This window comes from Dendrobates tinctorius, unplaced genomic scaffold (genome assembly GCF_039654945.1).
Source record: "Dendrobates tinctorius isolate UK_male_01 unplaced genomic scaffold, ASM3965494v1 ptg000128l, whole genome shotgun sequence".
NCBI lineage: Eukaryota > Metazoa > Chordata > Amphibia > Anura > Dendrobatidae > Dendrobates > Dendrobates tinctorius.
Window position 1 is genome coordinate 718,137 of NW_027361796.1, and position 72,089 is coordinate 790,225.

Consider the following 72,089-nt stretch of genomic DNA (forward strand, 5'->3'; position numbering starts at 1 on the left):
ATGTACTGAGAATGGAACCAAGTAAAGTTGTTTTTGTTAAGTTGGAACTGGACTCCGTCCTTCTTTGCGTGATTCCGACAGAAAGCAGACCTCAGCATATCAGAGAGGATCCGGATGGATCCGAAAATGAAGCGAAAGGTATGCCACAAAGGGGACATTGTATGCATGTCACGGGAGGCCAGGGTGTGATTGAGCAATCTTTGTCAGACACAGCTACTACCGTGGCACCCCTCACATATGTCTGACCTCAAAATGTTAGTGAAGAAATAATAGAAATAATGGATTTTTTAAGCCAGGGCAGGGGTACTGTGCAGAGGCGAACTGTAGTCTGAAGGAAAGATAACTTGTGCACTCCATTTAATCCATCTATGCTGTATAACTGAAATGTTTTGTGCAAAACATGTGCTGCCATGTGTAACTGCTATGCCTGTGCCCCTGCTCAATACAGAAGATGTTATTAACAAAGAATTTACCTGGCAATAATTGTATATAATTTCCATCCTGTCCATCAGTAAAATTCAGATTATTTCCAGAACATAGAAAGAATATTTCCTCATCTATACAATGCGTCTGGGGTTCCTGTGTCTTTTGTTAGTATGTGACGATAGAGGAAAACATCTGTTTCAGTTAACACAAACGCAAAGGACCCCATTTCATTGATGCCTATAGGTGCAAAAGAACACCTCAACCAGTACAACCCTTACACTCACACAGCATTATTTTATTGGCATTTTTGGTTTTGTGCACACTGGGTGATGGGCTGCTGAGAACAATATTTTTTTTCAAGCAAAAATGATCCAATCACCCAATGAATGAGCACTGGGCATACTGTACGTGCACACAAACACAGTGCAGAGGACTTATTAATTTCTTTCCTCCTCTTCAGTTACTCCATATTGCAGATTAATGAACCTTTGGTCACATTGTAAGCTGGTTCGGAAATGCAGTAAGGCAGGGATTGCAGAACAATGCTGTATAACAATATTATTTAATATTTAACAAAAGGATGAAAATTGTCTCCTCGCAGGGAGTTAATAAACAATAAACAAGAATAAAGGGAGGTAAAGAGTTAATGCGACAGTCTAATATTTAAACGGCACTTATCGTAGTATTCTCTGATCCTCATCCACATACAGTCTCTGTCCAACACGGGTGCTGCGCGTCTATCAGAAATGGGGAACGCACCTCAGGGTCCTGCCACTGGCACCCGCTCCTCTGCGCAAGCACTGCACTTTGCTTAGACAGGTGCTTGGTGCTCTGCACACACACACTGTCTCACTGGAGTGTTCGCGCAAGTTCTGCTGGGGCACGGCTCTGCGCTGATTCTCTCGCTGTGGAGCATGCTGCACTCCTGCCTCCACTCTCACTGCCGGCGGGATACCCTGAGCTCTTTCCCACACCTCCTGCTCAGTGCCTGGCTTAGCCATGCCCCTTTTCCCTGGAACCTGTCCAGTCCCCCATTCTTTCCCCCCAGCAACGCTGAACGCAGCCTCGACAGTTCCGGACTCGACACAACGCAGGCACCCACAGCCCGGTCTTCCTCCTTATAACATGACCATTATGTCATCAAAGATGCTTCTACAGTACATTGCTCACCTCAGAAACGGCACTGACAATGCATTACTGTGATTATAAGTGAAGTTTCTGGGTTTTTATGAGTCGGGGCTCTTTTGGGGTTAAGGACCTGGCCAATTGCCTAATTTGACTCCACTCATTTTATTGCCAGCCCTTGGCTTCTTGTCTTCTTGTGAATAACGTTTGTCAACTGACTACAGAGTATGTCCGTATCCTTCTGCCACTTCTAATTAGTAAACCGCAATATCACCAAGGCAATTACATCGTAATTGTCACATGTGTGTCACGTCAACCTGGGAGATCTGGGTTTTGAGTTTTGTGAATCGCAGATCTTCCATTTAGCCTTTGTGTTTGGAACCCATATTAGCCCTCAGTCAGGCGCAATAGATCTGACAGGCACACAGTAATTAGTTTCACTTCTCTCTCCTTGCCCACTTATCAGAAAACCCCACCCCTCCTAGTTATCTCCTGACTCTACAGGCTCTGTGAAACCTGATATCACAGTGACTCAGCAGACCTTCTAGTGAGCAGATATCAACACTTTGGCTTCTCAGGCACATTGCGCCTGATTTCAACACAAATTGAAAGGTTAGTATTTTCTTTTTTTATTCATCACGATTGTGTATTTAGCTTGTTTTATGAAGGATTAATGCTAAGTTAGTGTACATAAGTACTGTTTTCTTAGACAAAAGGATGGTGGCTTCTAAGGCACATTGCGCCCTAACACATACTCTTTCTCTCTTGCTTCAGATTTTCTGCTGCAATGGCCAGAAAACAGTATGATTCATCTAAACCCCTTCATTTAGAAGAAATGAAGATTTTTTTGTTAGAAGATGATGAGGAAGAACCAGCAGTAACTGAGGATTTAGAGGAATCTAGTGACATTTCATCTGAAGATGAGGTAGCAGAATGTAACACTGATTCTGGAACAGAGCAGGATGGTGATGACACTGATACAGAGGAAACAGACACAGATCTAGCTTATTATTTGGGCAAAGATAAAAATACAAAGGACGTCCAAGGACGTTCCAGAACAAACACCGACTCTACCACCTTCTAAAAGACGCAGTTGTACTACCTGCTCATTTGTATCTGGTTTCAGAAGGCTTTCTAAATATGACTGCAAAATATGTAAAGAATCAATCTGCCTTTCCCATGCAACTTTCGTCTGCCAGCCTTGCTTTTCTAAGTGTACCTGTGCTGCTTCTGCTGCAATTGAAACCACTGAAGATGAGTAGAAAATAATTAAGTAACATCTAAGTGCAATATCCTTTAAGTTTTTTTCCATAATTTTATATTTAAGCAATAGTTAAGTAAAGATAACTGGAGCCTATTTGGCGGTACTACCGAAAAGTGGTACTTTTAGTTTTAATAAGTTTATGGTTAACAAATGTTTTTTTTTGCATCTGATTTGGTGTAATCTCTTTTAATACATTCCTATGAAGGTCACTGACTACTTCTATAGTCCTGAAATTGAAATATGTAGCTACTATAGGTGGTTTTCTGACCTGTGCTTGTCAGGCACATTGCGCATGAACTGAGGAGAATCTATATTGCGCCTGACGGAGGGTTAAATTAATTTGGTTTCCTTTGGTGCTAAAGAAGTTAGCGACCCTTTCCATGCTGGTCAGAAACTTGCTGCTTCTAATTTGGTCATTAGCTCTCCCTTTAAAACCTGGCCACTGGAATGAAGTTGTTGTGGAGGTGTTCTGTAGTATGTGGGTTTATCTCCTGGTCCCTGGTCCCGTTTAGTTTATTTCTACCTGTTCCTATCCTCCCTATTGTTGGTTGGTGCTTTGTATTATAGAGGGTTTCTATTATCCCTGTTTTGTATCTTGTTCACAATATATTTCTGTCCCTGGCTCCATGGGGTGGAGGAGGGGACAGACCAGAGATTAATAGGAGATTAGTGAGGTCGGAGATTCAGGCCTCACTACCATCAAGACTATCCCCGGGACAGAGATAGTCAGGTTCCCAGTTTCAGGGGCAGTTTGAGGCCCCCTCCCCTACCTAAAACCATCATAGTGTGACACTAATATATTCAAAAGAGCAAATCATCTCATCCTTTCTTATAACAACATTTAAGCCACTCAACCAAACCAAACTAATCTCCTTAATTAGAGCAGAAGAAATCTAAGATATTTTTAAATAAACAGCAATAATTCTAGCGTTTTTATAGGGTCAATGGAGCAATATGAAATCTTGTTTTCTGTGTGGCATGCTGATATTTTTATTGATGCAGTTCAGTGGTAAAAATGATGTTTTCATCACTTTTTACTGCATATTTTAGAAAGTGTGGCAACTATGAGACAGCAATAATTCTGGCATTTCTATTTTGTTTACTTTTATGGAGTTTAACAAACTTTTCCATGATTCCACTGTATGTACTCACCTCTCTTCTCCCCTCTTTAATAATAAAAAAAAAATAAATAAAAAAGCATATTTGGCATCACCACATCCATAAAGTTCAATCTATCAAAATATAAAATAAATGTACCTGTACGGTAAACTTCAAGACAAAATAGAAACGCCAGAATTATTGCTGTCTCATTCGCTAAAATATGCATTGAAAAGCGATCAAAACATCGTATGTACCACTAAACTGCATCAGTAAAATTATCAGCATGCCACACAGAAAACAAGATTTTATATACCTCCATTGACAGAAAAAACGTAAAAAATTAAGGGTCTCGGAAAAGTGTGACACAAACCAATTTTTTTCTTTTTCACAAGTTTCTGAATTTTTTTTCCACAACTTACCGTAAATAAAAAAAATTCAATGCTTGTTTATTATCACCATGATCATACTGAACTGGAGAATTAGTTGTCAGGTCATATTTATCACACAGTGAACGCTGTAAAAACAAAACCCCAAAACATTCGTGGAATTATATTTGTTTTTTGGCATTTTTATCACATTTGGAAACTTTTTCCCATTTTCTAGTATATTGTATCATAAAATTAATGGTGTCATTCAAACTACAACTCATCTCGCAAAAAATGCTATGTCGACAGAAAAATTAAAAAAGTTATGTGTATCAAAATAAGGGTAGGAGAAAACGGAAGTGCTAAAATGGAAAATCACCAAGTTGAGGAGTTAAATGTCTTCATTATTCATAAAATGACAATATATTAACACCAATATCGAAATCTATAAAATATTAAGAACACTTTGACTTTAGACTTGAACCTGTCCTCTACAAATAGTCATTCATAAAGTAATTATACAGTAGTGAAGGGCACTGATTGAAACTAAACCCCTTTAGCCATAGCCAGATAACCATGACTGATAGTTAATGGGCCAAAACCCACAATGTGAAAAACCCATTAAAAAGCACTGTTTCAGAACATAGAAAGCACTTGGCAGAGCTGGGTCTAGCGCTATAAATTTAGACCTATAAGACTTCAGTAAGACTGTCTGAACTGGAATAGAATTCTCAAAAGTACATCTAGTCTGATGGCTATTTCTGAGAAGTTGTCTTTTCTTTTTCAAATACAAGTCAGTATGATTTATAAACTATAAATAAATGTTAAAGCACATGGAAACATAAGAAGCAATGGAATGAGACTGAAAGGGAGAAGATACAGATTAGATATTAGAAAAAATTTTTTGACAGTGAGGGTGATCAAAGAGTGGAATAGTGTAACGTGCTGCTGCAGTGCAGTACAGCGCAACCTCCACCAGGGGGTGCTGGTGAGGGAAGAGAGGTTGCACACACAGCATAGTAACACAGAGCAGCATCACAGGTGTCACAGGTAGAGAAAAAGTGCTCACTCTAGCCAAAGTCAGTAATATAACACCAATGAGAGAAACAGTCAAAAATCCATAAAATTAATCATTTTATTGAAATCACATATGTAAAAAAGGACACTACAGTACATGGAATGGGGAGGAAAAATATCCTACATAAACGTGCACAGTGGTACAGAGGATCAAACACACCGTATTTACAATCCCAGGATTAACCTAGAATGTACAAATGATCAATATATGTCCCTGATAAGGGGTTAAGGCAGCTCATCATGGACACACCAATATATAGGCTAAAAGCTCAGCCATTGTTGTTGCCCATAAATCCCTAACAGGGCATAATGAAGATAAATACAGAGCAAATGCTCAAAACAAGCGCCATGTCAGCATCATCAATACTAAAGCAGCATCAGTTGCCCAAGTCCATGGTAAAGGAACTACTGTAAAGCAAGTACTAGAGATAAGCATCACAGCAACAACTCAAATGCTGCAATAGGGTCATTACCTGAGGAAGGAGCTGCGGCTCCGAAACGCGCGTTGGGGACAGGATCTACCACACCGCCCTTACTGCACCCAGGTAATGGCGCTACTGCAGCATTTGAGTTGTTGCTGTGATGCTTATCTCTAGTACTTGCTTTACAGTAGTTCCTTTACCATGGACTTGGGCAACTGATGCTGCTTTAGTGTTGATGATGCTGACATGGCGCTTGTTTTGAGCATTTGCTCTGTATTTATCTTCATTATGCCCTGTTAGGGATTTATGAGCAACAACAATGGCTGAGCTTTTAGCCTATATATTGGTGTGTCCATGATGAGCTGCCTTAACCCCTTATCAGGGACATATATTGATCATTTGTACATTCTAGGTTAATCCTGGGATTGTAAATACGGTGTGTTTGATCCTCTGTACCACTGTGCACGTTTATGTAGGATATTTTTTCTCCCCATTCCATGTACTGTATTGTCCTTTTTTACATATGTGATTTCAATAAAATGATTAATTTTATGGATTTCTGACTGCTTCTCTCATTGGTGTTATCTTAATATTTTGCAGTTTTCCTGCTTAGTCCTTTATCTATATTTATATGTATGTGGGAATATATCTTGTTAAAATGATTTTTTGAATCCATTTAGGCTAGTTACTTCTTTCCCCCACATATATTATGTCTTTTACCTGTTTACCAAAGCCACTAATGTCAGGAGTAGAAGTACCAAGGGAGACAGCAAGTGCATAGTCAGGGATAAGCAAGATTCAGGACTTACCGGGAACGTGGTATCAGAAACGTAAGATGTAAGACGGAGTCAGGGTACAAGCAAGAGGGTCAAAAAGCCAGTCGGGAAGCATGATGTAAGAAACAGAAAAACCAGAAGCAGAATCCAGAGATCAAGCCAAGTCATACACAAGTCCAGGTAATCAGGGGCAGAAGGAACACTAAAGGAATACAGGTCAGAGGCAGTAGCTTGGAAGTTTGCAGTATAGCTGATGCTGGCCTGCAGGCTGCAGAGGAGTGAAATAGCCCAGTCAGCTCCAGAGCGAGGCAGGGGGATTAACCCCCGCATGACCAGTCCAAAGAGAAGACAACAGAAAACAAATCTGGACTGGATCATGACAAATAGGCTGCCACAAGAGGTGGTGAGCTCTCCTTCAATGGAAGTCTTCAAACAACTGGACAGACATCCATCTGAGATGGTTTAGTGAATGCTGCATTGAGCAGGGGGTTGGACACGATGACCCTGGAGGTTCCTTCCAACTCTAACATTCTATGATTCTGTGATCTCCCAGTTCTAATATTTAGTATGGCGCAAGTAATTGATGGGCATGATGGACAGTTCATTTTGATGCTGAACACTTTATTAACCAGCCATACTCTTTTTAATCCTTCTTATACAGTCATATGTTAAAGTTTGGGCACCCCTATTAATGTTAACCTTTTTTCTTTATAACAGTTTTGGTTTTTGCAACAGCTATTTGAGTTTCATATATCTAATAACTGATGGACTCAGTTATATTTCTGGATTTAAATGAGGTTTATTATACTAACAGAAAATGTGCAATCTGCATTTAAACAAAATTTGACTGGTGCAAATGGCATCATGGGCTCCTCAAAACAACTCTCAAGTGATCTGAAAACAAAGATTATTCAATATAGCTTTTCAGGGGAAGGATACAAAAAGTTGTCTCAGAGATTTAACCTGTCAGTTTCCACTGTGAGGAACATAGTAAGGAAATGGAAAAACACAGGTACAGTTCTTGTTAAGCCCAGAAGTGGCAGGCCAAGAAAAATATCAGAAAGGCAGAGAAGAAGAATGGTGAGAACAGTCAAGGACAATCCACAGACCTCCTCCAAAGACCTGCAGCATCATCTTGCTGCAGATGGTGTCACTGTGCATCGGTCAACAATACAGCGCACTTTGTACAAGGAGAAGCTGTATGGGAGAGTGATGCGAAAGAAGCCGTTTCTGCAAGCACGCCACAAACAGAGTCGCCTGAGGTATGCAAAAGCACATTTGGACAAGCCAGTTATATTTTGGAAGAAGGTCCTGTGGACTGATGAAACAAAGATTGAGTTGTTTGGTCATACAAAAAGGCGTTATGCATGGAGGCTAAAAAACACAGCATTCCAAGAAAAACACTTGCTACCCACAGTAAAATTTGGTGGAGGTTCCATCATCCTTTGGGGCTGTGTGGCCAATGCCGGCACCGGGAATCTTGTTAAAGTTGAGGGTCGCATGGATTCAACTCAGTATCAGCAGATTCTTGACAATAATGTGCAAGAATCAGTGACGAAGTTGAAGTTACGCAGGGGATGGATATTTCAGCAAGACAATGATCCAAAACACCGCTCCAAATCTACTCAGGCATTCATGCAGAGGAACAATTACAATGTTCTGGAATGGCCATCCCAGTCCCCAGACCTGAATATCATTGAACATCTGTGGGATGATTTGAAGCGGGCTGTCCATCAAACTTAACTGAACTGGAATTGTTTTGTAAACAGGAATGGTCACAAATACCTTCATCCAGGATCCAGGAACTCATTAATAGCTACAGGAAGCGACTAGAGGCTGTTATTTTTGCAAAAGGAGGATCTACGAAATATTAATGTCACTTTTATGTTGAGGTGTCCATACTTTTGCACCGGTCAAATTTTGTTTAAATGCAGATTGCACATTTTCTGTTATTACAATAAACCTCATTTGAATCCAGAAATATAACTGAGTCCATCAGTTATTAGATATATGAAACTGAAATAGCTGTTGCAAAAACCAAAATTGTTATAAAGGAAAAAGGTTAACATTAATAGGGGTGCCCAAACTTTAACATATTACTGTACGTCAAGATATTTTATTAGGGTGTAAATACCTATTTTTTTATCAGTTTTAAGATTTGTGTTAGAAAACCAACAAATAAGTTAAAATTACATTGTACCGAAGCCTAAAAAAATAATTCTTATTTCAGAAACATATAAAATCACAGAAAAATAGAGGAGCATTGTGTGACTATTATTAGAGTCTTTTAAAGACAAAAAATTTTTTAACATAATGTTTTTATTGAAATCTCCGCATGTAACCACAATAGCTTTCCAATTTTAACTTTCTCCCAATGAACGTGACATTCAATATTACATTTCAGGCTACACTAGGTTGTAAACAAGCAGCTCCAAATCAGGCTCTATCCCTGATTCTCATAAAAAGAATTAGCTGTGGTCCCGTGCTGTAAGGTCTGTATTCTCTTTAGCTTCCTCCCATGCCCAGGAGCTGTGGTATGATCAGACCATGTCCATGTACGATCAGATACAGCCATTACACAGGACACAGCAGAGACACATTTATAAGAGTATCTCAGCACAGGAATTTGTTATTAAAACACATCCAATTGCAGAACTTCCAAGATCTGTTGATTAAAATGAACTTTGTTTGTGGGACAACCTCTTTAACTTCTGTAGCCAGAGCTCTGCAGAGCAGACTGTGTTCCATGGGGCTGAATACTCGTAGACCGGAGAACAATGCTTTGCTAACTAAGACAAGAAGTGGTCTAACATATTCATTGCGGGATTGTGGAAAATTTTAGATGGCTCTTATTTTCTGCAGCTTATTTTCTGTACAACCAATATAAAGATATGACCAGTGTGTTTCCAGCAAACTGTAAAAAAGTCAATTCATGCCATGGTGTGCAGGGCTTACTCATACAATGACATTGGTTACATTTATTGCACCGGACAACTGACTGGTGTCCTGACAAATATTGGATGTTCCAGAAAGCAATTGTCACCAGACAAGACAGGTCTTTGTTATTGTGTTCTCCAAACAGTGATTCTTTCAGTTGAAAGCAACTTTCCGGGAATTCTCCTGATCGCAATCCAATTAAGAATATACACTGAATTAACATTTTTTTAGAGACATCTGTCCTTTCACAATTGGAGCTACCCTGCAAGGAAACTAGACTTAAAACCCGGAGTGTTAGGCGTCAGGTTTCTGCGTCTGCTCTGCAGGAATCCAGAGCCTCACATTCTGAAGTCTCCTGCTGTCTATCTACTGCAGAGAAGATTACTTTACAGCAGACCGCTCCAGAGACTAAGTTCCTCTGTGCTCATACTGGACATGCTCATGAGACGATCTCCCATTGGAGATTGGGAGTCATGTGCCCAGGTCCTGCTCCAGATCTCATTGGTCTATCTCGGAGATCTGGAAGGTCCTGCACGGCTATAAAATGCACGCATGACCGCTCGGCCATGCGCTAGTATAAACTATACTTGCTAGATGTGTGAATGGTGATGGATGTATGATTCTGGTAACTGACTCAATTGAAACCCCTTCCCTCTGATATTATGCATGTGGATAGGGAATTAGTTCAGCAGTCAGCGCCAGTCAGTGGCAAGCGTCCGACATTGCGCTTGCTTTCTAGCTTTGTCATCTAGCGGCAGTGTCCTACACCGCGCTGCAATTGCAGTCCTTCTTGGCGCTCGCAGTAGCGACGCCGCACACACGGTAGGTCTAGACGGACGCAGCTCCTCTGTCTTAGGTCCTGCTCCTGTGACCAGATACTGTGTGTTCACTTACCCGAGGCCTGTGACACTAGCAGGCTCAGCGTTTTTGTATGTTTATGTTGCGGCGCCTCTGTGTGTGAACAGAGCACGCTCTGCACACTTCGGGTGAAGTTAAACCCGTGCGCATTATACCGCCATATTGCTCGTCTGTCATTACCTAGCAACGGTGTAACACTTACTGCACGGTGGACCCCGAACGGCGAACGCACTTTATTATTTATTTTTATTTAGTGCGTTCCGCCATTCCTAACACGGAGTCCACATCAAGTGAGCAAGTTCTCCTTGGATCAATATTAGTGTGAACCCAGATTAGAATGGGAAAAGCAAGATCTTTGAGGAACTTTGAACAAGGCATGTTAACTTTTGCAAGCAAGGATTGAGTTAGGAGGAGGCAGCAAGCTGGTAATTGCCAGAACTTCCATTCTCAAAATGGTCCCCAGTGAGACCCTATACAGCTGCAGGTTTGTTGAGCCAGTCAGTCTGAAACCGCCTGCCTTAGGCTGGTTTCACACTAGCGTTTTATTGCGCAGCGCATTGTGCACTATCGGGCGCACGCGCAATGGTCCCCTATCTTTAAAATGGCTGGTGCAGTGTCTAGCGATTTCACACGCTGATCAGAGTTTTCGTGCACTGCGCATTTTCGAGGTGTGCGCCCAGACGCGCCAGACGCTACATGTTGCATTTTTTGTTCCGCCCAACCTGGTTAAAAAATCTCATGCGCACGTGTGTGCACTGAATGCGCAACAAAATAACATTACAGTCTATGGGATGGCCGACGTGTGCTTGGTTGTGCGCTCGTCAGCGCTTTTAGCGCGCACACGATTTTAGAGTAAACAATGTCTAGACACTGGGTTAAACCACCCCCTACACAAGCAACATTGTTTGGGTGGAGTGTACATAAAAGAAGGTGTCTGCAGGGTCAGACCACTTACTCTCCAGACAGCCTTGAAGCGATAACACAGTCTTCAACAGACAAGAGCCTTCCAACTTTGGATACAAGCTGCAGCAGCCAAAATGTGAGTATTCTTCAACATAATGTCTGCCTGTCCTTTCAAATTTATTATGTACTAATGTTTTTTTTTGTTTAAATTGCAGCATGTCTTCTGGATCGGAATATTCTCCATCCCAGCAAGAACTGGCCCAAGCAGAGCGTGAGGTGAGGATCTTGCTGCCTTTGGGTAAGTATAGCTGCCTATATAAATGTGTAATAATTTTTTTTCTTTACAGACCTCATCATCGGACCTGGCAAGTGAGGCGGAACAGCGGGAGCAGCCTAGCCAAGTCCCGGCGAGGAGACATAATGTAAGTATACAGTCTTTGAATGTCCCTTTTTTTTAATTTATTTTTTTCTCTTCCTTTTTTCTGTCCTTTTTTTCATCTTCTATCTTGCTTCTTTTATTTCTATTTTTCTATCTTTTTCATTCTCCAAAATTTCCAAGATTATAATGTTTTTTTCTCTAGGTTCCACAACAGGATGAAGACATTTACTTGGACAATGAGAACCTGATCCACCTAGTCCAGGCACGTGTCCCGTTGTGGGACAGCCATGACCTGCAGTACAAGGACACTGTGGTGACCCGGCAGCTCTGGAATGAGGTGGCCGCAGCGATGATGGATGGCTGGGAATGTGATGGGAATGTGGACAGAGCGGAAGACATTGTCGGACACACATCAGGGGTTCAGCTGACGTTACTGAACCCCAGTAACACAGGAACAAGTGTTGATTGTGCAGACACCACTTCTGAGCAGCAACTAGTGGGGTTGGAGGCCAGGGGAAATTGTTATGAATGAGTCACCGGAGGAGGAAAAAACAAAAACACAAGCTAAGTCCAGAAAACGAGAGAGGTTGGTAGCTAGCGGATTGCAGACCCCTGATCCTATTCACCACAACTAACAGTAGCCGTGGGGGGTTCCTACGGTGCCCTAGACCCCTCGTCACAGCCGGAGAGCTAAATAAGCCTAAAGAAAGAAAGGGGGAATCTAAACTGCCCTAGAGCAGACCCCAAAGCAATAGACAGCCCCCAACATGTATTGTTGTTGAAAAACAGATGAAAACACAAACGCAGACAGAAAGACAGGCTGAGCAAATGATGGGGCCCAACTAACTAGATAGGAAAGGACAGAAAAGATGCTGGCTGCAATCACACAAAAAACCCTGCCAAAAATAATGTCCAACACATCTGAGAGAAAAGGCCCTGAAGTCACTAGACTTCAAAATCACTATATCAGCACTCAGGTATATTCTGAAGACAGAGCAAAGAGATCAACTGATCAGAGACAAAAATGGAGTTCAGCCCGTCCAAACCAGGGCAGGCTGAACACAAGCACTAAGTAAACAGACAAAATCTCATGGAAAAATAGCAGAGCAAAAACTTAGCTTTTAGTAGACAGGAACTAAACTGGATGCCAGAGCTCAAAGCAGAAAGGATAGCCAGCAACCCTGCAGGGCGTCGGCTGCCTTATATCCACTCAGAAATTCCGGATGTCCAATCACACTCCACCTGTTCAGATGACAGGTTCTTTCCATCCAGATCAATTTCACTACCTCCTTTCACCAGCAGAGGGAGTTCATCAGACATCAGAGGTGAAGGAGAAAATGAACTCATAACAGTACCTCCCCCTTGAGGAGGGGTCACTGAACCCTCATCCACGCCACCAGGGCGATCAGGATGGGCCCAATGAAAAGCACGAACCAATCTTTTGGCATGAATATCGGATGCAGAGACCCAAGAATTATCCTCCTGGCCATAACCCTTCCATTTAGCCAAATATTGGAGCCTCTGTCTAGCCAGACGAGAGTCCAGTATATTCTCAACCTCATATTCCATATTACCTTCAACCAATACAGGGTCAGGAGGTGCCACCACAGGAACTACTGGCTCAACAAACCTCTTTAACAGAGACTTATGAAACACGTTATGGATCTTGAATGTAACAGGAAGAGCCAATCGAAAAGAGACTGGATTAAGAATCTCCAAAATCTTGTAAGGTCCAATAAATCTAGGTTTAAACTTTGGAGAAGCCACCTTCATAGAGATATTCTTTGATGACAACCAAACCATATCACCCACCTTAAACCGGGGACCAATGGTCCTATGCCGGTTGGAAAACCGCTGGGCCTTTTCCTGGGAGAGAGACAACTTATCCACCACTTGGTCCCAGATATGGTGCATTCTCTCCACCACAGTGTCAACACCTGGGCAGGCAGAAGACTCCACCTGCCATGAAGAGAATCGAGGATGAAACCCAAAGTTACAAAAAAGGTGACATCAAAGTGGCAGAACTAGCTCTATTATTTAAAGCAAATTCGGCCAACGGCAAAAATGAAACCCAATAATCCTGATCAGCAGAAATAAAACATCTCAAATACGACTCCAAAGTCTGGTTTGTTCTCTCCGTCTGCCCATTGGTCTGAGGGTGAAACGCAGAGGAGAAGGACAACTGAATTCCCAGCTTGGAACAGAAAGTCCTCCAAAATCTAGAAACAAACTGAACTCCTCTGTCAGATACAATGTTCTCAGGAATCCAGTGTAAGCGAACCCCCTGTTGCAAAAACAAGGGCACCAACTCTGAGGAAGATGGCAACTTAGGGAGTGGTACAAGATGGACCATCTTAGAGAATCTATCACAAATCACCCAAATAACAGTCATTCTCTGAGAGACAGGCATATCAGAGATAAAATCCATTGAAATATGGGTCCATGGCCTCCTGGGCACCGGCAAAGGCATCAACAACCCACTAGAGCGAGAACAAGGTTTAGACCGGGAGCAAGTCCCACAGGACTGCACAAAATTCCTGACATCACGAGACAAGGCGGGCCACCAAAAAGACCGACTCACCAAATCTCTAGTACCAAAAATACCTGGATGACCAGCCAATGCGGAGCAATGAACTTCAGTCATTACTCTCTTCCTCCACTGGTCAGGAACATACAATTTTCCAATGGGACAACGCTCAGGTTTGTCCTCCTGAAACTCTTCCAGAGCATGTCTCAAATCGGGTGAGATGGCAGAAAGAACTACCCCCTCACCTAAGATGGTAGCAGGCTTGGTCACAATAGGAGAATCAGCAAAGAAACTCCTAGAGAGGGCGTCTGCCTTGACATTCTTAGTGCCCGGAAAAAAAGAGACCACAAAATCAAAACGTGTGAAAAACAAGGCCCACCTAGCCTGTCTAGGATTCAAGCGTTTGGCCGACTCCAGGTAAATCAAATTCTTGTGGTCAGTAAGGACCATGACTTGATGTTTAGCTCCCTCCAACCAATGTCTCCACTCCTCAAATGCCCATTTCATGGCTAACAGTTCCCGATTCCCCACATCATAGTTACGTTCGGATGGGGAGAACTTTCGGGAAAAGAAAGCACAGGGATTCATTTTAGATGTTACAGGATCTTTTTGGGACAAAACAGCTCCTGCACCAATCTCAGAAGCGTCCACCTCTACCTGAAACGGGAGTGAGACATCAGGTTGCCGCAAGACCGGAGCAGAAGTGAACCTTCGCTTCAGCTCCTGAGTGGAAGAAACAGCCTCCGGAGACCAATTCAGCACATCAGCACCCTTCTTAGTCAAATCAGTCAATGGTTTGGCAATACCAGAAAAATTAGCTATAAATTTACGATAAAAATTTGCAAAACCCAAAAACTTCTGGAGGGCCTTCAAAGAAGTGGGCTGAACCCAATCATAAATGGCCTGTACCTTGGCCGGGTCCATTTCAATAGTTGACGGAGACAAAATAAATCCCAAAAATGAAATCCTCTGTACCCCAAAAAGGCATTTCGATCCCTTGACATACAGGGAATTCTCCCTCAAAATCCGGAACACAGTCCGAACATGTTCCACATGAGAGTCCCAATCCCTGGAAAAGATCAAAATATCATCCAGATAGATGATCAAAAATTTATCCACAAAGTCTCAGAAAATATCATTCATGAAGCACTGGAAGACAGAAGGGGCATTAGTGAGCCCAAAAGGCATCACCAGGACTCAAAATGTCCCTCCGGAGTATTAAACGCCGTCTTCCATTCATCCCCATGCTTAATGCGAATAAGATTATACGCCCCCCTGAGGTCAAGCTTGGTAAACCAGCAAGCACCTTTAACTCTGGAGAATAGATCAGAAATCAGGGGTAACGGATACTGATATTTAACAGTAATTTTGTTGAGGGAATGATAGTCAATACAAGGCCTTAATGAACCATCTTTCTTGGCCACGAAAAAAAACCCAGCACCTAAGGGTGAAGAGGATGGTCTAATATGACCCTTCTCCAATGACTCCTTAATGTAGGATCGCATAGCCTCGTGCTCGGGTATAGATAAATTGAAAAGTCGACCCTTGGGAAATTTACACCCGGGGCTCAGCTCAATTGCACAATCATAACTCCTATGAGGAGGCAAAGACGCAGACTCATTCTCACTAAATACATCATAAAAATCAGCCAAATAGTCAGGAACATCATGCGACTGGGGAGAGGTGGAGAAAACAGGAGCGTCACTAAGGGCACACCGACAACCCCAACTCACCACAGACAAAGATTTCCAATCCAAAACTGGATTATGGATTTGCAACCAGGGAAACCCCAGAACAATGGTATCATGCAAATTGTGCAACACCAAAAATCTGCAATTTTCTTGATGGTCTGGGGCGACCCGCATTACCACCTGGGTCCAAAACTGAGGTTTATTCTTCGCCAAAGGAGTAGCATCAATACCCCTCAAAGGGATAGGCGTCCACAGAGGTGTCATAGGAAACCCACAACGTTTAGCTAAATCCAAGTCCATCAGGTTCGGGTCAGAGCTGCCCCGAATCCACAAAAGCCTTAGCGGAAAATGTGGACAGGGAGCAGATCAGAGTAATTGCCAGAAGAAACTTAGGTTGAACACCACCCACAGCAAATGTGTGTGCAAAACGTTTCTCTCATTTATGGCAGACAGAAATAATATGAGAGGCATCTCCACAAAAAAAACACAGCTTATTACGCCTTCTGAACTCATGACGTTGCGCCCTAGACAAAACTCTATCACATTGCATAGGTTCAGACATTTGTTCAACAGGTGGCAACATTTCTCGTGTAATTTTATGTTCACGTAAACGCCGATCAACCTGAATGGCGAATGACATAGAATCGTCAAGACCAGAGGGAACAGGAAATCCCACCATAGTATCTTTTACGGTTTCTGACAAACTCTTCCGGAAGAGAGCTGCCAAGGCACCATCATTCCAGGTAGTAAGGACCGCCCACTTTTGGAATTTTTGACAGTACAACTCTGCAGAATCCTGACCCTGGCTCAATGCCAACAGGGCCTTTTCAGCCTGATCAATAGCATTAGGTTCATCATACAACAACCCCAAGGCTTGAAAAAATGCATTCACATTAGTTAGAATAAGATCATCAGGTTTTAAAGAAAACGCCCAATCCTGGGGATCGCCGCGCAGCAAAGAGATGACAATTTTAACCTGCTGCGCGGAGCTCCCCGATGACTTAGGCTTCAAGGCAAAAAATAATTAACAATTATTCTTAAAATTCAAAAATTTAGACCGATCCCCAAAAAAAACACATCAGGAGTAGGGATCTTTGATTCAGCAGCATGTGAATGAGCAAGATAGGCGGAAATTCCCCGCACTTCAGCAGTGAGCTGCTCCACACGATCAGACAATTGCTTAATCTCCATTGAGAAAAAATTCCCCCTACGGCCTCAGAGAAATAGAGGAAAAAATATACACAAAAAAAAAAATTCTGACACTTTTTTTTTTACAATTCTTTCCTGCTATTGAGTACCCTAGAATCTGCAGTATGGCTGGCGATTCTGTTTTGAATGAGTCACCGGAGGAGGAAAAAACAAAAACACAAGCTAAGTCCAGAAAACCGGAGAGGTTGGTAGCTAGCGGATTGCAGACCCCTGATCCTATTCACCACAACTAACAGTAGCCGTGGGGGGTTCCTACAGTGCCCTAGACCCCTCGTCACAGCTGAAGAGCTAAATAAGCCTAACGAAAGAAAGGGGAAATCTAAACTGCCCCAGAGCAGACCCCAAAGCAATAGACAGCCCCCAACATGTATTGTCGTTGAAAAACAGATGAAAACACAAACGCAGACAGAAAGACAGGCTGAGCAAATGATGGGGCCCAACTAACTAGATAGGAAAGGACAGAAAAGATGCTGGCTGCAATCACACAAAAAACCCTGCCAAAAATAATGTCCAACACGTCTGAGAGAAAAGGCCCTGAAGTCACTAGACTTCAAAATCACTATATCAGCACTCAGGTATATTCTGAAGACAGAGCAAAGAGATCAGCTGATCAGAGACAAAAATGGAGTTCAGCCCGTCCAAACCAGAGCAGGCTGAACACAAACACTAAGTAAACAGACAAAATCTCATGGAAAAATAGCAGAGCAAAAACTTAGCTTTTAGTAGACAGGAACTAAACTGGATGCCAGAGCTCAAAGCATACAGGATAGCCAGCAACCCTGCAGGGCATCGGCTGCCTTATATCCACTCAGAAATTCCGGATGTCCAATCACACTCCACCTGTTCAGATGACAGGTTCTTCCCATCCAGATCAATTTCACTACCTCCTTTTACCAGCAGAGGGAGTTCATCAGACATCAGAGGTGAAGGAGAAAATGTACTCATAACAGGAAATACTAGAGACAGAGTGGAGCCAGAGGCCTAATTGGAGCAAGTTTGAAATCAGTAGTAGTGTGAATGTGGAGGCAACAGTAGACATTGCCGAACACACAGCATAGGAGCAGCTGGCATTACTGAACCTCACTAACACTGGAGCATGTGTTTTTCTCTGTGCAGACGGCACTTCCGAGCAACAACTGGCTGTGTTGGAGCCCAGGGTGAATCATGGAGTAGGCTGAGGCCTAATTGCAGCAAGTTTTATATATGATGTAGTTTGAATGTGGAGGCAGCAGGAGATATTGCCGTCCACACAGCAGGGGAGCAGCAGGCATTACTGAACCCCACTAACACTGGAGCATGTGTTTTTCTCTGTGCAGACGGCACTTCCGAGCAACAACTGGCTGTGTTGGAGCCCAGGGTGAATCATGGAGCAGGCTGAGGCCTAATTGCAGCAAGTTTTATATGTGATGTAGTTTGAATGTGGAGGCAGCAGGAGATATTGCCGTCCACACAGCAGGGGAGCAGCAGGAATTACTGAACCCCACTAACACTGGAGTATGTGCTTTTCTCTGTGCAGACGGCACTTCCGAGCAACAACTGGTGTGTTGGAGCCCAGGGTGAATCATGGGGCAGGCTGAGGCCTAATTGCAGCAAGTTTTATATGTGATGTAGTTTGAATGTGGAGGCAGCAGGAGATATTGCCGTCCACACAGCAGGGGAGCAGCAGGCATTACTGAACCCCACTAACACTGCAGCATGTGTTTTTTTCTGTGCAGACAGCACTTCCGAGCAACAACTGGCTGTGTTGGAGCCCAGGGTGAATCATGGAGCAGGCTGAGGCCTAATTGCAGTAAGTTTTATATGTGATGTAGTTTGAATGTGGAGGCAGCCGGAGATATTGCCGTCCACACAGCAGGTGAGCAGCAGGCATTACTGAACCCCACTAACACTGGAGCATGTGTTTTTCTCTGTGCAGACGGCACTTTGGAGCAACAACTGGCTATGTTGGAGCCTAGGGTGAATTATGGAGTAGGCTGAGGCCTAATTGCAGCAAGTTTTATATGTGATGTAGTTTGAATGTGGAGGCAGCAGGAGATATTGCCGTCCACACAGCAGGGGAGCAGCAGGCATTACTGAACCCCACTAACACTGGAGCATGTGTTTTTCTCTGTGCAGACGGCACTTCCGAGCAACAACTGGCTGTGTTGGAGCCCAGGGTGAATCATGGAGCAGGCTGAGGCCTAATTGCAGCAAGTTTTATATGTGATGTAGTTTGAATGTGGAGGCAGCAGGAGATATTGCCGTCCACACAGCAGGGGAGCAGCAGGAATTACTGAACCCCACTAACACTGGAGTATGTGCTTTTCTCTGTGCAGACGGCACTTCCGAGCAACAACTGGTGTGTTGGAGCCCAGGGTGAATCATGGAGCAGGCTGAGGCCTAATTGCAGCAAGTTTTATATGTGATGTAGTTTGAATGTGGAGGCAGCAGGAGATATTGCCGTCCACACAGCAGGGGAGCAGCAGGCATTACTGAACCCCACTAACACTGCAGCATGTGTTTTTTTCTGTGCAGACAGCACTTCCGAGCAACAACTGGCTGTGTTGGAGCCCAGGGTGAATCATGGAGCAGGCTGAGGCCTAATTGCAGTAAGTTTTATATGTGATGTAGTTTGAATGTGGAGGCAGCCGGAGATATTGCCGTCCACACAGCAGGTGAGCAGCAGGCATTACTGAACCCCACTAACACTGGAGCATGTGTTTTTCTCTGTGCGGACGGCACTTTGGAGCAACAACTGGCTATGTTGGAGCCTAGGGTGAATTATGGAGTAGGCTGAGGCCTAATTGCAGCAAGTTTTATATGTGATGTAGTTTGAATGTGGAGGCAGCAGGAGACTTTGCTGTCCACACAGCAGAGGAGCAGCTGACGTTACTGAACCCCACTGACACAGGAGCTAGGGTTTTGCTCTGTGCAGACAGCACTTTCAAGCGACAACTGGCTGTGTTGAAGCCCAGGATCAATCATGCAGCATGCTGAGGCCTACTTGGAGCAAGTAGAAAATCGGATGTAGTTTGAATGTGGAGGCAGCAGGAGACTTTGCCGTCCACACAGCAGGGGAGCAGCTGACGTTACTGAACCCCACTGACACAGGAGCTAGTGTTTTTCTCTGTGCAGACGGCACTTCCAAGCGACAACTGGCTGTGTTGAAGCCCAGGATCAATCATGCAACAGGCTGAGGCCTACTTGGAGCAAGTAGAAAATCGAATGTAGTTTGAATGTGGAGGCAGCAGGAGACTTTGTCGTCCACACAGCAGGGGAGCAGCTGGCGTTACTGAATCCCACTAACACAGGAGCTAGTGTTTTTCTCTGTGCAGACGGCACTTCCAAGCGACAACTGGCTGTGTTGAAGCCCAGGATCAATCATGCAGCAGGCTGAGGCCTACTTGGAGCAAGTAGAAAATCGGATGTACAGTAGTTTGAATGTGGAGGCAGCAGGAGACTTTGCCGTCCACACAGCAGGGGAGCAGCTGACGTCACTGAACCCCACTGACACAGGAGCTAGGGTTTTTCTCTGTGCAGACAGCACTTTCAAGCGACAACTGGCTGTGTTGAAGCCCAGGATCAATCATGCAGCAGGCTGAGGCCTACTTGGAGCTAGTTGAAAATATGATCTAGTTTGAATGTGGAGTCAGCAGGAGATATTGCCGTCCACACAGCAGAGGAGCAGCTTGCGTTACTGAACCCCACTAATACAGGAGCTAGTGTTTTTCTATGTGCAGACGGCACTTCCAAGCAACAACTGGCTGTGTTGAAGCCCAGGATCAATCATGCAGCAGGCTGAGGCCTACTTGGTGCAAGAGGGAATGAAGGACGAATCCAGAAAGGCAACAAAAGGTCATGGTGAAAAATATTTTATTTAGTGGAATTGCAAGAAACAAATGGCTAAAAAACATGCAAGTACTAGTAAATCATTGAGAACACATGATTAGGACCCTGGGCACCATGTTGCCAGTAATATACCAATATTGTCATATAAGACATAAAGCCGTTATTTCCTTAGGATAGACACAGCAAAGATAAGCAAAATCTCCAGTGGGCATATATTGCTAGCAAATGCTTACAAACTTGTACCTAATAAGGGGCAAAAGTTATATGTAGAAAAACGCCATATCATTAATAATGTTACCTGAGAGCAGTCAGTGCAGGCAAAACAAGGGTCCCCGGGCCCACCCTTGGAGCAAGTAGAAAATCAGATGTAGCTTGAATGTGGAGGCAGCAGGAGACTTTGCCGTCCAACAGCAGGGGAGCAGCTGACATTACTGAACCCCACTGACACAGGAGCTAGTGTTTTTCTCTGTGCAGACGGCACTTCCAAGCGACAACTGTCTGTGTTGAAGCCCAGGATCAATCATGCAGCAGGCTGAGGCCTACTTGGATCAAGTAGAAAATTGGATGTAGTTTGAATGTGGAGGCAGCAGGAGACTTTGCCATCCACACAGCAGGGGAGCAGCTGACGTTACTGAACCCCACAGACACAGGAGCTAGGGTTTTACTCTGTGCAGACAGCACTTCCAAGCGACAACTGGCTGTATTGAAGCCCAGGATCAATCATGCAGCAGGCTGTGGCCTACTTGGAGCTAGTTAAAAATATGATCTAGTTTGAATGTGGAGTCAGCAGGAGATATTGCCGTCCACACAGCAGGGGAGCAGCTTGCGTTACTGAACCCCACTAACACAGGAGCTAGTGTTTTTCTATGTGCAGACGGCACTTCCAAGCAACAACTGGCTGTGTTGAAGCCCAGGATCAATCATGCAGCAGGCTGAGGCCTACTTGGTGCAAGAGGGGGGAAGGACGAATCCAGAAAGGCAACAAAAGGTCATGATGAAAAATATTTTATTTAGTGGAATTGCAAGAAACAAATGGCTAAAAAACATGCAAGTACTAGTAAATCATTGAGAACACATGATTAGGACCCTGGGCACCATGTTGCCAGTAATATACCAATATTGTCATATAAGACATAAAGCCGCTATTTCCTTAGGATAGACATAGCAAAGATAAGCAAAATCTCCAGTGGGCATATATTGCTAGCAAATGCTTACAAACTTGTGCCTAATTAGGGGCAAAAGTTATATGTAGAAAAACGCCATATCATTAATAATGTTACCTGAGAGCAGCCAGTCGAGGCAAAACATGGGTCCCCGGCCCACCCTTGGAGCAAGTAGAAAATCAGATGTAGTTTGAATGTGGAGGCAGCAGGAGACTTTGCCGTCCAACAGCAGGGGAGCAGCTGACATTACTGAACCCCACTGACACAGGAGCTAGTGTTTTTCTCTGTGCAGACGGCACTTCCAAGCGACAACTGGCTGTGTTGAAGCCTAGGATCAATCATGCAGCAGGCTGAGGCCTACTTGGAGCTAGTTGAAAATATGATCTAGTTTGAATGTGGAGGCAGCAGGAGATATTGCCATCCACACAGCAGGGGAGCAGCTGGCGTTACTGAACCCCACTGACAAAGGAGCTAGTGTTTTTGTCTGTGCGGACAGCACTTCCGAGCAACATCTGGCTGTGTTGAAGCCCAGGATCAATCATGCAGCAGGCTGAGGCCTACTTGGAGCAAGTTCAAAATATGATCTAGTTTGAATGTGGAGGCAGCAGAAGACATTGCCGTCCACACAGCAGGGGAGCAGCTGGCATTACTGAACCCCACTAACACAGGAGCTAGTGTTTTTTTTTGTGCGGACGGCACTTCCGAGCAACAACTGGTGATGTTGGAGACCAGGGTAAATCAGTGTGTAGGCTGAGGTCTAATTTCATCAAGTTTAATATCTGTTGTAGACTACTACTGATTTTAAACATGCTCCAGCTAGGCCTCTGGTCCACTCTGTCTCTAGTATTTCCCCTGGCCTCCAACCCCGCCAGTTGATGTTCAGAAGTGGCGTCTGCACAATCCACACTTGTTCCTGTGTTACTGGTTCTCAGTCACGTCAGTTGATCCCCTGATGTGTGTCCGGCAATGTCTCCTGCTCTGTCCACATTCCCATTACTAGTAGTGGGAATGTGGACAGAGCAGGAGACCTTGCCGGACACACATCAGGGGATCAACTGACGTGACTGAGCCCCTGTAACCCAGGAACAAGTGTGGATTGTGCAGACGCCACTTCAGAGCAGCAACTGGCGGGGTTGGAGGCCCGGGGAAATACTAGAAACAGAGTGGAGCCAGAGGCCTAGTTGGAGCAAGTTTGAAATCAGTAGTAGTGTGAATGTGGAGGCAGCAGAAGACATTGCCGTCCACACAGCAGGGGAGCAGCTGGCATTACTGAACCCCACTAACACAAGAGCTAGTGTTTTTCTCTGTGTAGATGGCACTTCTGAGCAACAACTGGCTGTGTTGAAGCCCAGGGATTACAGTTCAGGTGGTAGAAACATGAACACAACAGGAGACCTGGATACTGTTGCCAACCAATTATTTATTCTGGAAGAGGACTGGCAAATTCTGGCGAGATCCAGGCCTTATTCATTTTCAGAAAAGTAAGCCTGTCAATGTTATCGGAGGATAGTCGCGTGCGACGGTCTGTTAGTACACCACCTGCGGCACTAAAGACGCATTCCGATAATACACTGGCAGCAGGGCAAGCCAGCACCTCCAATGCATACTGGCTAAGCTCTGGCCATGTATCCAGCTTAGAGACCCAAAACTTGAAGGGGGAAGAGCTGTCTGGGAGTACACTGACAGGGCAAGACATGTAGTCTGTCTCCATCTGACGGAAACGATGCCTCCTGCTGACTGGAGCCGTCTGTGATGGTGTAGACATTTGTGGCGGGCACACAAAACTTTGCCACATTTGGGCCATACTGATCTTGCCTTGTGCTGAGGCTCTGCCTCTGCTCCCTCTTTGTGCAGAGCTTCCTCCACTGCCTCGACGCACAGAGCTGCTTTATAAAGCACTAGCAGCACTGCTCTCGGGTGGAATGGAGAACATGATGGAATGCACCAGTGTGTCTTGGTACTCCCGCATTTTACGCTCCCGGATCAACGGTGTTATGAGGCTTTGTAAGTTGTCCCGGTAACGAGGATCTAGGAGGGTGTACACCCAATAATCAGCCGTGTTGAGAATGTGGGTGATGCGGCTTTCGTTTCTCAGGCACTGCAGCATGAAATCAACCATGTGCTGCAGAATCCCAACTGCCCAAAAAACGCTGTCCCCTGCTTGAGGCGTCATCTCTGCCTGCTCTGCATCACCCCACCCTCGCTGTACATACTGACTAGAGCATTGTGTACCTCCCTCCCCTGGAGAGATGTCTTCCTCCTCCATTGACTCCTCCTCATCCTCCTCACAAAGTCTCCCCTGCCTAGGCCTTTGTGAGGAACCACGTAGCGCAGACTGTCCAGAAGCAGATGGCATTTGTGATTCCACATCCTCCACCTCTTCCAAAACCTCCTCCCTTAGTGCTTGCAGCGTTTTTTGAAGCAGGCAGATAAGGGGGACAGGCATGCTGACTAGTGCATCATCTGCACTCTCCATCCGCGTGGAATCATCGAAGGCACGCAAAACGAGGCAGATGTCCTTCATAGAGGCCCACTCAGTGGTGCTGAAGTGTGACCGGTGCACAGTGCGACTTGTTTGCGCCCTTATGCAGCTGGTACTCCATTACTGCTGCCTGCTGCTCACACAACCGCTCCAACATATGTAACATTGAATTCCACCTGGTGGGTAGGTCACATATGATGCGATGTTCCGGAAGGCGTAATCAGCGCTGCAGAGCTGCAATGTGCGATCTTGCCGTGCTGGAATACCGCAAGTGAGCGCACTCTATGCGGACCTTGTGCAGCAGTGCATCAAGATCCTGATAGTCCCTCAGAAAGCTCTGCATGACCAAGTTGAGCACATGTGCCAGACATGGGATGTGAGGGAGGTTGCCTAGGCCCAGAGCTGCCACCAGATTTCGGCCATTGTCACACACTACCAAGCCTGGCTGGAGATTCGCTGCAGAAACCACACGTCGCTCTCCTGCTTGATGGCATTCCAGAGCTCCTGCACTGTGTGGCTTCGATTCCCCAAATAAATTAATTTCAGTACGGCCTGTTGACGTTTGGCCACGGCTGTGCTCATATCGGTCGTAACAGGCTCCTGCAGCGCTGATTCTGAGGAATTGGAGTATGAGGAGGAGTCAATGTGTACAGACTGGATTCCTGCAATCCTTGGAGTTGGCAGAACACATAGAGCGCCACTCTCCAGATCTGTATCCGGCTCCACAACATTGACCCAATGGGCAGTGAGGGAAAGGTATCGTCCCTGTCCATGGGTACTGGTCCATGCATCGGTGGTCAGGTGGACCTTGCTACTGGCGGCGTTTAGTAGCGCATGTTTAATTTTTCCCTCCACATGCTTTTGCAGGGCAGGGACGGCTTGCCTGCTGAAATAAAAGCGGCTGGGCATGGTGTATTGTGGGACTGCCAATGCCATGAAGTTCTGGAAGGTGTCAGTCTCCACCAGCCTGAATGAGAGCATTTCAAGGGCCAGTAATTTGGCAATGCCAGCATTCAGAGCCTGTGCTTGGGGATGGTTTGCCGAGTATGGCCGCCTTTTCTCCCATGCCTGTGCTACTGATGGCTGTAGAGTGGCCTGGGAGTGTGAGGATGAACGGGAACGTGGTGCTGTGGGTGGAATGTCACTGGGTCTCTGGACAATGGTGCCAGAGGTTCTTCCATGGCGATCCTGTGAGGAAGCCGAACCAGCTGTGTGTGAGCTGGAGGAAGAAGCTACAACACGAGCTGAAGAGGTGGTAGGTGGTGCTGTAGGTTGGCCTACGTCTTCAGTGTGTCTTTGTAACTCCACCACGTGCTTGCTCCGCACATGTTTCCACATATTTGTGGTATTGAGGTTGCTGACACTTTTCCCTCTTTTGACTTTTTGATGACACAGCTTGCATTTGACAAAGCAAATATCATCTGCAACAGTGTCAAAAAAGGACCACGCACTGCATGTCTTGGGAGCGCCCGTTTTGGCTTTTGGAAGAGGAATGCTCCTAACGGGTGCCGAAGTGGAGGCTACAGGCAACCAAGTCTGCCCCCTCCCTCTCCCTCCTGTTTTGGCCGTTCAGGGAATCGCTTCCTCAGAGCTGCTCCCACCACCTTTCCTGTTCCTCACGCCATGATGGGTCAAGGACCTCATCATCTACACTCCCCTCTTCAAACACCTGCTTCTCCTGGGTAGTCTCGCCAGCACCATACGCACCAGAAAGTGGCACCTGAGTCTCGTCATCATCTGATGCGTACTGAGGTGTGCTGACCATAGGCACTGGCTCACCCGCCTCTTCAGATTGAAAGGGGCAAAGCAGTTGCGCATCACTGCATACTCCCTCTTCTTCACATTCTTGAATGCTGCTTAGCTGGCCCCCTCTTTCCAAGCCAACAGATTCAGAGAACAGAAGTAGAGACTGTGATGGCTCCTGTCCAGGGCTCTCTGACTGACTGGGCAATTTGGCAGGTGGTGAAGAGACAGATGGTTGCTCTTCAGTGCTCTGGACCTGAGACGACGTGGAAGTCTTTGAAGTCGATGTGTTAGCTGCCATCCATCCGACAACAGCTTCAATTTGTTCCTCCCGGTACAGTGGGGTACGGCGAGGTCCTACAAAGCTGCGCATAAAGGACTGTTGCCTGGTAAAACTGGGGGATGCTGACTCACTGGTGCCCGCAGTAGGCACAGAATCCCCATGTCCTCCCTCCCCCTGCAGAATCCCCACGTTCTCTCCTTGCTGAAACTCCACGCCCACGCCCACGTGCCTTACTCCCTGCCTTCTTCATCTTGGTAGACTGATAAAGATAGGCAGAAACGTACAAAGGGGGGCTTAGTGTGCTTATTCCTGAACAGCTGCTAACAGGTATAAGAAACACTAATTTTATAAAGTGTGTGGACTACACTTTAATATGAGCTAATGTGGCCTACACAACTGTCAAATGGAGTGTTTGGTGAACTTTATTTTGTTTGTTTTTTTCAAAAAATCAAAAAGGATGTGATCAAAGATTTGAAAGCGATAGTATCACAAACTTTTTGGAGCTATTACAATGCAGGAAGGTAACCTGCAATGCAAAAGATGAGGCTCCAAAAGATAGGGTAATACTAATCTGGCTGCAGCTGAAGGGCACAAGCCAGAAAAAAGGCTCCTCTATCTACTACTATATAGTGTTTGCAACCAACCAATGTAGATGGATACGGATGGATGCACACTAATAGGAGAATGAAAAATGAGCTGCAATAAAACAAAAATATGTATGAGGCAGTGGCGCATGCTGAGCGGCCTACAACCAGACGTAGCTGTAGGACACACTCTACAGCGTGAGCTGCACTCACACACAGAGACCTCTCAGACAGCCGTGAACAGTGCAGATAAGTGGGCACTAGCACTGAAAGGCTGCAGAAAGGCTCCGCTGTCTACTCCTATAGTGTTTGCAACCAACGTATATGGATACGGATGGATGCACACTAATAGGAGAATGAAAAATGAGCTGCAATAAAAGAAAAATATGTGTGAGGCAGTGACGCACGCTGAGCAGCCTACAACCAGACGTAGCTGCAGGACACACTACAGCGTGAGCTGCACTCACACACAGAGACCTCTCAGACAGCCGTGAACAGTGCAGAAAACTGGGCACTAGCACTGAAAGGCTGCAGAGAGGTTCTGCTGTCTACTCCTATAGTGTTTGCAACCAACCAATGTAGATAGATATGGATGGATGCACACTAATAGGAGAATGAAAAATGAGCAGCAATAAAAGAAATCTATGTATGAGGCAGTGACACATGCCGAGCGGCCTACAACCAGACGTGGCTGCAGGACACACTATACAGCGTGAGCTGCACTCACACAGACCTTGCAGACAGCTGTGAACACTGCTGCATGGCAAAAGAAAGCTACAGTGGTTGATTATGTAGCCTGGGTAAAGCAAAATATGATTTGGAAAATCGCTATCTCTAACTGTCCCTCAGAGTCTTGAACAGCAGCCTGTCCCTAACTGAATTCACAGCAGAGTGAACCCAAAATGGCGGCGGCGGCTTTTATAGTGCATCATGACATCATTTCATGATGTCTAACAGGATGTGCCCACACTTCTGAGGATTGTCATTGGCTGAATCAAATCAAACTGGCTCATAGCATTATGAGAACTTCTGATTCCGGTATTCGATATGCTAAAAGTATCGGAACTCAGTATCGGAATTCTGATACTGCGAATATCGGCCGATACCCGATATTTGCGGTATCGGAATGCTCAACACTATCCACTGCACAAAGCCGAGAGAAGACCAAATCGAGAGAGTTTCCGTCTTCATGCGTTGGAAAATTAGTAAGCTGCGAAAGGCCAAACGAGGAGGTTAGAGATAAAAGGTGAGTAGCAGATGGGGAGAGGGGAAGAGCAATGGGGATTTTGAAATCGCCCATGATGAGGGTAGGGATGTCACAGGAGAGAAAATGTGGAAACCAAGTGGCAAAATGATCCAGGAACTGATGGGAGGGGCCGGGGGGATGATACGCTACCGCCACTCTCATGGAGAAGGGGGTGTAGAGTCTGACAGCATGGACCTCAAAAGAAGGGAAGACAAGCGAGGGTACTTGAGGGATAACCTGAAAGGTACATTTTGGTGATAGAAGCAGACCAACACCTCCACTTGCTCTTTTGTATGATCTTGGGGTATGAGAGAAGTGTAAACCCCCATATGAAAGAGCAGCAGCAGTGGTAGTGTCTGACTGCTGGATTCAGGTTTCAGTAAGAGCCAGGAGGTTAAGAGAATTAGAAAGGAAGAAGTCATGGATGAAGGAGAGTTTATTACACACTGAGCGAGAATTCCAAAGGGCACGATTAAGAGAGACAGATGGCATGCAGGGAATATTAATAAGATTAGAGGGGTTTCTGAGTGTAGCAGTTGGGGGGTTTGACTTTCTATAACATGGGGGACCAGGGTTGGGAGCAATGTCTCCTGCGACTAGGAGAAGAAGGATAGAAAGAGTGAGCAGATGGTTGAGTGATTTGTGGGAGCGTCTCTTATGTTGAATGGTGAGACTGAATGGATCTGTGCAATTTAACAATGTGAAAAAAGTGTGAGTGCTATACATAGGAGAGGAAAGGAGTGAGGGGCCGATATGGATGGAGTGTGGAGAGTTAATGCCAGGGCGGTGGATGTGTGTGAATGCAGCGGCCAGGATATAAATTACACAAATGCATATGGTATATATTTGTTGTACTCCAAATGTACAGGGAGTAGATGTATATAAATGTCTTACCTGTCTCCTGCCCTGTCTAACTGCCATGTTATAACTTCCAGTACTTTGATAAACTGTACTTCGATAAAGTGTGCATAAATGCCCCCTGCATAAATGCTCCCCCAAGCTAGGTCTGAATATATAGGAATCTAAGGCTTAGATTTTTTGTTTCTCTCTCTCTCTTCTCATTAATCAATCAAACTAAACTAAGACAGCAGGGCACAATAAAGGTAATTATCAGACAAACCAATGTCCAGGCCTACATGCATCATAAACCACTTTGAAAAGTTTCTTGACCTCAGAGTAAAAGGGGACAAGCAGAGTAAGTTGAAATAAATATATACAAGATATAAGCTTGCAGCGTTGAAAAGACATATATAGCATTCAGGATTAACTGCTTGCTGACATTGAATGTATGAGTTGATTCAGAGCAGAGATTGAAAGAGGTGGTTACCAGATATAAGCTTGCAGAGTTGAAAAGACATATATAGCATTCAGGATTAACTGCTTGCTGACATTGAATGGAGGAGTTGATTCAGAGCATAGATTGAAAGAGGTGGTTACCAGATATAAGCTTGCAGAGTTGAAAAGACATAGCATTCTAGATTAACTGCTTGCTGATATTGAATGGAGGAGTTGATTCAGAGCAGAGATTGAAAGAGGTGGTTACCAGATATAAGCTTGCAAAGTTGAAAAGACATATATAGCAATCAGGATTAACTGCTTGCTGACCTTGAATGGAGGAGTTGATTCAGAGCAGAGATTGAAAGAGGTGGTTACTTGTATGAAGAGAATAGAGATGCGTGTCACATTTCATCCATGTTATAACTGCCAGTACTTTGATAAACTGTACTTCGATAAAGTGTGCATAAATGCCCCCTACATAAGTCTCCATCTCAAGGCCACTCACCTTGAGATACATAACCATCCTTCAGGATTCTGCCACTCATCCTTTCTCTTGGGACATCCACACAGCGCCCCCTAGTGGACACAGTGGTGACTACACCACACTATATATCAGAAGGCAGACTCAGACGGTCTCAGGCCCAGTATGGATTCGACAAGATTGTAGAAAGTTGAGAAAGGGTACAGTATCACCGGATAACAGGTATATATGTAGCATAGTTTACACATTAAAATTCTATGTCTATATATCAGGAGGCAGACTCAGACGGTCTCAGGCCCAGTATGGATTCAACAAGATTGTAGAAAGTTGAGAAAGGGTACAGTATCACTGAATACCAGGTATATATAGCATAGTTTAAACATTAAAAATCTCCGTGTATATTTCCGGAGTCCGACAAAGACACTCACAGCCTCAGTATGGATTAGACAAGAATCTAAAAAGTAGAAAAAGGGTAATGTATTCGAAGTGTACACCAGTATACACTGTTGGGGTATTTTTCAATCTTCATATACAATATATTTCAGTCTCAGTAAGACAGTCCAGACTCTCCGCAAAAGGAAACGAGATGGATACAAGTACAGACGGAAAGTCGAGTGATTGCAGAAATTTTGGAATTACTAATCACGGGAAAAACTCCCGGGAGAATTCTCAGAGGCGATGCTGACCCTCAATTACTTTGTCTGTGGAGACAGCGAAAACAGTTCTTGTGAAGAAAGGTTTGCTGTATCGCAGTACCGTGGATCCCATCACCGTTACTCATCTCCATCAAATTGTGATCACAGGGAGAGATGTAGTGATTGTCCTCACTGCCTATCATGATCTGTCAGGTAACTTTGGCGTGCAAAAGACAGAAGCCACAGGCCGTAGGCGATTCTATTGGATTGGCATGAGAGGACACATTTAAAAATGTGGGCAGGAATGTCACATGTCTGTGAGTAGGAAAACCGTGAAAGCTGATGATAAGCCACCACTGCATCTCATTGTGAGTCAACGTCCATAACAAATGGAAGCCATTGATCATCTGAAGATAGAGCCCAGCAGGACAGGGCATAGCTACATCTTAACCATCATCTATCAGTTCACCAAATTTGTATTGGCAGTCCCAGTGAAGGATTTAGCAGCCCAGACTACACAGCGGTGGAGCAGGGAGAGGTAAGTATTGCAAGTGCTGGGGCCCTGAGCAAGCAGGGGGATCCCACTCATGGGCAGCGGTACTGGCACAGGACCCCTCATAGTACGCCGGTGTGTCTGACGGCGGGTGTGCACCCCCACCATCAGAGACACTTGATTGTACTATGAGGGACCCTGAGCCAGTGCCGTTGCCCAAGAGTGGGCCCACCCACCTGTCCAGGGCAATGGCACTCGCACGGGTGCGTGCGCCAGGTGGTGACCCCGGCCCTGTGGGGGGAGGCAGCCCAGTTTGGGAGGTTGAAAAAATGGCATATGTTGATGTTGGACATTCAACAGCTGCAAATGGAGGAATTGGAGAAGTCCAAGGAAGAGGAGGACAAAAGCGAGCCGTTTTTCTGGCAACCTACGTGTCAGCAGGGGAAGGTGGGACAAAATCCTTTGAAACCCATGCATGGTTCATTTTAATGAAGGTTAGATCATCAACATTTTGGGTTGACAGACGGGTCCTTTTTTCTGTCAGGATTGATCCAGCAGCACTGAAGACTCTTTCGGATAGCACAGTAGCAGCAGGGCAAGCGAGCTCCTGTAAGGCATATTGTGCCAATTCAGGTCAGGTGTCCAGTTTAAAGGCCCAATAGTCAAAGGGGAATGACCGGTGAGGGAGAACATCGATATGGGAGGAGAAGTAGTTTGTAACCATCGTTGACAACTGCTGTCTCCTGTCACTTTCAATCGATGCAGTATTACCAGTCGTGTGAGCGGTACTTGAAAAATCAGTCCACAACATGGTCATGAAACCCCTGTGTCCAACGCCACTTCGGCTGTGTGCACCATGAACACCTCTTCCATGTTGCCCCCTATGGCTCGTGGGAGAACCATCACCGCCACTGTGTGCTGGGAATGCCTCAAACAAACGGTTTACCAGAGTTGCTTGTTTGTTAGCCGATATTAGCTCTAGGTTCTCCTGTGGCATGATGTTTTGGAATTTGCCTTTATAGCGTGGATCCAGGATGCTGGCCAACCAGTAGTCGTCATCGTTCATCATTTTGGCAATGCGGGGGTCCCTTTTTAGGTTCTGCAAGGCATAATCACACATGTGGGCCAATGTTCCAGATGTCAATGATGCACTGCGAGTGCTGGGTGGAGGAGCACTTTCTGGCAAATCAACATCCCTCCAGTCACGCACAAACCCTGTACCTGACCTTGCCATGCCAAAATTTTCTCTTGCCCCCTGAGAAGCATCCTCCTCCCCTTAATAATCATCCCCATCATCCTCTTCCTCCTTCTCTTCCTCTTCTTCCTCCACCTCGTCCAGGAGGGTTCCCTGATGAGACAATGGCTGACTGTCATCAATGCTTCCCTCCTCCTCTTCCTCCTCGGCTGCAGACGCCTGCTCCATAATGTGTGTCAAAGTTTGCATGAGCAGACGCATAAGTGAGATGCTCATGCTTATGATGGCGTCGTCTGCGCTTACCAGCCGTGTGCATTCCTCAAAACACTGAAGGACTTTACAGAGGTCTTTCAGCTTCGACCACTGCACACCAGACAACTCCATGTCTGCCTTCAAACTGCCTGCCCGTGTATCCTCCCACAAATGCATTACAGACTGCCTCTGTTCGCACAGCCTCTGAACCATGTGCAGGGTGAAGTTCCACCTTGTTGCAACGTCAATAATTAGGCGGTGCCTGGGAAGGTGGAGCAATCGCTGCAGCTTCTGCATACGACTGGAGTGTACGGGCGACCGGCGCACAGTCTTCGCACCTTATGGAGCAGGGCTATTAACTCTGGATAATTATTGAGGAAGCACTGCACCACCAGGTTCAAGGTGTGAGCCAGGCAAGGTATGTGTCTGAGTTTTGAAAGGGCTATGGCGGCCACAAAATTCCGGCCGTTATCACCAACTACCTTCTCTGCCTCAAGATGTAGACTGCCCAGCCATGACTCAGTTTGTCGCTGCAAGTAGTCGGCTAGTACCTCCGCGGTGTGTCTGTTGTCGCCCAAACACATCATCTTCAACACAACCTGCTTACGCTTACCACTAGCTGTTTGATAGTGGGACACCTCGTGTGCAACACTAGCAGCTGCGGATGGAGTGCTCATGCGACTGCGCTCTGTGGACGAGCTTTCGCTTCTGGAGGAGGAGGAGGGTTGAATGCCTACAGACATCTGTTTCCTATACCGTGGGCTAGGCAGCACTGTCCCACCGCCGCAGTCCCTTGTGGACCCTTCATCCACCACATTAACCCAGTGCGCAGTGATGGACACTGCATCTGTTGTGAAGTGCACCTTTCCACTCACTGATTGCTTGAGTGCATGGACAATGCGGTCTTTCACATGCAGGTGGAGGGCTGGGATGGCTTTTCGAGAAAAGAAGTGCCGACTGGGTAGGTCATAGCATGTACTGCGTAGGCCATGAACTCGCAGAAAGCTTCGCTTTCAACCAACTGGTAGGGCATAATCTCTAACGAGATTAGTTTGGCAATGTGGGCGTTCAAACACTGTGTACGTGGATGAGAGGATGAGTACTTTCCTGTCCTACTGAGAGTCTCTGGTAGGATGAGCTGAACTTGAGAGCTGCATATGGTGAAACTAGCGGTGGACATGGCAGACAGAGAGAGGGTTGGTGATGGTGATGGTGTTGGTGGTCTTGCTGATGGCCTAGATTCAATCTTTCATAGCAATAACATTGTGATTCCCTGACTGCTTTGGCATTATGACGACACCTCAACATTTGCTGCTGGTGGTGTGCTAACCGGTTATTTACAGTGGGGGAAGCGATGTAGCGTTGCTGACTACCTTCATTCGAAGCAGGTGCACATGTGGTTCGTGAGGTTTGGTAGTTCGTCCACGCTTGCAAGTGCATGGTGGTTAAATGTCTAAGCATGCAACTGATATTCAAATTTCTCAGTTTTTTCCCTCGGCTAAAGGTCTTTGCGCACTTCTTACAGATAACCTTTGCCTGATCATTAGGATTTTGTTCAAAAAAGTGCCACACTGCCCTCTTCCTACTATGGAAGACATTTTGAGGCTTTGCACGCTGTGCTAATTTGACCGTCTGGCCAAGCTGTCCTGCAACTCTTTGGGCTTATGTAAAACATTTTTGGACTGCTACGGGCCTGCTAGATAACAGCTGTTGCGATGTCGATGCCTGATGCGGATCCTCCTCCTCCTTTTCTGAGCTATTGGCAGAGGCACCCTCTTCCCCCAATGGATGCCAATCTGGGTCAACAACTGGGTCATCCATCACCTCCTCTTCAATTTCATGTGCACCTTTCTCTGTGTCACCGTGTAAGGTGGTATAGTATGTGGGAAGGGGCACCTGAGTTTCATCAGGGTCAGATTCTGGCTCAGTATACTGCGAGGAAAATGTAGTGCTCTGAGTGAATGTAGCAGCAGAAAAATCTAGCAGTGGCTGTGCATCAGTGCACTCCATGTCCGATTCATCTTGGACTGGGGAATTCACGATTTGACTTGATAACCCAGGCATGGTATGTGAAAAGAGCTCCATGGAGTAATCTGTAGTGTGGCCTGCCGCATCTTTCACTTTTGGTAGGGGTGAAGGCCACAAGGAAAGGTGTTGTTCCTGACCAGGAGCCTCCACTGACGACTCAGTGCTTTTATTTTTTGAAACTTCAGAAGAGGAGGCGATAGAGCTGAAGGCTGTGTCAGCAATGTAAGCCAAAACTTGCTCCTGAAGCTCCAGCTTTAAAAGCAGTTTACCTACTCCCAGAAAAGGGAGCCTTCGAGGCTTTGTGGAGTCAGACGATGACGCAGGCTCAACACCTCCTGCCTTAGGTGCTATTGTGCTTTTGCCACTACCAGCAGATGCACCACCTCCTCCACCACCATCAGTATCAGCTGGCAACCCCCGCCCACTTCAACGGCCACTTCCACCATACTTCCTCATTTTTGGAAAAATGTACCCGAAATACCACCAGCTATATGGTACTGTAAAACAAGGTACAAGGTGTATATAGTATTGGGGAGAATTGGAAGCTCCCTAGAGATTTTAGGAGGCTGAACTATTATCTCAGGCCCACTATAGATTACACCTCAATTTAACAGGCTGAAATAGGCATGTGTATGACCAGGCACAAGGTGTGTATATAGTATTGGGGAGAACTGGAAGCTCCCTAGAGATTTTAGGAGGCTGAACTATTATCTCTGGCCCACTATAGATTACACCTCAATTTCACAGGCTGAAATAGGCAGGTGTATTGTGGGGAGGAGGACTCCCAGACAGTGACAGGACAGGTACCCAGGGGACCGCCATCAGGGTTCCTGAGGGAGCGATACTGGGAGGACAGTAAAAGGAAAGATTTGACTGAAGTTGTCAGGGAAACAGGGGGCGGGGCAAACTTAAAAGGAGCAGGGGGCGCGCTGAAGTGGCAGTTGACAGAGAGCAGGACAACAGACAGGAATCTGTGTGAGACAGAGAGGACCGAGGGAGCAGACGGTGTGTTGTGGAGAGACCAACAGGGGCCTGTGAAAGGAAAGATGTGGACTCACCGACTAGTGACACGTGAGAGACTTGCACCAGCGGCCGCTCCCCGCATACAGTCCCATACAGCGACTCCCGCTGCTTCCCACCCTGTTGTGACAAGGCGGCTACCTCGGGCGACCGCTGCGACGACAGACCATTCCTTTACCGCGGTCAGGACACTGCCCCCCTGCCTTCTCCCACAGCTGTGGCCCTGTCATCACCGGCCCCAGGGGGCTCCACCTCACTACAGGCGGTAGTAGAGGCCCCTGTCCGGTTTGCTAAGGGACACTGAGCAGAGGTTGGTGAACGGTTGTATTTAGAGACTGCATCATCACCGTGCCCTGTCAGCACCGTTTCGTCAGGGCCTGTTGCGCCCCACCGGCTTCGCTTCTTCAGGGCCTGTTGCACCCCACCGACACCGTTTCTTCAGGGCCTGTTGTGCCCCACCGACACCGTTTCTTCAGGGCCTGTTGCGCCCCACCGGCACATTTTCTTCAGGGCCTGTTGCGCCCCACCGTCATCATTTCTTCAGGGACTGCTGTGCCCCACCGGCATCGTTTCTTCAGGGCCTGTTGCGCCCCACCGTCATCGTTTCTTCAGGGCCTGTTGCGCCCCACCGGCATAATTTCTTCAGGGCCTGTTGCGCCCCACCGTCATCGTTTCTTCAAGGGCCTGTCGAGCCCAGTTTCATCCTGGAGTATCGAGGCATCAAGGCAGCTGCATCAGCGATCTCTACGCAGCCACGCCTGTGATCCTGACAGACCCCTGGAAGGATAAGTGTACTATAGGAGATAAGGACCCCCAGTTTGGTCATACGTGGCCTATAGCACCCGGGCCAACCGGGTTAGTCGCATTTACCACAAGAAAGTGTTGTTAGGTTTGTTGAGTCCCTGCGTGGACTGGTGTTTTGTTCATACTTTCTTGTTTGCTCAATATAGCCCAGTGGCTATAGTTTATAAAAGTTATTTTCACAAACCACACCCAGTCTCGTGTCTCGTCACTGCATCCTGCGAACCTGCAAGAACCCTACACTTGGCGTAGTCGGCAGGATGCAGTCTCCGAGCACAGACATTGGTGCCCCAGATCAGGGTAGAGCTGTAAACTCTACAAATGTTGAGGGTCCCTGTACCAGCATATCATTGGGGCCATGCTGAACAACCTGCCTAGATTTTCCGGATCCAATACTATGTTATGGAGCTGGACAGAGCGGATGCGGGGGCTCTTTCGGATGCACCCAATGACCCCTGATCTGGAGGCTGAGGTGACACTCATGGCACTGGACGTGGAGGCGCAGAGGTCAGTGCTGTTGAAACCTCCGGGTCACCGCAACACTTTTGAAAAAGTGTTACAGACAGTAGAACAGACCCATGGGGACCCTACTGATGTGGGAGAGTTAAGAACCCGTTTGTTTAGTCGGATGCAAGTAGAGGGGGAGACAATCACAGAGTATATGAATGTCCTCCAAGAATTGCATACGGCTATAGAAAGAAAGGACGGGGTAGGGGCAGGACCTGTCGACATTACCCTATGTGACCTACTGGTGACTGGTTTGCGAGATCCATTAGTCAAACAGGCACTGCGGGAACAGATCAGGATGAATCCCCGAATAGATTTTTCAGAGGTGGGAAGTCAGGCACGCACTCGAGAGCAGGAGCAGGGGATGGAGGTCCCCGTGGGGAAAGTCCAAGGTGTGGAGGCCTCCGCGAATGTGGTCAAGGAGTCTCAGTGGGTGGAAGAGATGAAGCAAGAGCTGAAAAGTATTAAGGGCGAGTTGGCCGAAGTAAAGAGAAGAACCGAGACCGGGACTGGATGACCTGGCTTTAACCCCGGCTTCTGGGGATCACGCTCCCCGCTGGGTGGTCAACGTACACAGGCCCGGTGTTTTGAGTGTGGAGAACCAGGCCACTTTGCCCGAGAGTGTCTGCGGCGTGGGAGATACCCACCCCGGCCGCCATTAAACTAAAGGGCTCCGGGCTGGGGGGGACGCCACTCGGAGCTGAAAACCACAACTAGGGGTGGTGGAAGTCCCGAAGATTTGGTAGCAAAATGCTCGGTGGTTTGGTCAGAAATGGAGGGCCGGGCCGTCCGGTGCCTGGTGGACACGGGGTCACAAGTAACCACTTTGCCCGCAATGTATTTTCAACAGAACTTCCCGGAAGCAGCAAGGCCTCAGTGGGGGCCCGTAATCAGACTAGTAGCTGCCAACCAACTGCCGGTCCCAGTTGCCGGGGTGGTGTGGGTACAAGTGACGCTGTGCGGTAAATCTCTTGGTCGCAGAGGGGTGGTACTGACTCAAGGAGAAGCTGATAAGCAACACCCTGTCACCCTAGGCATGAATGTTCTACGAGAGTACGGCAACCTACTGCTCAATGACCCTACACAGAGGATTCTGAAGCAGTGGGGTTCTCGCACAGCCCAGGGACAGGTATTCCAGCAGCTGGTGCGGGGAGCATGGGTACATCAGGACCGCCAGGAAGGCGAGGCTCTGGGTAAGGTCATCACGCCAGCGACTCCCCTGCTTGTGTTACCTCCTGGACAGACTGTGGTGGCCCTGCCCATTCGAGCCCCGATACCCTTGGAGGGCGTGGAGGTGCAGGTGGAGCTGTGTCACTCGGAGCACTTACCTCCTGGTATACTGGTGGCCCGTTCCCTCGCTACTGTGCAAAAAGGAGCCGTCCTGGTGCACTGCGTTAACCTTGAAGACCAAGACACCGTTCTGAAAGCACGGACTGTGCTGGCCAAACTATTAAGGCCTTTAGAAGAACTGCTGCCATCTCCTGCAGTTCAATTACAAGTACACCCCGAGGATCCTTGGGAAGTAACAATACGAACCTTACAGGCCCATGAAGTCTTGGCACAAAAGAAGGGCCGAAAGATTTTGGAGCAGATGCGGGCTGAGCTTCCTGGATTAACTGCAGCCCAACTCTCACAGATAAAAACATTGCTGGGACAGTACCATGAAGTATTTTCTAGTCATGAGGATGATTTTGTGTGTACCACCGCTATCACTCATGAAAACCCAAAGCAGGAGCGGCCCCTATCCGGGAACGATATCGACAGATTCCACCACAACTCTATCAAGAGGTGAAAACTTTGCTGGCCCAAATGCTGCGAAAAGGGGTGATATGGGAAAGTCAAAGCCCCTGGGCGGCCCCAATCGTATTGGTCCGGAAGAAAGATGGTACACTACGATTCTGTGTGGATTATCGTAAACTGAATGCTTGCACTATTAAAGACTCATATCCACTGCCCCGCATAGAAGAATCCCTGTCCACCTTGGGAAAAGCAACATATTTTTCAACCCTGGACTTGGCCAGTGGGTACTGGCAGATGCCCATGTCAGAAGAAGATAGAGCCAAGATGGCGTTCATATTGCCCATGGAACTGTTTGAGTTTAATCGGATGCCATTTGGGATGGCCAATGCCCCTGGGGACCTTTCAGCGATTGATGGAGCTGTGTCTGGGAGCTCTCAATTTTGAGGCTACGTTGATCTATCTGGACGACATCATCGTCTATGCCGCCACCTTTGAGGACCACCTGAAGCGGTTGGGACAGGTACTCAGCCGGTTGCAAAAGTACGGGTTGAAGGTGAAGCCTCAGAAATGCCACCTATTTCCCAGGGGGCGCCACCTCACTACAGGCAGTAGTAGAGTCCCCTGTCCGGTTTGCTAAGGGACCCTGAGCAGAGGTTGGTGAACGGTTATATTTAGAGACTGCGTCATCACCGCTCCCCATCAGCACCGTTTCGTCAGGGCCTGTTGTGCCCCACCGGCATTGCTTCTTCAGGGCAAATATGTTAAGGTACATCCTTTCCAGGTTAATGACTTGTATATAATGCAAAATAATTAACCCCACACCAAAATGTTCCTCCCCCACATGGGCTATGTTTACGCTCAGAGTTTTTTAAGCGTTTTTCAACTTTAACATTGCTTTCAATCAATAGAAATGCATTCACTGGGAAATGTCATTGTAACATTTAACAACCCTAGCTGGCCATGTGGTGTGTGACACATAAGCAGACACATCTTGTTTCATTTATGAAGGGAGGGACTCTTAAAGTCACAGAGCCTATTTTTACCGGGGCATCAGGCGGCATTAATCTTCTTAAAGGGCCATTATTAAACAGTATAAAGAATGAAATCTCCAGCGCTGGACTTCAGTTAAAAATTCATCATTTATTATAAATTCTTAAAATCGGACAGAAAAAAGTATGAATAAGGACATACAGGCAGATGGGGTCTCTGGTGGTCTCCAAATGGTTGGAAGAAGGCCTGATTAAAAACTAGGCCCAATTTCTAGAAGCGGTTCTCATAGACTTTGAATGCCCATACTCTTAGTGTATGGGCTGTAAAACATTTCCCCTGTGGGGTACACCTCAACCTTTTTCAGAACAAGTATATTATGCACAGCATAACCATCCACCCTTGTTAATAATTCGACACTGGCTTTAGCTGCATGGAACACGTAAACTCTTTTGATCTATTGGCACTGGATGATGAGACCTGGAGGAAGCTCTGATTAAAAACAATGGGATATACGATACCCCAATTGAAATTCCAGGTTATTGAACAGATCCCATTGCCAAGACGAGGGGGCAACCGGATCCAGACTCTAAAAAAGAGAGAGGCTTACTGGATACACGAGCTGGAGACCCTATCTCCAAGGGGTCTCAATAGGGAATACGATCTTTTGTCCTTTATTTGAACTTATAACAATGGGGTATCTTCATTATTTGCAAATCCCTAACGGACTTATTTCACCGATGTGAGGACGTTATAGATACTTAACTCATGGGTAATGCATAGTTTTGTGTTTTACCAGGTATATTCTGCAGCATATATATTATACATTGGAAACACTGATATACTACTACTATGTAGTCATTTATACATATCCTTTTTTTTATATATGTTCATTGACATACAGTTTTGTCTTTTACAGAGCCGTCGCTATTGAATAGACAACATGCAATTTGTCACCTCCCGACCCTTCCTTCTGGATCCCTGACCTCTCCTCATCTCGTTTTCCTATTTCTCCTATCTCCTTACCCGCTGCCTTATATATACATTATAGTTTGCTCTATATATCGTATTCTTCCCAATAAATAACATTTCTCATACACTCCTATGTCTGTGTTTGTGCCATTGTGCCATGTACACTACTTATCATGAGGGATCTCTTGTTTACATTCCCTTTCGAGTGTCATTTGACACTATCATATAGCGCGACGTCACTTCCGGTGACGTACTTCCGGTTTTACGGCCGGATTGTTAGTCCCGCCCCTAATGTTTAAAAATGAGCGCCTTCCGCTGTCACCTTGCCCATGAACAAGCGGTGGATGCCGAGTTACATTGTGGCAGGAGACACTACTATCTACTACTGGTAAGGGACCTCAATAGTTTACCTTTTCATATATTGTCATTCCTTCGGTAGGGACGCATTTTGACCCACATTCTCTTATATAGACCGCATTGGTAATCAGAGTTCTGGACCCGGGCCTCATTACCAAGTTCATTGATGGTGGGTACACATTTTTCTTGGGACATGCTCTTTTACGCTGAATGTCAGATATTTATGACTTATTCTGGCTGAAAGCCAGACATCTAAGACGTATTTTTTGATCATGGTTTCAGATAGAAAAAGGAAATTACGGGGCAATACAGATTTGAATTGACAAGTACTTACAAGGATATCATGATCAGGGACATACAGACTTATCTCTAGTGTATTTATGGTCCGGGTCCCATCACCCTGCATATAGAGACATATATGGTACGGTTTTCATTATATATCCTCTGTATATATATTTTCTTCAACAATCAATGTATGATCTGGAGAGATCTATTTACACTTTATTTATTGCCTAGGTACATTTATACCAGTGACCCATGTCGCAGGACGTACGAAATTTTGTATGATATACCACAGGTTGGTCATTTTCCTCATACACAGATTGCTATATATATTTAAACCGATGCTCCTACCATAGTCAACATATAACAAGGCTTATTTTTTCATATCGACTTAGGCCTCATTCGGACCGTAGGCAATTGATTCACGGACCCTTTTGCTCCCTGTTATACCTTTATGTAAGTGATCCCATATACTGAACATATTTACCTCACCCCGGTTTCTTGTTTTGACTGACATGAACATATATTTGAATCTAGATATCTGCCACACAATTTTTTTCTCTACATCTCAAGAGCAGTCGGGTATGTTTCATACTTTATTTCCCCCCCCTCCTTTTTTTCGTTTTCTGTGACTTTTACCTCTTGTTCACATTTTATATCTAGGTCTTCCCACCACTCATGCACATGATTTTGATGTCTTTATTTCTTGATGTGATGATCATACATTATTGTTCATAGTTTTGATTTATTGTTATTATATATTCTTTTCAACTTCTGTACCGTTGCAGTATATTGAGAAAGGTCAGAATGAATTGACCGAAACGTCTATTATGACTGCGAATAAAATTCTACCAATTATTTCAAGTTGAGTGCCAAAAATTTATTTTATATATTCTCTGGTGTGGGAACCTTTTTTGTGCACCATTTCAGCTGTGCCACGGTATACATATCGATAGTCACTTACCTTTACGTGTGCACGCTGTATACTATGTCTTCATTGATTTTTTCCTACAATCAAGAAGAAACTAATGCAATTTTGTCTAAGACAAATTTTTCTAGTGATTTCCTCAAGGCTCCACCGAGAGAAACGAGAGGAAGAGATCTGGAGCGTGAGTCACGACATCTAATTAATCTCGAACTACATTGTGCCACATTGACCGAATATCTTCGAGTCAATCGCATCCCAAGGGGTCTTAGAGTTCCATTACGACCAACCCTCTTTAGTGATTCCTCTGTTTTCTGTCAGAAGTTTGAACAGATTTTGAACAAATGTTCATTTGATTTAATGACTTTGACTGTCGAACACCTGCAGGGTGCCATTACCTCTTCAAAAGATACGATACAGAACATTGAATCACAATTATCATCTTCCAGTACAGCAGATGAACTGAGCGCTTTAAAATCCAAAATTAAGATTGTCACTGACCAACATAAGAGGGATACGGAAAACAGAAAAAGAATCAAGTTTCAAAGGGACCTTGAGGATTATGATAATAATAGAGTATATCACTGGCGTGTTAACAATTTTCCCCGCTCTGACTCCTCTAGGTTTGAGTATCGCTCTTCTAATGAATCTTGCACCTCAGGCTCTGAGACTGAAAGGAGAGACACTCACCTAGGTCCACCTCATTTTTTGGACCAACGCAGACGACGTCCAAGAAGAAGAGGCCACGCCGTAGCCAACGAAGGAAGAGGTCCAGACTTCTACAGAGTGACACGGTCTCAGGTACAAGCTCGTTAGTCATCAATATTTCTTCAAGGTCCCTTGGCATTGCAGAATACAACCTTTTACAGAAGGGTCTGTCTTTCTGCCCATCCTTCAAGCTAAGTACCTTTGATCTTGACATGGAATTACAGCGCTTCTTTCGTCGCATTAGACTACTTACACATTTTGCCATGAGTGTTCGGAGTGGTGACCCCACTCCCTCCGAGGGACAACCCCTGATTTCTATAAAAGATCTGGGCCTCCGGAATAAAAGCTCCTATAGACCGCCACAGAGCTCCCATGCTGTTGAATCCTTCATTGAATTTGTGGGGAAGGCATTCTCGAAAATCCGTCGAGATACTGATAATGGTTTACTACACTTCCCCTCCAATCTAACTAACTTAGACTTTCAGGCCCTACAGTCCCTACGTAGCGACAATAACATTATCATCAAACCTGCTGATAAAGGTGGGGCTATAGTTGTGATGGATAAGACTGACTACATCAGGGAAGCCCTTCACCAACTTGCCGACGAATCAGTCTATATCAAATTAGGACACGACCCAACAAGAGAGATTAGTGACATCATATCCAACATTCTCACTACTTATCATGAAAAGGGAGTCATAGACTCCAAAACAAAAGAATACCTGATAAAAACACATCCTATTATACCGGTATTTTACATGCTTCCGAAGGTACACAAGAGTTTAGAATGCCCCCCCGGGCCGACCCATTGTAGCGTCTTCTGAATCGATCTTATCTCCCATTTCAATCTTCTTGGAGAAGATATTAACCCCATTGACACGGAAAGCACAATCCTTTCTACTTGATACGGGTGATTTTCTCGACACTATTAAGGACATTGGTACCATACCCAAAGAGTCCATTTTGGTCTCTTTTGACGTCAAAGATCTTTACACGTCCATTCCCCATAATCAGGGAATTCAATGTGTAAGACAATTGCTGACACGGTCGGGTCTTCACCCTGATATGATCGATATGTGCCTCGAATTACTCACAGTGGTTCTCACCAAAAACCACTTTCTTTTTGAGGAGACATTCTACCTACAGGCGAAAGGGACCGCAATGGGGTCTAACGTAGCGCCCCCATATGCTAACACATACATGGCCACCTTCGAAGATGAGGTGGTGTATCCTGATCCCCGCTATATGACACATTGCATTATGTGGAAACGATTCATTGATGATGTGTTCTGTATTTGGACAGGTCCACCTGACACATTGGAAGATTTCTTTGCCACACTGAATCAAGCCTGGCCGGGCCTTAGATTCACTATTACTATGGACTCATACAGAGTCAGTTTTCTTGATACCATGATTATCAAGGATGGAGAGGGGGTACTCAGTACAGATCTATATATAAAACCTACAGACCGTAACAGTCTACTTCATTTCCAGAGTCTTCACCCACCATCCACAAAGAAATCCATACCACGTTCTCAATTCAAAAGATTAGAACGCATTGTCATGGATCCAGTTACTAATGATGTGAGAAGGGAGGAGATGTTTCAGAAATTTAGGGAGAGAGGCTATCCCCCTAATGTATTACATCAAGCTTTACAACCCTCACCATCACTCAAACAACCCGTTACTGGGCGCATACCCTTTGTTCACACGTTCCATCCCTATGTTCACATCCTCCACCATACGATTAGGAAACATTGGAATCTCTTAAGGGAAGCACATCCTGATATACCAGAATTTCAACAAGATTTCCTACCGTGTTACAAACTTCCTCGTAACATACGTGACAGTCTGATCAAAGCTGATATAGGATCTGGACCATGCCCCTCCACACAGAGGTTCTTATCACAACCAAGAACCGGTACTTACCCATGTTTACATTGTAATCAATGCAGCAATGTCCTCAAGGGGAATTACTTCCATCATCCACATTCAGGTAAACGCTATAAGATTAAGGACTATTCCACCTGCGAAACGTCGTACGTGGTATATTTGATCAAGTGCCCATGTGGCCTCCTTTATATTGGTGAAACCACACAATCCATAAAAGACCGCATAAGTAAACACAAGTCCACCATAAGATGCAGCAACACATTATTACCCCTACCCCATCACTTCATTAGTGCAGGACATACGATACCCCAATTGAAATTCCAGGTTATTGAACAGATCCCATTGCCAAGACGAGGGGGCAACCGGATCCAGACTCTAAAAAAGAGAGAGGCTTACTGGATACACGAGCTGGAGACCCTATCTCCAAGGGGTCTCAATAGGGAATACGATCTTTTGTCCTTTATTTGAACTTATAACAATGGGGTATCTTCATTATTTGCAAATCCCTAACGGACTTATTTCACCGATGTGAGGACGTTATAGATACTTAACTCATGGGTAATGCATAGTTTTGTGTTTTACCAGGTATATTCTGCAGCATATATATTATACATTGGAAACACTGATATACTACTACTATGTAGTCATTTATACATATCCTTTTTTTTATATATGTTCATTGACATACAGTTTTGTCTTTTACAGAGCCGTCGCTATTGAATAGACAACATGCAATTTGTCACCTCCCGACCCTTCCTTCTGGATCCCTGACCTCTCCTCATCTCGTTTTCCTATTTCTCCTATCTCCTTACCCGCTGCCTTATATATACATTATAGTTTGCTCTAAATATCGTATTCTTCCCAATAAATAACATTTCTCATACACTCCTATGTCTGTGTTTGTGCCATTGTGCCATGTACACTACTTATCATGAGGGATCTCTTGTTTACATTCCCTTTCGAGTGTCATTTGACACTATCATATAGCGCGACGTCACTTCCGGTGACGTACTTCCGGTTTTACGGCCGGATTGTTAGTCCCGCCCCTAATGTTTAAAAATGAGCGCCTTCCGCTGTCACCTTGCCCATGAACAAGCGGTGGATGCCGAGTTACATTGTGGCAGGAGACACTACTATCTACTACTGGTAAGGGACCTCACTAGTTTACCTTTTCATATATTGTCATTCCTTCGGTAGGGACGCATTTTGACCCACATTCTCTTATATAGACCGCATTGGTAATCAGAGTTCTGGACCCGGGCCTCATTACCAAGTTCATTGATGGTGGGTACACATTTTTCTTGGGACATGCTCTTTTACGCTGAATGTCAGATATTTATGACTTATTCTGGCTGAAAGCCAGACATCTAAGACGTATTTTTTGATCATGGTTTCAGATAGAAAAAGGAAATTACGGGGCAATACAGATTTGAATTGACAAGTACTTACAAGGATATCATGATCAGGGACATACAGACTTATCTCTAGTGTATTTATGGTCCGGGTCCCATCACCCTGCATATAGAGACATATATGGTACGGTTTTCATTATATATCCTCTGTATATATATTTTCTTCAACAATCAATGTATGATCTGGAGAGATCTATTTACACTTTATTTATTGCCTAGGTACATTTATACCAGTGACCCATGTCGCAGGACATACGAAATTTTGTATGATATACCACAGGTTGGTCATTTTCCTCATACACAGATTGCTATATATATTTAAACCGATGCTCCTACCATAGTCAACATATAACAAGGCTTATTTTTTCATATCGACTTAGGCCTCATTCGGACCGTAGGCAATTGATTCACGGACCCTTTTGCTCCCTGTTATACCTTTATGTAAGTGATCCCATATACTGAACATATTTACCTCACCCCGGTTTCTTGTTTTGACTGACATGAACATATATTTGAATCTAGATATCTGCCACACAATTTTTTTCTCTACATCTCAAGAGCAGTCGGGTATGTTTCATACTTTATTTCCCCCCCCTCCTTTTTTTCGTTTTCTGTGACTTTTACCTCTTGTTCACATTTTATATCTAGGTCTTCCCACCACTCATGCACATGATTTTGATGTCTTTATTTCTTGATGTGATGATCATACATTATTGTTCATAGTTTTGATTTATTGTTATTATATATTCTTTTCAACTTCTGTACCGTTGCAGTATATTGAGAAAGGTCAGAATGAATTGACCGAAACGTCTATTATGACTGCGAATAAAATTCTACCAATTATTTCAAGTTGAGTGCCAAAAATTTATTTTATACTGATTAAAAACAAGGCCCAATTTCTAGGAGCGGTTCTCATAGACTTAGAATGCCCATACACTTAGTGTATGGGCTGTAAAACATTTCCCCTGTGGGGGTGTACATATTTTTTTTATTTTGGTGACGGGCATCATAACACCCTTGCCAAAACATTGAGTGACCGGAGCATGACTGAATACGTTCACCCTGGTGTTCAAGTGGTGGTGGACGATGAGGATGAGGAGAAGGAGGAGGAGGATACCAAATAGCCAAAATCAGGAAGCGTATACCCATGTTTGGTTGTGAAGTGGTGCATGGGAATACATCTCCCAAAAAAACACTACATTGGAGTTTATGCTTCACTGTCATCATTTGGGGGTGTCGAGAAGTCGGGCCCAATCCTTCCCTTGTTCATTTTTATAAGAGTCAGCCTGTCTGCATTTTCCGTAGAAAGGCGAATGCACTTATCTGTTATAATGCCACCAGCAGTACTAAAAACTCGCTCGGACAAAACGCTAATGGGACGCCCTCACACCCAGGGCTGTGGGGTACTCGGTACCGGGCCCAATGAGCTCCAATGGGAGATGTCACGGCAGCTGTAACCCGGCCCGTGGCCCTGGGCGCCCATTGTAAAAGGGGTTGTTTCAGTTGTTTCAGTGTGCGTATGGTGATGAAAGTTTAAAAGTGATTCGTGACGCCACCTGTGGTGTTCGGCAATGAAGATGTAAGCCGACGCTGCAGACAGATCCTCTGGGACAGATGGTGTGGTGCAGCAGTGATGTTATAGCCCTCCACAGGCAGGGCTGTAGTCCCAGGGCTGAGTAGGTGAAGTGACACGTAGATGGTGTAGTGTCAGGTGCAAGGGATGTAGCAGTGCTGGGCAGGTTGGCGCAGGAATAAGTGGAGGACACCAGGGCATGTAGTTCCAAAGCTTTCCTCACAGTCCGTTGTACAAACAGGTGCCTGCCTCTGTGCCGTGTCCTCCGGGTCAGGGACTCAGTCAACCTCCAGGCCAGATGGAACACTCCTTTCCAACACTCTGCCAACATGTGCCTTTCTGAACATCTCTGTCACGCTCACCGCCTCCGCTGGCTCCACGCTCACCGCCCCCACCTCATGTTCGGCTCCTGCTGTCGCCCCCCTATCGGGCTCCGCGTCGCCCGTGGCCTCCGGGAGCGCCCGCCGCCTTCGGCGCGCTCCTGCAGCAGGCGCGCGCTCGCCTGCACTCCTTCCCTCTGGCCCGCGCTCAGTCCCGGTGGTCTACCCACGGCGCATGCGCGCCTTGCGCCTCAGATCCCAGTACAGGCCAAGCCAGTCCTTCTCCCCGCCTTCCTGACCCTGCTGACCTGACCCGGAACTCTTGTCTCCATAAGAGGCAGCCTCTTCCACTGAATCACTGCCTGATCGTCACTTGTGTCTCTTACTGTGACTCTGGCTCTCAGTCTGCCTGTCGTTTCCCGTGCTCCCTGTTTAACCTGGTCCTTGTGTTCCTCCCAGTGCCCGCCATCTCGTGTCCGCTTCCAGCCTGTGTCTTCGTCTGATCCGTGTTTCACCGTTCCTGCCTCGTCTGCCAGTATCCTCCAGCCTCCGTTCCTGAGTTCCAGTCCTACCGGTTCCGGTCCAGCTCTTCCATCTGCCTGCCTGTTACATCTCTTGTCGTGCCCTCCATCCTCCTCGGGTACCAGCTGCCGTGGTGAGTAGTTTCCCCTGGGCCTGTCCCTAACGCTCCCTGTATAGGGGGTGGTCCACCTGGCCCGCTCGCCCAGGGGAGGTTCGCTTACCGCGGTCCAGTGGGTTCACCCTTGGGAACCATTACAGAACGATCAGGCCATGGACCCCGCTGGTACTTCGACCCCGACCCAAAAGGAACTTCTGTTCCTGCGGGAAAACCAAGCGAGGATCATGTAATTCCTCAAGTCCATGGAGTCTCGTCTCTCGTCATTACAGGCCTCGGATCCAGGGAGTGCCACCCAGATCGCTGGTCTCCAGCAGGAGCTTGCCCAGCAGCGTGACACTCAGGCTCATATCCTGAACTACATGGCCTCGGTGGACAACCGCTTGCTGGCCCTCCAGACCGCAGCTGCAGCTCCGGCACAGCCTGCGGTGCTGCCTCCATCCCCGCGTTTGGCTAAACCCCCGCGATATAGCGGCGACCCCAAGACGTGTAGAGGGTTTTTAAATCAATGCCAGCTACATTTTGAGTTGCTGCCACAACAGTACCCACTGACCGTGCCAAGGTGGCCTTTATCGTGTCCCACTTAGAAGGAGAGGCCCTAGCCTGGGTTAACCCCCTCTGGGAACGAGACGACCCCCTGGTCACCCAACTCTCCTTTTTCCTAGTGTTTGATGAACCCGGTCGCCTTGCCTCCACCACCGAAGCGTTGTTCAATCTTCATCAGGGCTCGCTCTCAGTAGGTCAGTACGCCATTCGGTTTCGCACCCTGTCCTCAGAGTTGGGTTGGAACAATGAGGCCTTGGTGGGAGCCTTTTGGCGGGGTCTTTCGGGGCGAATCAAGGACGAGTTGGCGGGTCGTGATACCCCCACCTCCTTGGAGGATTTAATCTCTTTGGCTACCCGCATCGACCTCCGCTTTCAAGAATGTTTCCGAGAGCTCGCTAGGGACAGGAGACCCCCTCGCGCTCTTCCGGCCGATCGGAGTCCACTTCGAGTCCGCTCAACACCAGCTTCCACGCTCCCGCTACCGGAACCCATGCAAGTGGATCGCCTCAAACCGGTGGAGGAGCGTCGGAGAGAGAGGGTCGAACAGGGGCTCTGTTAATACTGTGGGAGTGCGTCCCACTTTCTTCGCGCCTGCCCCACTCGCCCGGGAAACGCCTCCGCCTAGGACAGGTAAGAGAGGTCTTCCTAGGTAATTTTGACTCCTCTCTACCCTTGACTCTATCTGTCCTTTTGCTTCTGGGTTCTAAACGTTTTTCTGAATGGGCCTATATAGATTCTGGGGCGGCCGGTAATTTCATTCAACTTGAGGCGGTTAAGAGACTTGGAATTCCTGTCAGATCCCTGGAGACCCCTCTGCAGATTGCTTCGGTCGACGGTTAACCCCTGCGGGAGTCCGTTACTCAGGTTACCGAAGAGGTGGAGCTTCAGGTCGGAGCCTTACACCGGGAGAAGATAGTATTCTACGTGCTGCCTTCTTTGTCCCATGCCATACTCCTGGGACTCCCCTGGCTAAGGATCCACGAGCCTATCCTGGATTGGCGCTCTGGTGACGTTCTGCGGTGGGGCCAACTTTGTCATGACAAGTGTTTACTCCCTGTACAGCCGCCGAAATTCCCACATTCAACGTTGGTGTCAACCGAGTTACCCTCCGCCTACAGGGCCTTTTTGGACGTCTTTGACAAGAAGGAAGCAGAGACCCTGCCCCCGCATCGTCCATATGACTGCCCCATCGATCTGCTCCCCAGTTCTACGCCGCCTCGTGGGCGGATCTACCCGCTGTCTCCCTCCGAGACCCAGGCTATGTCCGAATACGTACAGGAAAACTTGGCCAAAGGCTTTATTCGCAAGTCTTCCTCACCTGCAGGAGCTGGGTTCTTTTTTGTCAAGAAGAAGAATGGGTCCCTGCGTCCCTGTACTGATTATAGAGGGCTCAACGATATCACCATCAAGAACAAATACCCTCTTCCCCTCATTCCGGAGCTATTTGACCGTCTACGGGGTGCACGGATCTTCTCAAAATTAGATCTTCGAGGGGCCTACAATCTGGTCCAGATCCGCTCTGGTGATGAATGGAAGACCGCCTTCAACACCCGTGACGGCCATTATGAGTACCTGGTTATGCCCTTCGGCTTATGCAATGCTCCCGCAGTGTTCCAAGAATTTGTTAACGACATATTCCGAGATCTTCTCTATTCCTGCGTGGTGGTTTACTTGGACGACATTCTGGTGTTCTCCCCGGATTTGTCCTCACACCGAAAAGACGTGCGTCAAGTGTTACTTCGTTTGAGAACACATCGCCTCTACGCCAAGCTGGAGAAATGCGCCTTCGAACAGTCGTCTCTGCCGTTCTTGGGTTACATCATTTCCGATTCTGGCTTGCGCATGGATCCTGGAAAAGTGTCTGCTGTACTCAACTGGCCACGTCCTCAGGGAATTAAGGCAATCCAGCGGTTCCTGGGATTCGCCAACTATTACCGGCAGTTTATTCTGCACTTTTCCTCTCTGATCGCTCCCATCTCTGCTTTGATCCGAAAGGGAGCCGATCCTCACCACTGGCCTCCTGAGGCCGAGAACGCCTTCCGAACCTTGAGGCAAGCCTTTGCCACAGCCCCGGTGCTACACCGTCCAGAGGCTAACAAACCATTCACCCTAGAGGTAGACGCTTCTGCCACCAGAGCCGGTGCGGTTCTCTCTCAGAGATCTCCTTCTGGTCGCTTGGTTACCTGCGGCTTTTTCTCCAAGACATTCTCCCCTTCGGAGAGAAACTATGCCATCGGGGACAGAGAGCTGCTTGCCATTAAGCTAGCCTTGGAGGAGTGGCGGTATCTTCTGGAAGGAGCTGTACACCCACTCCAGATCTACACCGACCACAAGAATCTAGCCTACATTCAATCAGCACAAAGGCTTAATCCTCGGCAGGCTCGATGGTCATTATTCTTTAACCGGTTCGATTTTGAGCTCCATTTCCGTCCGGGTGAGAAGAATCTCAAAGCGGATGCCCTATCCCGATCCTTTCTGGTCACCGACAACGAGGAGGAGCCTTCGCACATTGTGGAGCCAAACAAGCTCATCGTAGTCGCACCGGTTAACCTGACTTCCTTGCCCCCCGGCAAGACTTTTGTCCAAGATGATGACAGGAGGCGAGTTCTACATTGGGGTCATGCTACCAAGTTAGCAGGTCATGCCGGTCTCAAGAAAACACTCTTCCTCATCTCTCGCTTTTATTGGTGGCCTTCTTTGTCCCAAGATGTCCGAAGTTTCATCCTCTCCTGCCCTTCGTGTGCCAAGAACAAGGTCCCACGACAGCCACCCTCCGGTTTTCTGCATCCACTTCCGGTTCCCTCGGCTCCCTGGCAGCATATCGCGATGGATTTTATTACTGATCTGCCTCGGTCCTCAGGTCACACGGTCATTCTGGTGGTCATGGACCGCTTCTCCAAGATGGCCCACTTCATCCCTCTGCCCGGTTTACCTTCCGCCCCTGACCTGGCGAGAATTTTCATATCTCATGTCTTCCGGATTCATGGCTTCCCCAAGCACATTGTCTCGGACAGAGGGGTTCAGTTTACCTCGCGTTTCTGGAGGGCCCTATGCAAGCTAATGGAAGTAACGTTGGACTTTTCCTCCGCTTATCACCCGGAATCCAACGGTCAAGTGGAACGCACGAACCAGATCCTCGTAACATACTTCCGACATTTTTCCAATGCCCACCAGAACAATTGGTCCAGCTTTCTCCCTTGGGCCGACTTTGCTTACAACAACCATACCAGTGAATCCTCCGCCAAGTCGCCTTTCTTTACTGTCTACGGTCAACATCCTGGTATACCTCTGCTGGTACTCCCGACCTCGGGTGTGCCGGCGGCCGATCTTCTGACCGATTAGTTCTCCAGGGTCTGGCAGGAGACCAAAACCGCACTTAAGCGAGCACGTGACGGGTTCAAGAGGCACGCCGATAAGAAACGCCTGGACTCTCCGTTGTACCGCCCTGGGGATAAAGTTTGGCTATCCTCAAAATTTGTTCGTCTCAAGATTCCCTCCTATAAACTAGGTCCCCGCTACATCGGACCCTTTGAGGTTTTAGCTCGTATCAATGACGTTGCCTACAAGCTAAGACTCCCCGCTTCTCTACGGATCCCTAATTCATTTCATGTTTCCCTCTTGAAACCGGTCATACTCAACCAGTTCCATGCTTCTACTGGCAGTACTCCCGCACCCGTGTCCGCACAGGATGTCTTTGAGGTTACGGAAATTCTTGCTATGAAAAGATCTAGAGGTAAAACTTTTTTTTAATTGACTGGAAAGGTTTTGGCCCAGAGGAGAGATCCTGGGAACCCCGGGAGAACATTCAAGCCCCCCAGATTTTAGCTAAGTTTCTTTCCGGCCTTGGGAGGAAGGGGCGTAAAAGGGGGGGTACTGTCACGCTTACCGCCTCCGCTGGCTCCACGCTCACCGCCCCCACCTCATGTTCGGCTCCTGCTGTCGCCCCCCTATCGGGCTCCGCGTCGCCCGTGGCCTCCGGGAGCTCCCGCCGCCTTCGGCGCGCTCCTGCAGCAGGCGTGCGCTCGCCTGCACTCCTGCCCTCTGGCCCGCGCTCAGTCCCGGTGGTCTACCCACGGCGCATGCGCGCCTTGCGCCTCAGATCCCAGTACAGGCCAAGCCAGTCCTTCTCCCCGCCTTCCTGACCCTGCTGACCTGACCCGGAACTCTTGTCTCCATAAGAGGCAGCCTCTTCCTCTGAATCACTGCCTGATCGTCACTTGTGTCTCTTACTGTGACTCTGGCTCTCAGTCTGCCTGTCGTTTCCCGTGCTCCCTGTTTAACCTGGTCCTTGTGTTCCTCCCAGTGCCCGCCATCTCGTGTCCGCTTCCAGCCTGTGTCTTCGTCTGATCCGTGTTTCACCGTTCCTGCCTCGTCTGCCAGTATCCTCCAGCCTCCGTTCCTGAGTTCCAGTCCTACCGGTTCCGGTCCAGCTCTTCCATCTGCCTGCCTGTTACATCTCTTGTCGTGCCCTCCATCCTCCTCGGGTACCAGTTGCCGTGGTGAGTAGTTTCCCCTGGGCCTGTCCCTAACGCTCCCTGTATAGGGGGTGGTCCACCTGGCCCGCCCGCCCAGGGGAGGTTCGCTTACCGCGGTCCAGTGGGTTCACCCCTGGGAACCATTACAATCTCCTCTTATAGCGCCTTTAAATGAAGTACTCCTAGTACTGAGTTACACTGGAGTTCCTCCTGTCCGATGTTCTTATGAACTCTACTTGTACGGCAGACAGCTGTAGCCTGCTTCGGGGACCTCTTGCTACTAAGTCCCGGCTCACTATCCAGTTGATGTTGTGCCCCCAAGTCTTGTGTGGTAATAAAGTGGTCACTACTTCTATTCCTCCGGTGTCTGCTGCAGGACCATTAGTATCCATACAACCTCGAGGACCGGGCCCCGGCCTTGCGCTTGGGACTTCTAGGAAGGGTTCTCTTCTAACCCACGTCCTCTGTTCCCTTTTACTCCTCACGTTCCGTACTAATCTTTCTTTCTATGGAGAATCAGGCTTTCAGTCTATGTTGCTCTCTCTTTCTTCCTTTCCTGTGCCAGCAGACCCAGGTCACTGGGATCTGCTGCAGCACTTCCATCCATCTATCCCTCTCTCCAGGGATCTTCTTCTCTACAACTCCCTAACCAACTGACTTCTCATCCTAAACTCTTCCCGCTCCTTGTAAAGTAATCTAACTCCACCCACCTGCAAGTACGTTTTGTGTTCCAAGCAGAGAGCCACCAATGGGTGCTTTACTATACTCCAAGCAGGGAGCCGCCGAAGGTGCTTTGCTACACTACTTTGTGGTGTGGGGTGCAGGTGTTGGAGTCTGGTCAGGAGTCTCCACCTTACCTGGATGGTGGGATACCACACCTCAGGAGGAGGTGCAGTACCTCTGTGGCGACTGAGCCTCAGGGGCGCCACACTAGCGGCATGGCAAGCCAGGACCTCCAAGGTGTAGAGAGCCAGCTCATGCCACGTGTTCAGCTTGGATACCCAATAATTAAAAGGCACAGAGGAATCACGGAGGACGTTGATACGGTCAGCAAGGTACTCCCTCAGCATCTTAGAAAACATTGCATTCCTTGTGGGATTACCCCGCGCCTCAATGCACGGGCAACGGTAGGGTCTTAGAAAACTCCCAGAACTTTGCCAGTGTTCCCCTGCCTCTGCTAGAGTGGACTTGTGTCTGTCTTGCCTGTCCTGCTTGGTTGGCCAACGAACTGTTATCTCTGCCACCAGCGTTTTGAGATGGGAATTTTTTTAATAATTCTGAAACAATGGCCCTATGGTACTGCACCATTTTGGTACACCTGTCTGCCTCTGGAACAAGAGATTGAAAGTTATCATTGTAGCGTGGGTCTAAAAGTGTAACTAGCCAGTAATGACTGGTACCCAATATTTTGACAATACGAGGGTCGTGGGAAAGGCAGCGCAGCATAAAGTCAGCCATGCTTGCCAAACTTGCAACAGGCAAGCCTTCTGTGTCCTCACCAACAGGACAACTGACCAAGGTGTCCTCCTCCTCCTCCTCTTCTTCCCAGTCTTCAGGACATCCATGCTGAACAGACAGTATGACAGCTGTGGTTGTAGTCCCGTCTATAACGCATGAAAGTAGCTTCTGTTCTTCCTCCTCCTTCTCTTCCACATTGCCAATCCACATTATGATGACATGAGGCTGGGCTGTGTGTAATCACCCTGTATGGTTCCTTGATCCATGTCCTCGTGCTCCGCCTGCAATACCTCCTCTTTCATTGTGAGCAGAGAGCTTTTCAGAATGCAGATGAGCGGGATGGTGATGCTAATTATGGCATCATCGCCGCACACCATCTTGATGGACTCCTCAAGGTTTTGGAGGATGTTACATATGTCTGACATCCATGTCCACTCCTGTGGTCTTATGTGTGGAGTCAAACCTGAAAAACGACGGCCTTGTTGATGCTGGTATTCAACAACTGCCCGGTTCTGCTCAGAAATCCTTTCTAGCATATGCAGTGCAGAGTTCCAGGGAGTGGGGACATCACACACCAGTCGGTGAGCCGGAACCTGCAATCGCTGCTGAAGCATGGCAAGGGCGGCTGAAGCTGTAGCTGACTTTCTAAAATGTGCACACAGGCGGCGCACTTTAACCAGCAGATCTGGCAGCTCCGGATAGCTTTTTAGAAAACACTGAACAAGGTTCAGCACATGGGCCACACATAGTATGTGTGTCAGTTCGCCTCGCCTCAGAGCCGCCACCAGGTCCCTGCCATTTTCACACACAACCATGCCTGACTGGAGATTCAGCAGTGTCAGCCACACATCTGCCTGCTCTTTCAGAGCTGTCAACAACTCTTCAGCATTGTGCGGTTTGTCACCTAAGCAAATTAGCTTCAGCCAGCCTGTTACTGCTTTGCTTTGGCAGTGCTGCAGTGCTTCCAGCTTGTGACTGATGTGATAATTTCTGACATGGAGGCTGAAGAGGAGGAGGTTCAGGAGCTGTACACAGTGGGGACAACTCTAATTGACGTAGGGCCCACAATCCTTGGTATCGGGAGGACATGTTCAAGCCCAAGGTGTGACTGTGTCCTGGCTTCCACTAAGTTAACCCAGTGTGCCGTCAGCGAGATGTACCATCCCTGGCCACAAGCACTTGTCGATGTGTCCGTGGTTAGGTGTACTTTCCCAGTAACTGCATTGTTGAGGGCACGGGTAATTTTATGGGACACATGCTTGTGTAATGTCGGGTCAGCACAGCGGGAGAAATGGTGACGGCTGGGGACGGCTTCCACCAACAGGTTTTGGAAAGCTTCCGTCTCCACGAGCCTAAAGGGCAACATTTTGACCGCAAGCAGACAAGAAATATGAGAATGTGGGAGGAGACACAGATTAGATATTAGAAAAAACTTTTTGACAGTTAGAGTGATCAATGAATGGAACAGGCTGCCACGAGAGGTGGTGAGTTCAAACAGAGACTGGACAGATATCTGTCTGGGATGATTTAGCGAATCCTGCTTTGAGCAGGGGGTTGGACCAGATGGCCCAGGAGGTCCCGTCCAACTCTACGATTCTATGATTCTATGTGAATTGAGTACTGTGGCCTGTGGGGCATTGGCTGCATATTTACACTTACATTCCAGTGACTAGGGTATGGACAACTGAAGGCTGTGCTGGGACAAGGCCGTGGACGTGCTTGATGATGGGCAATATATTGACTGTGGGCAATGGCAGGGGCAGGGCAGGAGGCATCTTTGCATGCACCGTGGACAGGGGATTGGCTTGCATGCACAACATTGACAGAAGCTGTGGTGTGACCCGCAGACACTGTTCCTGCAGCATGGGGTTGCGCCCACAAAGTCAGATGCTTTGCTGCCATGTGCCTGATCATGCTGGTGGTGTTAATGCTGGTAGTTTTGCTACCCTTGCTGATGCTGGCATGACAGGTGTTGCAAATGGCCTGTTTAGGGTTATCGGCAGAGTGTTTAAAAAATAATAAAAAATAACCAGACTCGGGAAGATCTAACAGGTGGACTGGCAACTTCCATCAGGTTAGTGTTACAGGGAACGGTTGCACGCCTTCTGTCTGCAGCCACCACACTGCTTCTTTCTGCCTGAAGTGGTGCAACACATACTTAACCCCGTGTGCTGCTGTCCTCGCTCTGCATGTCCTCCTGCCAGGTTGGGTCTGTTACTACATCGTCCACAACCTCATCTTCCACTTACCCACCCGGGTCCTCCTCCTGACTTTCCGGCAACTGTTTCTCATCATTGTCAACCTCTTGTGACCGTGGCTGCTCAAAGATTTGTGCATCGCTACATGGAATATCATCTTGCCCCGATTCAAGTGGACCGGGCAAGAGGCACGAATCTCCAAATGGAAAACTGAACAGCTCTTCGGAGTGTCCGAGTGTGGGATCAGATGTCTCAGGGCACTCAGCATGGTGGGAGGAAGGGGGATCAGGGTAAGGAATATGCGGTCCAGATTCACGGCTACTGTAACTTGACCACATTGAAGACAGGGTGTTGGGGGTGGTGGATAAGTAACTGGAAGTATTATCTGCTATCCAACCAACAACCTTTTCACACTGCTCGGGCTTCAATAGTGCTGTCTTGCCGCGGTCCCCTAGGACTTCGGACACTAAAGTCCAGCGAGAAGATGTGGGTATTTTTGATGGACCAATTTCAGCTTGCCCACGGCCTCGGCCTGCACCATCATTGGGTCACCCTCCCAGGGCTGTGGGGTACTCGGTACCGGGCCGTTATCAGTTGGATGTGTCACAGCAGCGGTGACCCGGACTGTGGCCCTGGGCTCCCAAGTAATAGGAAGATGTGAATGGTGGAATGTAATTAATGGAATAGTTTGTGACGCCACCTGTGGTGTTCGGCAAGGGAGGTGTTAAGCCGACGCTGCAGACAGATCCTCTGGGACAGATGGTGTGGTGCAGCAATGATGTTATAGCCCTCCACAGGCAGGGCTGTTGTCCCAGGGCAGGATAGGTGAAGAGACACTTAAATGGTGTAGTGTCCGGCGCAGGGGATGTAGCAGTGCCAGGCGGGCGGACGCAGGAAGTAATGGAGGACACCAGGACATGTAGTTCCAAAGCTTTACTCACAGTCTGTAGTGCCCGCTTCTGTGCCTTGTCCTCCGGGTCAGGGACTCAGTCAACCTCCAGGCAAGATGGAATGCTCCCTTCCACACTCCGCCAACTTATGTGCCTTTTCTGAACGTCTCCTCTATAGCGCCTTTAAGTGTGAAGATCTCCTAGTACTGAGTTACACTGGAGTTCCTCCTGACAGATGTTCCCAAGAACTCTACTTGTACGGCAGACAGCTGTAGCCTGCTTCAGGGACTCTCTACTCCTAAGTCCCGGCTCTCTATCCGTGTTGCTGTTGTGCCCTCAAGTCTTAGATGGGAGTAGTGCATTTAGAGCCCACTACTCCACCGGTGTCTGCTGCAGAACCATTACTGTCCATACATCCTCGGGGACCGGGCCCCGGCCTTGCGCTTAGAACTTCTAGGCAGGGTTCTTCCTCTAACCCACGTCCTCTGTGTTCCCTTTCACTCCTACATTCCGCACGTCTTTCCCTCCTGTGGAAGCTCAGGCTTCAGTTCAATGTCTTTCTCCTTCTTTCCTTTCCCATGCCAGCTGGCTCAGATCACTGAGGCAGCTGTAGCACTCCTTCCTCCATCCCTCTTCCAGGGATCCCCACTCCTCGCCAAATGGCTTCCTCTCTCAGACTCCCTTACTGACTGACTGACTTGTAATCCTAAACCATCCCAGTCTTTTATGTATTCTCAACTCCACCCACCTCCCAGCACGTTTAGTGTTCCAAGCAGGGAACCACCAAAGGTGCTCTGCTTCCATCTAAGCAAGGAGCCGCAATGTGGTTTTGCTGAACTACTCTATTGTGTGGGGTGCGAGTGTTGGAGCGTGGTCAGGAGCCTCCAACTTACCTGGATGGTGGGGCACCACACCCTAGGAGAAGGTGCAGTACCTCTGTGGCGAATAAGCCTCAGGGGCGCCACATAATCACTTCACTGTCCCTTGCCACGTGCCTTGCCCATTAAAAATGGACTAGAATATTATACACATTCACTACAAAAGGGTGATTTGGGAGGCAACTTGTATGTGATACGTGTGCTTTAAAACCACACTTTTACCTATCTGGACTTTAGGTAAAAATGTGTTTTGCCTTATCAGATTTAATAAGTACATTAACAGACTGCAAATAAAAATAAAATGTTTTGGCCTAAACTGGGAAAACTTTGAGCACGCACAGATATCAGCTGGCACAGCAATACCACTACGAAAAATGTGTGGCCTGTTTTTTTTAATTTTTGGCCTAACTAGTGCTGTATATAAGTAATGTGGCAGCCAGGAAAAAAAAAGGAAAACCAGTCTAAACTGGCCAAACTTTGACCACGCACATATATCAGCTGACACGGCTATACCACTACGACAAATGTGTGCCCTACTTTTTTTTTTTGGGCTAACTAGTGCTGTATATAAGTACTGTGACACCATGGACAAAAAAAGGAAAACCGGCCTAAACTAGCCAAACTTTGAGCATGCACAGATATTAGCTGGCACGGCGATACCACTACAATGTGTGCCCTGTTATATTTTATTTTTGGGCTAAGTAGTGCTATATATAAGTACTGTGACACCCAGGATAAAAAAAAGAAAAACCAGCCTAAACTGGCCAAACTTTCAGCACGCATAGATTTCAGCTGGCACAGCGATACCACTATGACAAATGTGTGGCCTGTTTTTTTTATTTTTGGCCTAACTAGTGCTGTATATAAGTAATGTGACAGCCAGGAAAACCGGCCTAAACTGGCCAGACTTTGACCACGCACAGATATCAGCTGACACGGCTATACCACTACGACAAATGTGTGCCCTACTTTTTTGGGGGGCTAACTAGTGCTGTACATAAGTACTGTGACACCAAGGACAAAAAAAGGAAAACCGGCCTAAACTGGCCAAACTTTGAGCACGCACAGATATTGGTGGGCACGGCGATACCACTATGACAAATGTATGCCCTGTTTTTTTAGTTTTGGGCTAACTAGTGCTGTATAGCAGTACTGTGACACCCAGGACAAAAAAGTAAAACCGGTGTAGACTGGCCAAACTTTGAGCACGCATAGACATCAGCTGGCACAGCGATACCACTACTTCAAATGTGTGGCCTTTTTTTTTGGCCTAACTAGTGCTGTGTATCATGATCCAGGTTGGATCTGACAGATAAATGCACAAAGTAACCTTTTTTTCCCTTTGGCTGTGTGCCAAGGTTTGGTTTTTGCCCCCGGTGGCCATTAGGATTGTTGCACGGTGGTGTCTTTTGTTCTAAATTTGCCCCCCGGTGGTGGTGAGCGTCATTGCACTTGGTTACTTTAGTTTGTGCACGCAATTATGTAACAGGTGTGGTTGCTCTATAAGAGAGTGTCAGGTGTGTCAATCACGGTTGGTTAGTGTTGAGCATTCCGATACCGCAAGTATCGGGTATCGGCCGATACTTGCTGTATCGGAATTCTGATACCGACTTCCGATATTTTTTCAATATCGGAATTCGGCATCGGAATCGGAAGTTCAAAGTTGATTGACAGCCTGACGTCATCATGATGCGCGGTGTGTGCGCATCATGATGCTCCGTCATTTCGGGCCTTCCGGGGGTCTCTGCCGGCCTGCCGGGGGGCTGTGCCGGCCTGCCGGGGGGCTGTGTGGACTGCCCGGGGTCTGTACCGGCCTGCCGGGGGGCTGTGCCGGCCTGCCGGTGGTCTGTGCACCCTGTGGGGGTCTGTACCGGCCTGCCGGGGGGCTGTGCCGGCCTGCCGGTGGTCTGTGCACCCTGTGGGGGTCTGTACCGGCCTGCCGGGGGGCTGTGCCGGCCTGCCGGTGGTCTGTGCACCCTGTGGGGGTCTGTACCGGCCTGCCGGGGGGCTGTGCCGGCCTGCCGGGGGGCTGTGCTGATGTCCGGGGGTCTGTGCAAGCATCGTCCAATGGGACTACAAGTCCCATCTGGCGATGCCTGCTACCATGACAGTGATTGACACATTAGCCAATGATGGGACAGTAGTAGTCCCATCATCCGGCTAATGTGTTAAATGTTAAAAAAAAAAAAAAAAAAAAATACTACATACATACTACATACATACTACATGCATGCTACATACATACTACATGCTACATACATACTACATATATACTACATACTACATATATACTACATGCATGCTACATACATACTACATGCTACATACATACTACATGCTACATACATACTACATGCTACATACATACTACATATATACTACATACATACTACATACATACTACATGCTACATACATGCTACATACTGCATGCTACATACATACTACATACATACTACATACATACTACATGCATGCTACATGCATGCTACATACATACTACATACATACTACATACATGCTACATACATACTACATGCTACATACATACTACATATATACTACATACATGCTACATACATACTACATATATACTACATGCATGCTACATACATACTACATATATACTACATGCATGCTACATACATACTACATATATACTACATGCATGCTACATACATACTGCATGCTACATGCATACTACATACATACTACATACATACTACATGCTACATACATACCACATATATACTACATACATGCTACATGCTACATACATACTACATACATACTACATACATGCTACATGCTACATACATACTACATATATACTACATGCATGCTACATACATACTACATATACACTACATGCATGCTACATACATACTGCATGCTACATGCATGCTACATACATACTACATACATACTACATGCTACATACATACCACATATATACTACATACATACAATACATTCATACAATACATACATAGACATACAGTACATATAACATAGAGTAACATACTTACCAATACTTGTCACATTGTTCCCCGAAGCCATTGTCTTTTCCGGAATAAATATTAACATAACAAACCACAAAAATACTCACCCACGATCCGAAGCAGTCCACGAGTGTGTCCCACGACGATCTTGGGTAGAGAACTGCAGCATCAGATGATGCTGCCGTTCTCTACGGGCTGCAGGAATCCAATGACGGAAGGTAGGTATCCTTCCGCACTGTATTCCTCCGCCACTTAAAAAAAAAAAAAAGTCCCTAGTCTCACTTTATGCCATTGCTGCGTGGGAATTCCCACACAGCAATGGCATAAAGTGAGACTAGGGACTTTTTTTTTTTTTAAGTGGCGGAGGAATACAGTGCGGAAGGATACCTACCTTCCGTCATTGGATTCCTACAGCCCGTAGAGAACGGCAGCATCAGCTGATGCTGCAGTTCTCTACCCAAGATCGTCGTGGGACACACTCGTGGACTGCTTCGGATCGTGGGTGAGTATTTTTGTGGTTTGTTATGTTAATATTTATTCTGGAAAAGACAATGGCTTCGGGGAACAATGTGACAAGTATTGGTAAGTATGTTACTCTATGTTATATGTACTGTATGTCTATGTATGTATTGTATGAATGTATTGTATGTATGTAGTATATATGTGGTATGTATGTAGCATGTAGTATGTATGTAGTATGTATGTAGCATGCATGTAGCATGCAGTATGTATGTAGCATGCATGTAGTATATATGTAGTATGTATGTGGTATGTATGTAGCATGTAGTATGTATGTAGCATGCATGTAGTATGTATGTAGTATGTATGTAGCATGCATGTAGTATATATGTAGTATGTATGTAGCATGTAGTATGTAGCATGCAGTATATATGTAGTATGTATGTAGCATGTAGTATGTATGTAGCATGCATGTAGTATATATGTAGTATGTATGTAGCATGTAGTATGTATGTAGCATGCATGTAGTATATATGTAGTATGCATGTAGCATGTAGTATGTATGTAGCATGCATGTAGTATATATGTAGTATGTATGTAGCATGTAGTATGTATGTAGCATGCATGTAGTATATATGTAGTATGTAGCATGTAGTATGTATGTAGCATGCATGTAGTATGTATGTAGCATGCATGTAGTATGTATGTGGTATGTATGTAGCATGTAGTATGTATGTAGCATGTAGCATGCATGTAGTATGTATGTAGTATGTATGTAGTATGTATGTGGTATGTATGTAGCATGCATGTAGTATGTATGTAGTATATATGTGGACTGTATGTAGCATGTAGTATGTATGTAGCATGCAGTATGTATGTAGCATGCATGTAGTATGTATGTAGTATATATGTAGTATGTATGTTGCATGTAGTATTTATGTAGTATGAATGTAGCATGTATGTAGTATGTAGTATGAATGTAGCATGTATGTAGTATGCATGTTGTATGTATGTAGCATGTATGTAGCATGTAATTTTTTTTTTTTTTTTTACATTCAACACATTAGCCGGATGATGGGACTACTACTGTCCCATCATTGGCTAATGTGTCAATCACTGTCATGGTAGCAGGCATCGCCCGATGGGACTTGTAGTCCCATCGGACGATGCCTGCACAGACCCCTGAAGCCTGCACAGCCCCCCGGCAGGCCGGTACAGCCCCCCGGCAGGCCGGCACAGCCCACCGGAGCCTGCACAGACCACCGGCAGGCCGGCACAGCCCCCCGGCAGGCCGGCACAGACCACCGGAGCCTGCAGAGACCCCCTGGCAGGCCGGCACAGCCCCCCGAAAGGCCCGTACAGACCCCAGAGAGGCTGTACAAGGCAAAAACAGGGTTTTTCTTATTCCGATACCGGAAGTCCCATAGACTTGAATGGGACTTCCGGTATCGGAATCGGCGATACCGATACTTTTTTTAAAGATCGGTCGATCCATTCCGATCCGATACTTTGAAGTATCGGACGGTATCGCTCAACTCTACGGTTGGTGATTAGTCCTCAGTTACAAGCAAGCCTGGGTGAAGGATGGAGCTGAAAGAGAGTCCCGGGCAGCTCAGTGAGAGTCCTGGAGTGGCAGCTATGGTGTCTGCGAGGAGGGCTGGCATGGCTTGGTGGAGTTGCAGCTATGGTGTCAGCAAGGAGTTCTTGCATGGCTTGGTGGAGTGGCAGCTATGGTGTAGAGCTGCACTCATTATGCTGGATTCGGTTGCTGAAAAGCTGGACTCAAGATGCTGGACTTTTTTGCGGAAAGCTGGACTCATATGCTGGACTCTGTTTTCTGGACAGCTGCATTCAGGTGGTGGACTCTGTTTGCTCCAAGGCTGCACTATGGTGTTGGACCTGGTCAGAGGAAAAGATGCATGCAGGTGGTGGGCTCTGTTGCTGGGAGCTTAAGCAACAGAGCAAAGCTAAGTGGTGTTCCCTGTTTTGTCTCTTTTCCTTATGTGTGTTTAGTGCAGTGGTGGGATTAGTTTCTGCACCGTCCACTTCACTAGTGAGGGTTTAGGTGGAGGGCGAGCTAGGGTTTAAAGGTATTCTGAGCGGCGCCCGGTGCGGAACCAGCCTAGGGAACGTTAGGAGTGTAGAGACACTGACTCAGGGGAGTGCAGGAGGTCTCCACGTCCCCATTCCCTATCGCAGGGCCACCATTGTTAATGTTACCCAGATTTTCCCTTATTGTTTAAATTCGCCTTACTGGATGCGGGGTTTCCAGATTTATGTGTTACGTGTATTACCTAAATTCACCTGTTGGAGGCGGCGTATCCAGTTGCACGTGTTATTATTTAAATTCACCCAACTGGAGGCGGTGTATCCAGGGTCATGCGTGTCATCTAAATCCGCCCTGCTGGAGGCACTGTGTCCAGTCGCGCGTGACCGTGACACTGTGTATAAGTAATATGGCAGCCTGGACATAAAAAGGAAAACCGGCCTAAACTGGCCAAACTTTGAGCACGCACAGATATCAGCTGGCACGGCGATACCACTATGACAAATGTGTGCCCTGTTATTTTTTATTTTTGGTCTAACTAGTGCTGTATATAAGTACTGTGACACCATGGACAAAAAAGGAAATCTGGCCTAGCCTGGCCAAACTTTGAGCATGCACAGATATCAGCTGGTACGGCGATACAACTAGACAAATATGTGCCCTGTTTTTTTTATTGTCGGGCTAACTAGTGCTGTATATAAGTATTGTGACACCCAGGACAAAAAAAGGAAAACCGGCCTAAACTAGCCAGACTTTGAGCATGCACAGATATTAGCTTACACGGCTATACCACTACAACAATGTGTGCCCTGTTATATTTTATTTTTGGGCTAACTAGTGCTGTATATAAGTACAGTGACACCCAGGACTAAAAAAGGAAAACCGGCCTAACCTGGCCAAACTTTCAGCACGCACAGATATCAGCTGTCACGGCGATACCACTATGACAAATGTGTGCCCTGTTATTTTTTATTTTTGGGCTAACTAGTGCTGTATATAAGTACTGTGACACCAAGGACAAAAAAAGGATAACCGGCCTAAACTGGCCAAACTTTGACCACGCACATATATCAGCTGACACGGCGATACCACTACGACAAATGTGTGCCCTGTTTTTTTTAGTTTTGGGCTAACTAGTGCTGTATAGCAGTACTGTGACAACCAGGACAAAAAAGTAAAACCGGCCTAAACTGGCCAAACTTTGAGCACGCACAGACATCAGCTGGCACAGCGATACCACTACTACAAATGTGTGGCCTTTTTTTTTTTTTTTTGGCCTAACTAGTGCTGTGTATAAGTAATGTGACAGCCTGGACAAAATAAGGAAAACCGGCCTAAACTGGCCAAACTTTGAGCATGCACAGATATCAGCTGACACTGCGATACCACTATGACAAATGTGTGCCCTGTTATTTTTTATTTTTGGGCTAACTAGTGCTGTACAGTATATAAGTAATGTGACACCCAGGACAAAAAAAGGAAATCTGGCCTAAACTGGCCAAACTTTGAGCTTGCACAGATATCAGCTGGCACTGCGATACAACTAGACAAATGTGTGCCCTGTTTTTTTTTATTGTCGGGCTAACTAGTGCTGTATATAAGTACTGTGACACCCAGGACAAAAAAAAACGGAAAACCGGCCTAAACTGGCCAAACTTTGAGTACGCACAGATATCAGCTGGCACGGCGATACCACTATGACAAATGTGTGCCTTGTTTTTTTTTTATTTTTGAGCTAACTAGTGCTGTATCTAAGTACTGTGACACCCAGGACAAAAAAAGGAAAACCAGCCTAACCTGGCCAAACTTTGAGCATGCACAGATATCAGTTTGCACGGCGATACCACTACAACAAATGTGTGCCCTGTTTTTTTTTAAAGTTTTAGGCTAACTAGTACTGTATATCAGTACTTTGACACCCAGGACAAGAAAAGAAAACTGCCGTAAACTGGTCAAACTTTGAGCACGCACAGATATGAGCTGGCAGGGAGATACCACACTGAAAAATGTGTGGCCTATATTTTTCTTATGTTTTTGCTAAATACTGCCATATATAAGTACAGTGACACCCAGGACAAAAAAAGAAAACCGCCACAAACTGGCCAAACTTTGAGCACGCACAAATATGAGCTGCACGGAGATACCGCTACAACAAATATGTGGCCTGTATTTTTTTATTTTTTGCTAAATACTGCTGTATATAAGTACAGTGACACCCAGGACAAAAAAAGGAAACCGCCGTAAACTGGCCAAACTTTGAGTACGCACAGATATGAGCTGGCACGGAGATACCACTATGACAAATGTGCGGCCTGTATTTTTTCTATTTTTTGGCTAAATAGTGCTGTATATAAGTACAGTGCTAGACAACAAAAAAAATTAAATTTAGGGCTAAAAAGACCAACATTTTTAGCAGACGGATGGATGAGGCATGTCACAGATATACCATACTGTAAAATATGTGTATGCATGTATGTATTTTTTGTGGGGTTCAGCAAAATAGTGTCAAGAAATTATGTAAGGCTGGTTTCACATTTGCGTTTTTTTGCGCTGGAAAAAAACGCATATGTGCGCATGCGTTTTTTTCCCCTATATTTAACATGGGTGCGCATACCTGCACGCTGGTAAGCGCATGTATGCGATTTTCATGCGCTGCGTTTTTTTGGGGTGTGCGTTTGTATTTTCCAGACGCAGCATGTTGCATTTTTTGGCCCTGCAAAAAAGCGCATGCACACATATGCGCACGTTTTGCGCTAAAAATGGCCATTATAGCCTATGGATGCGCATACATGCGCACTGGCATGCTCATGTATGCGTTTTTTTGCACATGCGTTTTTTTTTGTTAACCATGGAATTTAGGGGTTTGGGTTAGAGTTAGGGTTAGTTAAGGGGGTTTAGGGTTAGGGTTAGGGTCAGGGTCAGGGTTAGGGTTGGGGTTAGGGTCAGGGTTAGGGTTAAGTATGGTTTGGTTAAGGGTCAGGGTCAGGGTTAGGGTTGGGGTTAGGGTCAGGGTTAGGGTTAAGTATGGTTTGGTTAAGGGTTAGGGTCAGGGTTAGGGTTAGGGTTAGGGTTAGGGTCAGGGTTAGGGTTAAGTATGGTTTGGTTAAGGGTCAGGGTTAGGGTTGGGGTTTCGGTCAGGGTTAGGGTTAAGTATGGTTTGGTTAAGGGTTAGGGTCAGGGTTAGGGTTAGGGTTAGGGTTAGGGTCAGGGTTAGGGTTAAGTATGGTTTGGTTAAGGGTTAGGGTCAGGGTTAGGGTTAGGGTTAGGGTTAGGGTTAAGGTTAGTTAGGGTTTGGGTTAGGGTTAAGTATGGTTTGGTTAAGGGTTAGGGTCAGGGTTAGGGTTAGGGTTAGGGTTAAGGTTAGTTAGGGTTAAGTATGGTTTGGTTAAGGGTTAGGGTCAGGGTTAGGGTTAGGGTTAGGGTTAGGGTCAGGGTTAGGGTTAGGGTTAGTTAGGGTTTAGGGTTTGGGTTAGGGTTAAGTATGGTTTGGTTAAGGGTTAGGGTCAGGGTTAGGGTTAGGGTTAGGGTCAGGGTTAGGGTTAGGGTTAGGGTTAGGGTCAGGGTTAGGGTTAGTAAAGTCATGGTTTGGGTTAGTGTGAGGGGCCACCTAATGTTGGAAAAAAACGCAAACGCGGTAAAAACGCACTAAAAACGCATACAAACGCATAAAAACGCTGCGTTTTTTTCATGCATGCTCATAAAAATGCTTGAAAAAAACGCAGCAGTTGTATGCTTTTGTATGCGTTTTTTCAATGCGTTTTTTTGCGGGAAAAACGCGCTGCAAAAAAAAGCAAGTGTGAAACTAGCCTAAGACACTGAAAAAAAAATATACCCAACTGTACCACATAAAAATTAAATATTTCTCTGAACACTCAAAAGGGATGATGGAACCCCTTTAAAATTGCTGGATTTTCACGCTGTGCTAGGAAAAGGATCTGGCTGTGTTGTGCACTGTCAAAAAGCAAATAGAGGGAAAAAAGGGCTCTGGATTGCTTTGCAATAAAAAAGGCTCTATTAGCCCTGGCCAAAAAAAATTTCAAAGCCAATTACACCTGGGGCTAGGTATATACGGCCAATATATCCTACAGGTAGCAGCAGCACCAGAACACAAGAACAGAATGGACCCTCTTGATGTATGCAACGATCTATATACACACATACAGTGTCTGCAGATCTTGCACTGATGTGTATAGAGCGACGTACACTACCCTGCCTACCTAACAATGGAACCTATATACTCCAGAATTACTCCTTAGAAGGACTGTTGGTTTATCTGGATTTGAATAGTTTACGATGGTAGACCCCACACTAACTAATAAATCCTCAATTATGACCCTATCTCGGCAGCAGCTCTCCCTACACTATCTCAATCCGGAGCTGAATGCGGCGAGCAGGGCGGCGTCCGGTCTCTTATACCTCTGATGATGCTGTGCAGCCAGCCAATCACTGCATGACCACAACAAAGATGGCTGTGGCGTTTCATTGCCTGGCAGACAATCCCTGCATCGTGATTGGGTCTGTAAAGTCCGCCAAAAAAGCTAGGTGGAGACCCAAGTTCCTGCCGCGTAATCTTGGAAATGCTTGGTGCTCGCCGAGTACACCGAGTACCGTGATACTCGGGCGAGTATCGAGTAGTGGCGAGCACGTTCGCTCATCACTAATAGTCACAAGCCATCAAACAAAGAAGAAATGCTTACATTTTTGCGCCAGAAGCAGTGTGAAAGACTGGTGGAAAGCATGCCAAGACGCATGAAAGCTGTGATTAAAAATCATGGTTATTTCACAAAATATTGATTTCTGAACTCTTCCTGAGTTAAAACATTAGTATTGTTGTTTCTAAATGATTATGAACTTGTTTTCTTTGCATTATTTGAGGTCTGAAAGCACTGTTTTTTGTTATTTTGACCATTTTTCTTTGTCAGAAAAAAAGTACAAAATATATTGCTTGGAAATTCGGAAACATGTTGTCTGAAGTTTATAGACTAAAAGAACAACTTACATTTTACTCAAAAATATACCTATAAGGCTGGAGTCACACACAACAAATAAAAATACGGTCAGTATTTTACGGCCGTAATACACAGAAATGGTCCCTAAATAGTGATCCTCATGTCATCCGTTTTCAGGGTGTGGCCGCGTATTTCGCCCATGTAAGCATCCGTAAGTAATCTGTATGTGATCCGTATACCGTTTTTTTCTCGCAACCTTGCAAAATGGACATTTAACGGTTTTGAGGTCTGTACATAATTTAAATCATCATCAGCAACCCTATTTATTGCCTCTACACCAGGTGCCAGCCTCCAATCTGCCCATTTTGGTGCTGTGCTTGTGTTGGTGTCTTGGTTGACACTCCCTGTATAGGGGGTGGTTCCTCACAAGGTCAGCTCGCCCTAGGTGGGTGGGTGCCACGACCTAGAGGGTCCACTCTAAAGAAAACGACTCAGCGTAAGCTGACTCCGTCACAGCACCCAGTGATCACCTTCCAGGACACCAGGATGCGCAAATGTATCTCTGCTGAGGAGCACCTTCTCCTTACGTTACGTTATGTATATGTAGTGTAAGCCTAGCTTCTTACCCACTGTTCTGGTGATCTATATGTAATGTGTGCATCCTTTAGCATGTAATAATGTATATATTTTCTCCATTTGTTTAATTGTAGGTTCCTCACAACTGGGCTTTCTTATGCCGCACTCCATCTGTAGTTTTTGATTGGGCGATCGACAATATCTGGCATAGTCCGGGCTACATGTTCTCAAATCTGGACCAGACTTCATCAAGTGGTCATGCCTGAGCCCAAGATGGGACACTGATTGAGGATTGCCATGGGATTTGAGGCGCACTGCCAATTCCCCAATTGTATTGGAGCTCTGGATGGGAAGCACATCCGTGTGCGTAAGCCGCTGAACTTAGGGTCCCAATTCTATAATTATAAACAATAATTTTCTGTAGTTTTGTTGGCTCTGGTTGACAGTAACTACAGGTTTATAATTGTAGATATTGGAGCTTATGGAAGAACTGGAGACTCTAGAGTCTTCAATTCTTCCATTTTGGGTCAGCAGCTGCGCAATAGCCAGTTGGACCTACCGCTCAAATCAAGAAGCGGCATCTTATGTCCTAGTGGGGGATGAAGCCTTCCAATTGACCAGGCATGTAATGAGGCCATACCTGCGCATAAACCTTGACCACCAAAGCAGTGTGAGAAAAGGACCATGCATATATGTAGGATCACCACACAAGCTACAAATTATTTAGAAAAATATATTTTATTGTTTACAGAAACACAAAAACACCACACAATTTAAAACCATTTAAAAACAATAAGTGGGGACAAGCCTGGTCACCGAAAAGATTACATAGAAGATGATCAATATTATATAACCACTGGCTGCAAATGTTTTATGTTTTAGGGGCTTGAATCACTTATTATTATTTTGTCCTTTTATATATATACCATTATTGTGTTCTTGTGATTATAACTTATACTGGTTTAGGATATTTGAACTTTAGATATAACAGGAAATTTTGGGTGGCTCAAGTAATCTATCTGCCTGTCATTGACCAGCTTTTTGCTTTTTCTATGCTTACTGGGTTATATTAGCAGCTTGACCATATGATCTTTTTCTAGTTCAATAATAAAACATTTGCAGCCAGTGGTTATATAATATTGACCATCTTCTATGTAATCTTTTCGGTGACCAGGCTTGTCCCCACTTATTGCTTTTAAATGGTTTTAAATTGTGTGGTGTTTTTGTGTTTCTGTAAACAATAAAATATATTTTTCTAAATAATTTGTAGCTTGTGTGGTGATCCTACATATATGCATGGTCCTTTTCTCACATACATGCATGTAGTGATCCCTGCAGTAATATAAATATTTTTTATTTGATATTATACTGATGGTACCCACTTATTGCTTTTCTGAAACCTTGACCACCGGCGCAGGATTTTTAACTTGTGCCTATCACGTGCCCGAAGACTGGTGGAGTGCGCCTTCGGCATTCTTTGAGCCAAATTGCGTGTCCTCCAGTCTGCCATTCAGCTGAGTGAAGCCAACATCAATGAGGTCATCAAAGCTTGTGTAGTCCTCCATAACTTCACTAGACTGCATGATTGCTCCTCAGCTGATGTGGCTGAAGGTGTGGTGGACAATGGGGATAGGCTTAGACCACATGTGCACCCTTTACGGCGTCCTCTCTCAGGACTCAAAGTTCGCGATGCGCTCACCCAGTAATTTGCATCACCTCAGAGTGCT